This window comes from Elaeis guineensis, chromosome 2 (assembly GCF_000442705.2).
Source record: "Elaeis guineensis isolate ETL-2024a chromosome 2, EG11, whole genome shotgun sequence".
In the NCBI taxonomy this organism is placed as follows: domain Eukaryota; kingdom Viridiplantae; phylum Streptophyta; class Magnoliopsida; order Arecales; family Arecaceae; genus Elaeis; species Elaeis guineensis.
The window spans coordinates 22,812,539-22,884,627 of record NC_025994.2 but is presented as its reverse complement, the minus strand read 5'-3'; the positions used below and the strand labels follow the sequence as shown (position 1 = coordinate 22,884,627).

General features: G+C 34.8%; 3 protein-coding genes across 3 annotated transcripts in view; all 3 read right to left on the bottom strand.

Annotated features, from left to right (window-relative positions):
- The window catches only part of LOC105037619 (uncharacterized), a 34,521-nt gene extending 20,687 nt beyond the window's left edge, over window positions 1–13,834 (bottom strand). The window contains exons 1-2 of the mRNA XM_073251710.1: window positions 13,554–13,834; window positions 13,381–13,447 (exon numbers count right to left, since the gene is read on the bottom strand). Of these exons, the coding sequence (XP_073107811.1) occupies window positions 13,381–13,447; window positions 13,554–13,754 (268 nt within the window). The 5' untranslated portion in view covers window positions 13,755–13,834. The remainder of the gene's footprint in view (window positions 1–13,380; window positions 13,448–13,553) is intronic.
- A 1,363-nt stretch (window positions 13,835–15,197) lies between these two features.
- Window positions 15,198–16,008, bottom strand: LOC105034006 (uncharacterized). The gene has a single exon (XM_010909026.4). It carries the CDS (start codon window positions 15,792–15,794, stop codon window positions 15,423–15,425), a length of 372 nt encoding a protein of 123 aa, XP_010907328.1. The 5' UTR covers window positions 15,795–16,008; the 3' UTR covers window positions 15,198–15,422.
- A 25,253-nt stretch (window positions 16,009–41,261) lies between these two features.
- On the bottom strand, window positions 41,262–58,756 carry LOC105034008 (folate-biopterin transporter 1, chloroplastic). Its single transcript, XM_010909027.2, is given in 10 exon segments — window positions 41,262–41,773; window positions 42,779–42,871; window positions 42,954–43,122; window positions 49,933–50,184; window positions 50,271–50,319; window positions 50,322–50,418; window positions 50,903–51,065; window positions 51,155–51,219; window positions 51,534–51,796; window positions 58,355–58,756. Coding segments are annotated over 10 exon segments (1,806 nt in total). The 5' UTR covers window positions 58,716–58,756; the 3' UTR covers window positions 41,262–41,479.
- Window positions 58,757–72,089: the final 13,333 nt, after the last annotated feature.

Sequence of the window (72,089 nt, the reverse complement as noted above, 5' to 3'; positions counted from 1 at the left end):
TTATCTGTACAAGATCATATCCTAAAGGTCATTGATCTGATTACTAAATTGGATCAACTAGATTTTATGATGGATGGAGAATTAAGTCAGGATTTGATCCTGCAATCTCTCTCCGAGTCATTCACTCAATTTGTCGTGAATTATTACATGAACAAACTGAATACCTCTTGCCTAAGCTGTTGAATATGCTTAAGACAGCTGAGAGCCATATTAAAAAAGAAAAAGCTCCACTTTTTGTGGGTAAAACCTCTAAGAAAAATCAGGTTTTAAGGATTTAAAGAAAGCACTGAATCCTAAGGGTGGCAAGATGAAGAAGAAGGAAAAAAAATCTCAAAACAGGGTACCTACTTTCACTGCGACAAGGCAGGACACTGGAAAAAGAATTACAAGTTATATCTTGCAACTGTAAAGGCTGGTGAAGCGACGGACCAAAAGGTATATACGAGATACATACAATTTTGTCATTAAGTTCTTCCAATTCAGACTCTTGGGTATTGGATATCGCCTACGGTTCTCATATCTGCAAATCGTTGCAGGGGCTGCAGAATATTAGAGTGCTGAAGAAGGATGATTTCGAGCTCTACGACACTGGAAGAGAGTCCATCCAAGCAGAGGCTGTGGGGACATATATATTAAAGTTACCTTCTGGAAAGATCTTAAAGCTAGAAAACTGTTATTATATGCCTAAGATCATTAAAAATATTATTTCTGTATCATTGCTTTTGCAACAAGATTATAAAATAAATGGAAAGAGCAATAGTTGCTCAATTTCTTTTTCTAATAAAATTTTTTGCCATGGTATTATTAATAATGATCTTCTGATTCTATCTAATAACAATGTTTTTATATTGATGAAAGTAAAAAGCGACAGAGAGAAGAGTTGAATAATACTTTACTTTGGCATTGTCGACTTGGTCATATAAGTGAGACAAGATTAACAAGTTATACAAAGAAGAGTTCTTTGATCCTTATGATTATGAATTATTAGGTACTTGTGAATCTTGTCTTATGGGAAAAATGATTAAGACTCCATTTGTGGACATGGAGAAAGGATGAGTTATTTGGACTTATACGACTGATGTATGTGGTCCTACGACAACAGAAGCTAGAGGAGGATACTCTTATTTTATAACGTTCATTGATGATTTATCTAGGTTTGGATATGTATATCTTATGAAACACAAATCCGAAGCCTTTAATAAATTTAAAGAGTATCAAAGTATGGTCGAGAAACAAACTGGAAAAAATATTAAAATCTTTCAATCTGATCGAGGAGGAGAATACTTATCAAATGAGTTTATAGATCATCTTAAAGAAAATAAAATTCTCTCAGAATGGATCCCTCCCTATACACTACGGCTAAATGGTGTAGCAGAAAGGAGGAATCGCACTTTATCAGTTATGATGCGGTCCATGATGTGTCTTATAGATTTGCCTAATTCCTTCTGAGAACATGTCCTAAAAACTGTTGTCTATATTCTGAACAGAGTACCTTCAAAATCTATGCCAAGCACTCCATATGAGATATGGAGAGGAAAGAAGCCTAATCTTAAGTATCTTAAGATATGGGACTGTCCAGCTTATATTAAAAAAAATTTTGGACATAAGCTGCGTGCTAAGACAGATAAATGCTTACTTGTAGACTATCCTAAAAAGAGTATAGGATATCTCTTTTACCATCCTACTGAACATAAGGTGTTTGTCAGTAAATATGCCACTTTTATGAAAAAAATTTATCCTAAAAAAAGACAGTAGAAAAAAACTTAAACTTGGAGAAGTTCAAGATCTACATATGCAAGCACAAGATGATCCTCAATCAAAAATATCTATTAATGAAGTACAATCATAAAATATACCTCCTCTCCGAAAGTCGGATAGAGTGCGGAATGTACCAATAAGGTATGAGTTCATTATTGAGAATAATGAAGCTCACATCATTGAGAATGATGAACCTTTGACCTATACGGAAGTCATCATGAGTAGGGACTCATATAAATGGCTAGAGGCTATGAAATCCGAAATGGACTCCATGTACTCCAACCAAGTATGGACTTTGGTTGATGCACCAGAGGGTGTGACCCCTATTGGATGCAAATGGCTCTATAAAAAAAAGATTAGAGCAGATGGCCAAGTTGAAACTTATAAAGCTAGATTGGTAGCTAAAGATTTCAGGCAAAAATAGAATATTGATTATGATGAAATATTTTCACCTGTTGCCATGCTCAAATCTATATGGATTATGCTTGCAATAGCAGCATACCATGATTATGAGATTTGGCAAATGGATGTGAAGACCGTCTTCCTTAATGGTTATCTTAAGGAAGAGGTTTACATGTCTCAGCCAGAAAGATTTGTCTCAAAAGGGAAAGTAAATCAGGTATGCAAGCTTAAGAAATCTATTTATAGATTAAAGCAGGCCTCGAGGAGTTGGAACATCCGATTTGATGTTACAGTCAAAGAATTTGACTTTATCAAAAATGTGGATGAACCTTGTGTATACAAGAAGACTAATGGGAGTGCCATTGTCTTCTTATTTTTATGTGTGGATGACATACTTCTTATTGAGAATGATATCCCAATGTTACAATCGGTCAAGACATGGCTATTAAGTAAGTTTTTCATGAAGGATTTGGGTGAAGCATCCTATATACTAGGTATAAAGATCTATAGGGATAAATCTAAAAAGATGTTAGGCTTGTCCCAATCCAGGTACATAAACTTAGTGCTAAAGAGGTTTACCATGGATGAAAGTAAAAGAGGTTACTTACCCATGAGTCAAGGCATACATCTCTCTAAAAAGATGTCTCCTAAAACACCGGAAGAGAGAAATAGAATGAGTTCTATTCTTTATGCTTCGACAGTAGAGTTGATCATGTATGCTATACTATATACTAAGCCTGATGTTGCCTATGCCTTAGGCATAGTTAGTAGATTTCAGGCTGATCTAGGAGAGGATCATTGAAAAATAGTGACAAATATTCTTAAGTATCTGAGAAGGACTAAAGATATTTTTCTGGTATATGGAGGATCTGATCTAAAACTAGAAGGTTATTCTGACTCTAGTTTTCAATCAGATCCTGATAATAGCAAATCCACTTCAGAGTATGTCTTTACTCTTAATGGTGGAGCTGTTAGTTGGAAAAGTTTCAAGCAGCAGACTGTACCTGACTCAGCCACTGAGGCAGAATATATAGCTGCAAGTGAAGCCGCTAAGGAAGTTCATCACTGAATTGGGTGTCGTTCCTGAGATTAAGAATCCAATACCATTTTACTGTGATAATACTGAAGCAGTTGCTTAAGCAAAGGAACCAAGGTCTCATCATAAATTCAAGCATATTCTAAGACGCTTCCATCTCATTGTGAAATTTTCGAAAGATAAGATATTATATTGAACGAGTAGAAACAAAGAATAACATAGCAGACCCATTCATTAAGGCTCTACCACAGCAGCAATTCGATCGCCATCTCAATTGTATGGGGATAAAATATAAGGACGATTGGCTTTAGTGCAAGTGGGAGATTGAAAGGAATATGCCTACAAGCCAATCGAAATTTGTATCTTGATGGATTTTTCTTATAATCTTCCAAACTCATGTATTGACTCTTTAAATAATAAAAGATATTTTTCATCATATACGGCATCTTACTTTTGTAATGATTATGATGAACTCCATAAATCAGGATAATGAATTTAGGGTTATGATGAGATCATACCTATGAGATCTAAAATCCTAAAAATCCTGATTTAGAATATTCTAATCATAGGAGCACTGAAAAGGGGATCACTGTTTCGGATAGACTAGTACTTCCTATGTATGCTCGATGGAGAGGGTGGCTGATCTCATATGCCACTTGTGTGAGACACTAATACAAGAAAGTGGGTGCTCATTAGAGAATGAGTTCACTGAATTGATCCGACTTAAGAAACATCTTATGAAATTTACTTACCTGTCAAAAGATGTTTTCTTATAATAAGAGTTGTGCATATAATCTTTTGACCTGAGACTATCATAGAACTTTATATACATGAATCCATATTTTTTGGTTCATACTCATTCATAACTTAGTCATGTACGGGGTTTCTGGATATGGTAGAATGTGTATGGAGGTTGTGAGTAGGTCAACATAGAATCGATCACTCCTGGTAAAAGGAGATCGCATCCTACTTACTCTGATCGATTAATGATTCAGAAGCCTTTGATCAAAGCAGAATGAAAATTAGAAAGAGTTTCTAATATTTCATTAATTGAATCATCATATAAGATTGAGAGAAATATGAGTATGATATTGGATTTGATATTATTCCATATCCGGAGTCATATTCGGGGTGCAGGGAGATCGCAGGATCAAATTGCACGGTAACTTTTTACTAAAGATATTTTTGATATTTTCACTAAAATTCCATATCTTTCAGGTAGACATGATACATTGCTAGATGTCAATCTTGTCTTGTGGATTTGATCAAATTAAAAAATTTAATTCAATCGCCATTTAGAAAGTGTTCTAATTGTTGAAATCGGATTAGTTCAATTGGATCAAGATCGGTTAGATTAAATTCTAATCAAATCAAATCAACTTGCACTCGATCCATTGCCGGCTAGATGTGAAATCCAATGGATCACACACAAAGAAAATTGATCAGGGGTCTAATTGGATTAGATCATATTTGCAAAATTGACATGCTACACATGTTGCAAAAACTAGCTCCCTGTTTTGAATTGGATTCGAAATTGATTCCAGATTGGACTAATTAAGGCCAAATTAATTCAAACCAATTTTGGGTTTGAGTTGGGTCGGCCCTTAGCTATATGTACCAAAAAATTTGGAGCCAGAAAACCAAGTCTCCACGAGTCAAAATTTTTCTTGTGCGTGGGTGCAATTTTTGTGCGCAGAAACAGCTTTCACATCCCATGAGATGAGACACCTCATCCTCGAGTTATCCAATGTTCCACGATGAAATAAATTTTTGGATGATTCCTAACTTAATTTTGAGCATAAAAATTTTTTTTGAAGTTAAAATTCCTTCTGGTTTAAACGTGAAAATTCATCGAAGTTGGAAATTCTATCAATCTGATCCTACGCCTGACCAAGAGTCCAACTTGTGAAGGACTCTAATCCATTTGTCATGCCACTTCTTAATCTGAGATTTTTTCCACGCCATTCTGATATTAGCACCTTCATTTTTGGCCATTGGATGGATAAAATTACGCTGATGGGTGGTGGAGAAAAATTATGCATAGGAAGCTGCGCGACGCATCGGAGAATCATTGAGAAAAATATTCGAAGAGTCCTACGCAAATTGTCTCTTGAATTTTTTTTCGATGATTGCCATGTGTCAAAATCTTCTAGATGGGCATGAGAATTCATCAGGAGGCGTGAGATTTTCTGATGGATGCAAGATGGCGCATGGAAGGGAGCGAATAATTCCCGAAGACAACCCATCGCTAAGTATTTAAAGGGGGGTGCACCGGGGGATTGGATTAATTCAGATTTTCAATTTTTCTTTCTTTCTAAATCCTTTCCCTATTATCCAATTAATCCCTTCCTTCTCTTGTTAGGACAAGTCCAATTTTAGGACAAGAGTCTAGGAAGAGAATTAAGGAAGACAAGGAGAGAAGAAAGGTAGGGATAGGAAGGCTAGAAGAAGAGGAAGAGGGTCTTGAGGTCCTGGTGTCCAAAAAATTCTCAGAGTGAGAATTTTGGAGGAATCATCTCAAAGAGTTGGTGTCCTGATCATAGCCCTGTGTGGATCACCGTTGGAGGGCGAACAATTGGGCGTCTGGTGGAGGTTCTGCCGGAATTTGAATTAAACGCTGCAGGTATTCTTCTATAGCTTGAATTTAATTTTGAATTTATGTTATATATAATTGTTAATAATCAAGGAATGCTGGTTTAAGGATTTTATATTTAGAATTTCTTAATTTAAATTTTGAAATTCATTATACTTCCACTGTGCATGCCCACCCTAAAACCCTACATGGCACATGACTAATTTGTCTTTTTATTGTTGTTTAGTTTCTGTTTATTCATATTTTGGATTTTTAATAGCCAAAAGATTCATTTCACTTAATACCAAAGAGTATCAGTAAGAAGATAATGCCATGTTTGCCAAATAGTAAATGAGAAAGAATGCGATGGGCCCTCACCTCCATGGATAAGATGGTCTCTGCAAAATGTTCTTCTAACATTGGCCTTGTTGTGTGAACACAGATAATAACTTTTGTTTCAGGATTACTGGAAAACAGTCCATGTAACCTTTCAAAACCATAAACATTTACTACAGCAGATTCAGCCAAGTGATGTAGGCAATGGATTGGCTCTCAAGGAAACTTTGCTGCAAAATTCTCACAGCCAACGGAAATTTCCATAAGTGAAAATTTTCCCCTCTTCACAACTAGAAACCATGACAATCTAGCATGTTACTGGAAAGTTCATGTTGGAAAGGGGTGTTATTAATACTTGAGATCCTTTGAAGGGTGAACTATAAGAACCCACATATTCCAAGAAAATGATCAAGTCCCAATAAATATATGTCTTTATTCACCAATTTGAGCACCCCACAAGAGGACCAAATGTTAACTCACATAAACCCGAAAGAAGACAAGCAATTGCACTAAGAACTCTGAACCTCTTTGGTGTCTTTTTGATGAATCATTTTCATTTTCTATCTATTCTTCCATTTGTCACAAGAGCATGCCAGAATACCTCCATATTTACTTGTGATGTCGAGATTAGAATACCTAATAAAAATGAATATTGGATCCAACTTTAAGTACTCTTCTAAACAATGTTGGCTATGCTGGAACCAAGGCCCATACCAGTGAGTCGGCGGCAGATTTGGTATGCCCCCATGCCGTTCCATGTCTGGACCGAACTGACCAGATGAGTGGGGGAGAGGGAGAACTGGAGAGGAAAAAAAAGAAAGAGGGGAGGATGAAGAGAACGAGAGGGAGAGCCAGAGAGGCTAGTGGTGGCCACCGAATGGCTGCAGAGGCTCCCGGATGATTGAAAAAATGGCAAAGAGGGAGAACTGAAAAGAAAAAGTAAGAGAGAGGAGGGGATGGAGAGAAGGGGGACGGAGGGAGAGGCTGAGGAGGCTGATCGTGGCTACGGGGGGCCCCCAGATGGTCGATCTTCCTCTTCTCCCTCCACCAAATTGAAACAGAGGTGACTCACTCTTGTTTTGATCATTTAATTTTTATTACCAACTAACAAGATTGCTGACTTCACTGTAGATCGGCAAAAAAAAAATCATGATCGAAACAAGGGTGAATGGCCCCTGTTTCCATCTAGTGGAGGGTAAGATGGAAGATCTGACCATCCGAGAGCCTCTGCAGCCCTCTAGCGCCACCGCCAGTCTCCCCACTATCTCCCTCTCCCTCCTCTCCTCTATCTCTATTTTCCTCTCTTTAGAGGAGAGCAAAGCTCCAGAGGCCTCCTCGACCGTTCCCTCTCCTTCTCATCCCCCTTTCTCTCTCTCTCTCTTCCTTTCTTTCCTTCTCCCTCCCACCGTCCTCGCTGTGCTCGTTTTGAATGCTGAAACCATCCCAGTCATCACCAGCACAGTTCGGGATGCCCTGAACTGGATGCAACCTGCTTCTAAAAATCAAGAGTCTCCCTTCATTCCAACTTTGGCCAAAGGGACACTATAGCTAAACCATCAAGATTCAAATATTTGATCCACAACCAGCACTATATAATTCTTGCTCCTCTCATATTCTCATCCCCTTCTCATTCACCAGATGAGTTAGCTTTATTTCTTGCATTTCTTTTTTCTAAAACTTTTTCAAAATCTTTCACATCTTAACCAAGAGTTATGTTTTCAAAGTCTTACTCCCCATAACAACACCATCTAACTTCTTTAATGGTCAGCAGTGATTTATGCCATGTATATTATGTCTCTCCTATTCCAAACATTCCCCAAATAGGGCAAAAGCTGGTGCTCTATCCATCTTACCTGTCTTATTACAGATGAAGCTATAAAATGCTGATAACATCCTTTCTCTCTGCAAATGCTGTAGAAAGATTTTGCTTGATGCAGCATTCTGAGCATGGTTATGGGTTCCCAGTTTCACTGTGGGTCAACCATGGGTCAAGTGGCTCCATACATTTTCTCCTTCTCAAATCCCAAACCAACACCACATATCTTTCTCCTTGTAAACTCTGAATTCGACCAGTATTTGTCCAAACCATTAAGATCTATCTCCTTGGAATTGGAGGCTCCACCTCATTCCAAATTTAGAAGAAATAGAGAAATAAAAGAAAGGAGGCCGATCTTGCTGGTTGGGCAGTCAAAACACACAAGAATAAGAGGAAGAGGAGAAGTTAGATATGGTTGCTCCATCTAGAATCTCCCCATGTTTGGTCAAATCATCATCTAATCCCACAAGATTTGTCTATGATGCCCTTTGTTCCTACAGATCGAGCTATGATGGCTCTACTCCTGCCTGATTTGGTTTGTGCCCATTGGCTATTATGCTGTAGCCTGGGAGTTGGGGGGGCTGATCAAAGGTGAAAAATCTAGGACCAAAAGACCCACATGGTTGGCTTCTTCTCCCCCACTGGTGATGTGCAAATAATTATGATGAGCAGAAGTGGTCAAACTGTCAAAGAGATCGCAATTTGCAAAACTTCTGTCTATGGCTCTCTTTCCTTTTCCCTTTCTTATGTGTTCCACCCTTAGCAGATTGATATTGGTTTGAGAAGATGATTCCAGTAATTGAACCGCTTGAATCACTAGGTTTTATGAAACTTCTAGGTTTTTGGTTAATCCAACCAATAATTAATGTCAAGTGGAGGGTCAAGGGGTCAACCCGATAGACCTACCTGGGTTTTAAAAGACTGCAGGAAAGAACTACATATTTTATTTTCTTTCAAGTAATGAGGTATGTTTATACTATTCACGTATGTTTACATTATTCATGCCCTACCAGACCTATGTTTCCTTGAACCAGAGTTAAGTTCCCCCCTGAGTCCTCTTTCCACTTCCATGCATAGGAAAATTATTCTCCTAGCCTGCTTGGACCCTACTTCCATGTATCTCAGGACTAAATTGGGAAAAAAAAAAAAAAGGACACTCTTTGTTGGATTTTAGGCTATACAATCAAATCTGATCTGGTGGCCACATAGCTTGCTTTCTCCCAATTTCCAACACAATGAGACTTTTCTCTATGCTTGTATGAGTGCCTACTCTAAAATTTGAGTTATTTTTGACCAAGGATCATCAAACCATCTCGAACCAAACCAATTGGTTACCATGATTGTTCAGCCATTGATGTAGTTCCCAAACTGAACTATTTTATTAAAAAAATCCCCTCCTGGCTCTCGATCCTCTCCCTCTCTCTTGATTATTCTCTCCCCCTCTCCTGATCTCCTAATTCTACTCCCTCCCTCTCAATTGTCCTCTCTTAACCTTCACCTCCTCTCTTCCCTCTCTCGATGCTCTTTGATGATGACAAGACGATGATAGCTTTGCAATGACAAAACTGGATAGGATTAGGGTTCTGCAATGACAAGGACAACATGGCTAGGGTTTGTCATAGCTACCAACAACGTATGCCTCTCTCTCTCTCTCCCTCCCTCTCCTTCTCCCTCTCCCTCCTAGTTCCAGTACATGTCATCTCAACACAGTACAAATAGAGACTATATTGAACTAGTCGTTGGCTGGTATGACCCCGATATTGATTCTCTTATACTCTTTATCATCAAAATTTATAGCACCAAATTGCCCTACTACCAAACTTTCCTACTCAAGTAAATGCCCAATATTAATAAGAAAATATGTCCCAAGTCCCAATGCTCCATTGTCTCCACCATACTCTATGTCGCCCCTTATTTGGCTATCCTCTCTTGGCCAACCTCCATAGCCAAATTTTCCTCAATGGAAGTGATTGGCGTTTGGGCATCCATGGCTCCAAAATCTATCTACTCAGTCCTTGGCATGGGAGCTAGATATTTTTCTTCAGACTCCTCCCTCTCCTTGTTGCCACCCTTGAAGCCAAAGTCCGTAAAACTGATACCAGGACCCGTACCGATCAACGGCTAGTTCAGCTTGATAAGAGGTGAGCCAAGTGATTTAGTCTAGTCAACAAATCAAGTTAAACCATTTTTTTCAATTATTATCTCGATATAGGTCGGTAAGCTTTGGTTCGGTATGGTACGTGAGAGGTATGCCTCCGTATGGATGGTTCGGGTGTGGTTTCAAAAAATAAGGCCGAACCGATCCAACCCCACACCAATTCATTTCAATATGAGGTGAATCGAGCAATTCAATCCGATTCAGCAAACCATGCCTAAAGCAACTATTTATAACATTTTTAAAAGTTCAATTATGTTTCTTATGTTAAAGGTTTGTTGTTCTATGAATACACTTGGAAACACAATTGCAAATTTTATGCTTTTCTGCATTATTTTTGAAATAAATTTGTTCAGCCAATGCATTATTCTCTATTTCAACTTATTATGCTTAAATAATGCTTGTAGAAAGCTAGGATAGCCATGGATTAAATATTGGAGTTAAGTCCAACTTACTTGAGAATTTTGAATTGGTGAAAACCAAGAATAAGTTGGAATTATATCAAATATGAAAGATGAGTCAAAAGAATGAAAGCGAAACTTTATAAAATTGGTAGAAAATTAGAAAAAAGATGGATTCTTTTCCAATACATTATGAATACAATTTCAGGTCTTATTTATTTTATTTTGCATTGTGCATATGTGTTATTTGCTTGTTTTTAATTTCACCAATTTCTCCATGTCTTAATATTATTCTCCTATGACAATTTGGCAGAGGCCACCTCTCCAAAAGATTTAGATTTATATGCAGGTATATCATTGTTAACATTAAAATGTGATGGATTTGTATTGTTGTAAGAATACCAACTATCAAAGGTATTACTGTAGTTTTATACAAAGATAAGATATAGTTACAAAGCTATTGAGACACACTTCCTTATTTCAATTTCTTTAAGATGTCTTAATAGAGCTTCTACTGAGCGCGCCCCCCCCCCCCCCCCCACCATAAAAAACAAAGAATAATTATGCATTAAGCTATAATGGTACCCCCCCCCCAACACACACACCCACACCCACCCACCTAGATGACTATCCTAGCTTTACATGTGATCAGGTTTCCAACATTTCCTGTGCTATGACCTAGCTAGGTTAAATTAAAGCTAATGGACCATAATTTGCCCTCTTCCTTTTATCTGTCTTCTTGTTAGCTGATTACAAGGCAAGCAAGCAAAGGTCTCACATGCCTACTCCCTCTTCCTCTTAGAACATTCACATGTAATAAGAACATTTGGTTGAAGAGCTACCATTACGTCCAAGTCCTTTTAACTTAGACTCTCTGAATAGAAATTCCTTTAGTCATATAGAGTATATGAACCTACCATAATGCTTCCTCTGAACAAGTTCCATCTAAAAGATGGATAATAAGACCTTGTTGTTCCCCATTCAAAGTAATACCCACCAAACTCGCAATATATCGCTCAAAAAAGGTGGAGAAATTGGCCATAATGGCGGCATTTCATGATTAAATTGTGCCTTTTTCCTTTCAACATTTATAACATGAAATTAGTCAAGTAGGTTGACTTAAGCTAGTCCTTCAATATCTTCCCACCAAAGCTCCATATTGATATCAGCTATTGCATCGAGAAATGCATGGTCTATGGAAGATCCGAGTCTTCACTAAGATGAGTCCTTTGGAACACCCCCCCCCCAAGCCCGCCCAACCCCCCAATGCAACCTCACAGCCAAAGTAGCCACAAGCAAAAAAATGGTGGATTGATATGAAATGGTTGGTTATAAGGAAAAAAGAAATCGATAGGCATAATAAAGTAAGGAAAAAGCAGAGATTTCCTATGATTTAGTCCTTAATTATTTTATTTTAAATGGCTATTTGCAATCTCTAACTGTTAATTTGGTTGGTCTTAAGTTGGAAATGCACCATAGTGGTCCAAACTTCAATTCAAGAAAAAAGTACAAGTGGTATCAATTATCTTAAGCAAGAAGCCCTCCCCCTGGCACCCCACGCTTTCCACCCCGCCCCAACAAAACTTATGTAAGACGAGTAGGATTCAACCAAGAGAATAATGTTTCTAGCTAATTTCTTAGAAGAGTGCAGTTGCTAAATGTCGAGAAAGTGATAAAAGTAGGACTTGAGCCAAAATTCATTAGAAGACAGAATGAGTTGCTTCCACAAAGATGTTCGGTTGTTATAGAGCAACTACAATGGCTGAAACTTACTGTTTTGGTTCTATTTTCATCTTCAATTGTTCATCTAGTCATCATGAGTTATCCTCTTTGATTACTAGAATAAGAAGCCAAGATGGAATCCTAAAGTTTGCCAGGAGACTTGGTAGGCTCTTTCATATTGTAGCATATATAGTTTATTTCTTTGTCAAAAGGTGAGAAAAAAATAAAATTATTTGTCATCTTGACTGAAACAATTTTTTTTATTTTCACCGTTAAAGTTCCACCAATCAAGTTGAGTAATCATTACAAAAGAAAGTAAGTTCATGCAAATAATTTCAAAAACTAAAGCCTAATCAAGATTTTTGACCCATTTTGTCCAAATTAGACAAAAAAGCCACAACCTTGATGCCTCACAAACCTGATAGCAGCATCAATCTGCAGCAAAGCGGGAGTATAATGGCATCATAGTGGTAAGATCTATCATACAGAGAATGCATGTCAAGTCTTCATCAACATTTTAATTCAGACTAAACAATGCAAGAAGCTCCAAGCATCCAGCAGCATGATGAGAACTTGAAGCAAATCAAAAGCATGCTTTCAGAATGCAATAAAGAAATTATTCATCCCTTGGAGTGAATGGACTTGTAAAACAGTAAGACTGCTTAAGTCCCTCCAAGACCAAAAAATCAATGTGAATGTACGTACAACTTTTGAAAAATAAGACATCCAAGTCAAACGCATGATTTAATCCGGGGAATAATTATTTTATCCAAAGTCCCAGAAAGCCACAAAATGAAGTTTTGTAACTTGAGCAGTAAAATGCTAATACGGGAGGAACACATTAGGCTTGTAGTTGAGCGAAAAACATCAGTCCATTGATGACCTTTCTTACATGAGACGTGTTCTAATTACATACCAACTTCACACAAAGAAGCTAGTCTTTCCTAATACAACCTCGTTGTTTCCTTAAAGACGGCACAAGAGATGCTTGTCATTGAAAATTACACTAGTAAATAACAGAAACTATTCGCTGCGACACAACCTAGCAATAACATATCAAAATTCAAACGAGTACGTGAATTCGCAATACTAGCAATCATATGCAAAACGTTGCAGCATTGGGGCCATTCATTCAGCATCCCATTCAAATAGCAACCAAAGAACAAGAACAAATATAATTACCTCTTTCATTGATCGAAGAGAAGCGCCGCGATGAAGCAGTCGTGACATCACTTGTTCCGGCCAGTAGCTGCGGCAAAACATCAAACACTCAGGAAAATCTCGAAACACTGCTAAAATTATTAGTAAACAAACTGAAGGTATCTTTTCGCTAGGGTTTTGAATCTAGGGCTAACGGGCTTCTTGTTGTGGAATTGAAGAATAGAGGATCCAAGGACGTCGGAGCGCCACCGCGAGATCCCGGCAGAAGGCGGACGACGGTAGGGGCGGGGCGGCGGCGCCTCGGGAACGGCGGTGTTGGCCTCGTGAGGCTGGGAGATTAAGCCCCTGCGCCCCAAAGAGGGGAGACCTCGGAGCGAGAGCGAAAGCCTCCGCATACCGCCGTGCTGACGGACGAGAGACGGCACGGCGCGGCGTCCGCCTCGAACATTTGTTGCGCAGGGCTACAATTGGTGGGTCAGCCTTAGCTCGCCCGCTCGAAGCCTGACTGGGGCCGGAAGTCCAATTTTTTTGATCCATGGTTCGGGTCAGACTTGGGTTAGGAAGAAAGTGACCCATTTGGAAAATGCATCATGCTGCGTGAGTAATATATTTTCTAACAGATCCAATCTGTGTCCCAACCACATTAAAAAGGAGTGCTAGTCTAGCTTGTCCCAAAAACTCATGATTTTAAAATTCCTAAATCCTCCACCATGTTTTTTATTTAGGTTTTAACTAGCATATAAACCGCACGTTATATGGAATACGATTTTTTTTCTACTTTTTCTCATCATTTTTGAAATAAAATCTAATGACGTAAGAAATTATAATAAATAGAAAACTTCGCAACCTAAATTTCTATTGCATATGGAACAGTAAATTTTAATGACAGCTGAGAAGGAACTCCCGCCATTAATATTGATGTCAATATGGCGAATGAAGAACTCTATATATAAGCCAAGCATTTGTTCTGAAACTGCTACTATTAACATCAATCCCATTGGTATGAAATGAATAGGGTCAATGATTAGACCTCTACAGAAGTTTAACAACGGTAGAAGGTCTTTGGTAATGCCTCCCAACTTTCCTCAAGTACAAGAGAAATATGCCAAATTGCATTGTAGCTATCAATTCCAGCCGCATTGAATTGGTCCATTTCGGCTAAGAGCCAGTTGCATGCTTTAAATTACCGACAAAATATTGAATATTAGGCTCTCAGTGAGGGAAGAAATAACTTGCCCCTGTTTTGCAAATTAATCTATAATAGAAATGCAGGTTCTATTCTCATGTAGATCAGACTAGGTTAAAAAATGAAAACTGGCAGTGAAGTTATAGAGTAATTTTCTATGGTCTTAAACCTAGTTTGAAACGGGACGAGGGATGAGATAAGAGACTCATGCTGCCTCGTCCATATAAAAGACTCCTTAATTCCACCCATTTTCTCTGAGAAAAGTACTCAAAAGAATTACCAATAAAATTGGTAACTTCTCTGCTGCTTTGGGCTGGTTCTTCACTTCTTTTATTCCCCATTGCCCATATAATTTGCTGAAACAGTAACCAACAAGGCTTACCCCATCATACCAATGCATATGCTTCTGTCACCCAATTCAACCTTCTATGTGATTTGAGGAATTGCGGTGTTTGCAGGTTAGATTTTCCCATGCCCATGAAAACCTTTGATTTTGGATTGAATCCCATAACTCTATGCAATCTATGACACACTTTCGCCATTTCCATAAGAAGAAGAGAACATATAAATTCAGAAACAGACTAATGATTTAGCTCCCAAGGACAAATCTTCATTAGATCAGATCAATACAATTAAGGAACATATGAGGATAGTCATTCAAAACCCACCAGACCTGCAATATCTCTAAATAGGAAACAAGCACATTTATTTCGAAGGAAATTTGATTAGAGTCCTGAGGACCTCAAAAAGATCCACTGAGATCAATCCCTCTATACACAGACATCAGAAACACAGAAGAAAGTAGAAAAGAGCTAAGATTAGAAGGACTGAGCACCCCAATAAACTGATATCAATTCAATCTTAGAACTCTCTCAAATCAGATGAGGGAGACTGAAGTCTTATCCCCCACTTGTAATGTGCTCGCCGACCTGCCAAACTTCTTGGAAGAAACTCCTGAGTCGGATTTCGACATGTCTCCAGACCTCCTCCTAAGCATTTGCCTCATTCCATCAGCTACTCGGACCGCAGGATTGGATTTGAATTTCCTACAGAAGGACATATGTGCCTTCACAGCCTCCTCCACTCCATAAACCTTCCTCCTGCCTCTGCTCACTTCATCTCTCACAGCCTCGGAGCATAGCCCGCATAACCATATGCCATCAAAATTGGCCTTCACACCACTTATGTAATCCTGGGTGCAGTCCTCTCGCAGCCCGCAGCACTCGCACGTCGCAGACTCGACTTCCATGCTTGATATTGATGCCTTCACCCAGGGAACTTATGATCATGTGAGGTATGGTGTTGCAGCGGAAAAGGTGGCAGCAGTAGCGAAGGCCTAATAGGAGTTATGAATGTGTTTTTGATGGCAAGGAGAATGGTAGAACCGGTGTTGCAGATGAAGTGGCAGTAGAAGCTGTGGAGAATTAGAAGGAATGGAGTGGGCTTTTTGCTGGCATGGGAGAATGGTGAGCCTGGGGAGTGAATGCTTGGTTGGAGTTTTTATGGTTGGAGGGTTGGGAGGATATTTATTAAGAGAAATCATCCGCAGTTTGCTCCGGGTTCTAGGGGAAGGAAATGAGACAAGGTTAGTTGGGGCATCTCATGGTTGGCCTTTTGCTTAGATTTAATATTAAGATGATATGGTAATGGAAGGTGTCAGACTTGGACAATTGGGTTCTCTCTACTACCTAAATATCACTTATTTTGTTGTCCCTTTAAGCAAAATCACTTGTTTTACTGTCAGTTCTAGTAGTTATTTACACTGATTGATGGTCTCCTCCTCTGTGCTTTTGGAGATGGTCCCCCTTTGATTTCATTGTTGTGGATTAAAGACCAACTTCCTCAGGAGGGTTGCCTTACTGAGTGCTCTAATGAAATGGTGTTAAAAATCTGTATCAAACCAATGACTAATTTTTCTTGGGCTGGTTAAAATTATGATTGGAGTTTAAATTTCGAAAGAATGCCAGGAAGCTGATGTGTTTGCTTTCAAGGCAACTGAATAGGTGAAGGTGCACCACACTGAAAAGGAAGCCAATGGTTTCTATCATGGTGATTAATGAGTAACCAGACATAACCTCAGAGCAAGGCTTTCAGCTGATTTTGGATGAATGGTAGGGCTGCAATTTGCACTTGTGAACATGCATCACTAAAAATCAATGCCATAACTATAAAACTCAATCACCACTTCCATGCCATTTGCTCCCTTACATGTTGTTAACCATTTCATTGGGATTAGGGTAGCATTAGTCCAAGTGATAATAACATAAATTCCAAATCTTTTTTTTTTTTTTTTTTCTGGCTCTATTGGTTACAGCTGAAATAAAGAATAGCTTCTGAATCAAAATATGGTAAAATGTGTATATGATTCCAAATTCTTTTTCTATAGGTTCTCTTTTGTTTAAGTTAGATCTTGTAGTTCCTGCTATAGTTGCTCAGACGTTAGGTCTTTTTATTCATATTAAATAAAAAAAGTGCCTTAATTTTTACTCTCCGTAAACTTTTCATTATATAATAAATTTCCTTTGCACTATTTTCTTTTTGGAGAGGAATGCTTTGCATTATTTTCTATCAATTAACATCAGATCAACCTAGCTTAATCATGATATTTGTCCAAAAATCTTAAGTAAACTGGGCAAATATGATATTTGCCCAGTTTGAGGTTTGCTTGCTCTATTATTTGATCTGAAGCTAGTGTTGCCTTGGCAAATATTATATTGCCGGATTTTAGGTAACTATTGCATTGGATACATGGCCTGCTTTGAGTGGTTAAAGTCACCTATTCCTATTCTACCAAAAAAAAAAAGAAAAAAGTCACCTATTCCTGTACTTGGAGTAACCTTTTCTAATATAAGAGACCATGAGTTTAAGTGCTCTCTGGTTTAATGAATAGAAAACATTCATGACAAAAGTAGAGTAATGAGATTCTTTATGTGAACAGATCCCGAGTAATCATTCATGTGGAGACACAGACCACCAACCAGTCCATAATAAATTTCAATAGCTAAAGAAGATGACCTAATTATTATGTTTCGGCCAGTAGTTAACCTTGGACCCTATGGTCCAAATTCTTTAATGGGCATTGATTCCTTCAATGATGCAGGTAGGTTTGGCAACCAAACTCAGGTTTTTAACTTGGTTTTATAAACTTTGATTGTTGCACAGACACCGAAGCATGTGCATTCTAGTCTGAAGGTTTTGGTCATGTTAAGCATCTTTGTCTCCTCTTGAAATCAAAAGCAGTTGACTTCTCAAAAAGACATCGAAAGAAGTAGATGGTTGCTTGCTACTCTATACATAACCTGAATGAGATAACATATTCTTTGTCATACCTGAACCAATGCAATGGAAAGCTTGCTCATATAATTGATGAAGTATCGGTCTTGAAGCTCATCAAGTTGCTTTTCATGAATAAATGAAAAGAATTGGAAATGTCCGGTTAGAAGACAGAATCTATGGCTCCTTCCTACATAGATTTCTAAGTTAACCTTTAAGATCTGATCGCTGTTTCATGCATTAATTAGACCCCATAACCAGCATCCCATCTCAATCTTATCCTAGTTTCTCTCTATTTTAATAGCTTTAGACCATTTCTTCATGAAAATCTGCTGCCATCCCCCATTTCCATCATAAATCTGGCTGGATATCCATTGTCCATGGCTTAATGATTGCTCACATGGGTGTTTGTTTGGACCTGCCAATCATTATATGATATCGGTAGATACTAATGTTGGTCAGTGATTTTTCAAGTATCCACCCACATGCACCTCCACATGCTCTTGCTGGTCAGGATTCTTTAAAATTCCCCCAGCATGCACCTCCACATGCTCTTGCTCTGCAAACCATGGAACTGCACCCAACTCAATCAACCCTCTCATCATTTCTCACTCCAATCATTTGCCTACTTCCACTAGCCAAGACTCCAAGGCTGTAATCAAATGGATATCCATTCTATGTCAACCTAACTATCTACCTATCCATGTAGACTTTTATATCTTGCCACTTTAGGTCGGGAGCTTGATGGAATCCATCTATTTCAATTAAGTGACACAAACCCAATACTGTGATCCCTTTATGACTTTGGATGGATGAAGCAAGACAAACTCTTGAAAATGTGGGGGTCTAAACAATGAATTTATTAAATTTAAGAACAAATGGAAGATTTATGTGGCAGGTATGCATATGCATATGAGAGAGAGAGAGAGAGAGAGAGAGAGGTGGAACAGAACCAGTATGTATTAAAGCATGACCAAGTCTGTTGCCTATTTGATTCGCTAGGAAGTGCATTCGCCATATATTGGTGCACAAAAACATGCTGTTGTTATTATTGTTGTTGTATTTTTCCCTTCTTTTATTTTTATTTATTTATTTTTGATATTAGGAGGGGTTAATCTCTAGCTTCTGCTATATATCTATATCAAGCTCCCAATCCAAAATCGCGAGCCAGGAGTTGTGGCAACCAATGCATTCTTGTGAAAAATTCTGCCCACGAGCATACAAGATATCTTCATATCATAAAGCAAAGAACGGAATTAATTTCAATAACTAAAAGTCGAAATCTAATTAAGCAATTTAACTAATAAATATATTTAAAAGTCTTTACATGAAATAATTTTTGATCGATAAATCTCAAGTAATAATAATAAATCTAAATCTAAACAATGTTGATATTGCTAAACTTACTTCTAAACTTACACTCAAGCAATATCCATGTCCAAAACTAAGCATCTAAATCTGAAAAAGAAAAAGAGAATAATGAACTTGACAGTCCAGTAAATAATGAATACTTAAGCTAGATAAATCAAACAATAATAATATACTGAAAATAAATATGTAGAGTATATTAATTCAAAATATATAGTACTGATCAAAATAAAATACATGTGAATTCAATCTTTTCAAAATTTATTGTTGTTCATAATTTTTTTTTTTCAAAATATCCGGTTTACCTCAACAACTATGAACTATGACTACACTTATATCTTGTGGCTAAACCAGAATGAGCTCAAAATAGTCAAGTAGAATCATATAATCCTCACTGTTAAGGTATCGATATACCAACATAAAATTTCTACTAGTAAAGTATCAATATACTAGTGCATAACCCCTACCAGCAAGGTATTAATATACCAGCATACAACCCCCACTAACAGGTATCAATGTATCAATGCACAACTTTCACTAGTAGGGTATCGATGTACTAGCACACAACTTTCACTAGTAGGGTTTCGATACGTAGTTAGACTATCAACCAAAATCCATCTCGAATCAAATCTCTTTTTCGATAAAATCAATTTCAAATATCCATCAAACAATATACAAAGCCATCCAGAATCAAAATCAATCGATCATAACTCCATAACAGAATGAAAATATTCAATAATGCATCAAACAATATTCTATAATGAAATAAATTTAATAAATAAATATCATGCTTTATATTTATAAATTATAAATAATATGATTCAAAAAATTTAATGATATAAATACTACATAATTGCTGAAAGATCTAGAAAAATATTAAATTACTTACCTCACACATACTCCAACAAATCTACATAATTTCAAAAATTTTTTTTTAAATCTTCAATTAATATATCATAATGCAGTATCCCAGTACTATTCATCTTGTTGAGAAGACTATATCTCTATACAAAATTGAGTCCACTAATTAGAAAGGATGTAGATAATTAAAAAAGACATGATCACAAGTAGTCATATCTAATGGTCCGAATCAATTGATCATCTAACTTCATCTGATCAAAGAACATACTAAGATATAGATAGTTCAACAAAGATCAAGATTGATCAAATCAGTAGTGTTCAACAAGAGTTATGTGGAGGTTGATACAGTGCTCGACGATTAGATGTCAGTTTAATCAAATAATTTTATTTAATCAAGATCAGATTAAGATATAATTGGCTCCATATAAATCAAAGACAATCAAATCTAATGGAAACTGACAAAGTCAAGCAATAACGACTAACATTTCAGTTAGCTAATCAAGATAATTTTATCAAATCATGATTTGAACTAACATATAGATGATTCAATAAACATCGATGATCAAATCTAATTGACCAAATCTTGGCTAGATAGGTGCCAGGATATTGCCCAACAACCATGGGTCAGGATCCTTCAATAAACTCAATCAAAATCATCGAAAAAAAGCTATTTGCTGGATCAATATTAGAGAAAAAATTGTTGAGAATTGTATCTCAAAGTCAATCATCAGTCTGTTGACAGTTGAGCTTATTGATGTAATTATATATGAATTAATTAATAAAATATTTATTTGATAATTTTTCATCATAAGCTTGTACATCTTATATATCGAACTTCTGTATTATGATAAAAGTCTTAGAACTATTTTAAATTGATAAAGAGGATTTATCGTTTAGTCCTTAAATGAGTTCGCAATCAAATGATATGCTATTACTAAGATGATAGACATATCAAGTGTAGGTCTTGTGTATCATATAGATTGTTGTCCTCTTAATCAAGGAGCATAGAGACGCTGGTATGGCATGCAGGTGAAATGTAGAGTATATTTTACTGAACGTGACCAACTTTAGAATACTCTGCTATCAAGAGTCACTCCGAAGGGATATGGATATAAGTGTCCCTCCGACCTGAATCACCACGGTGATTTGCAAGCAGCTCACTATGCTTTGGGGCCGAACTACCTAAATTTTTAATTCAGGATCGAAAGATTTTTGGACACAGTCAAGTACTTGTGAATCAAGATGGAATTGACCATTCAAAGAATTGGAGAGAATGCTTTGTGTTTCAATTTAGTAAGACCTTGGTCAGGGCAATCCTTGTGAGGGTCACAGGATTTATTAGGTTGAGACACATAATGGATGTACTATTGAGAGTTAACAGTTTAAACTCTAAGTCATCCTAGCATCAAGGGTCAAAGGGATGAATTGTACGGTAACTATATCCAAATAGGTTCTTGAGTGTTGCTTTGCATACATTCGGCCTATCCGAACGTCGGGTACCATTGCTAGATGGTTACTCTATTGGTACAAAAATCTATTTCTGTGCTATCGATTAGGTTTGAACCTATGAAGTCACACATATTAGAAGTTTTTCTCTGATCATATGGCTAATCTGAAGAGTCTCAGTGGATGGAGACTCTGGTGAAGAGTCCCACTGGAGGGACTTTAGTGAAGAGTCCCACTGGACTTGACTCTATCATTAATGAAGGATTAATTAATGATTAGATCACTAATTAGCTCAATTTGATTGAGCATTAAAGTCTGGATCAAGTCTGATTGAATTGGATTCAATCAGGTCAGATCTGATTAGGTTATGAGATGACCTAATCGATAAGGGAGAAATGATTCTGATTTGATTGGATCTATAGCTCAATTAATTCATTGATTTGATTAGATTTAATTGAAATTATAGGATCCTTATTAGATTAGATTCATCATATTTTATTTGGATCTAATTGGATTAGGTTTGAAAGAAATCCAATTGGTTAAACCCTAAAGTCCCAAATGAATAGACTCTCTCCCTTGCGCCACCCAAAAGATCTCATACCTTTTCTCACTGCACAAAATTAATTTATGTATGAGAAAATCAGAAACTAACCCTTCTTTTATTACCCATTAAGGATAGGATTTGGTTGGTTTGAATTGAATTCAAAATGGTTTGAATTTCAACCTAAAACCCTATCCCTAGCCTTCCACACGTTGGCTTCTTTTGCAGGTGCCAATTGTGTGTGAGAAAAGGAAGTGTTCTTGATTATTTTTCATGCCCAAATTTTTTTGGTAAGTCCCTCTTTTATTAGATATGGGTGAAAAAAATTTAGAGTCAAACTGAAATTTAAAATGATTTGAATTGTAATAAACTCCAGCTCTTATCCTATCTAATCTGGTTTGTGCGACAACCATAAAAAAGTCATAATTTTGTGCACCAAAAAGAGAAAACTTTTCACTGTAGATACCAGAGGGAAAGGGAGACCAAAAACCTTCTTTTGGGCATGAGATTTGGGTGGGCTTCTATCTTCCTTGGCGTGAACAAAGGAGGAGACCGATCTCCTCTCGGGTGAGAGACCTAGAACTGTTCTAGGGTTTTTGGGTGAGAAAAAAATCAAAGAGAAGAGAGTCTTCATCAATTTTTTCTCCACCATCCAGATCCTTCTCTGATCCATCTTCGACATCAGAAAGGTCTGAGGTGATCGAAAGAAGAGATCAAATCAGATCTACCATCAGAAGCTGACACGCAAGCTAGCACTCCCGCGGAAGGCTGATCGGTCCGAGGGTTTGCGTGGACTATCTGTAGAGGTTAGAGGCTTGTGCGGCTATGAGCGACTAGAGAGGACTTTCAAATATATATTTTTGATCATAAAGTTCGACTACCCATACTCAGGTATTGGGTTCAGAATCTAGAAGTGAAGATTAGATCTATTACTAAATACTATTTTTTGTTCACATACTTATCATTTTAGATTCAAATTTTATGCATATAAATTCATGTCATAATCTATTTGTAAAGTTTTAAGATCAGATCTTATGCATGCATTTATAAATTAAATAGTTTAATTTAATGTTCTTTCACTAAAAATTTTTTGAAATGCATGCATGAAACCCTTGCGCAACCTTTCAATGGTATTAGAGCCAGATTTTTTTATGACATGAATTTATTTCTATATATAATCTGATTTTAATTGTTTAGATTAGATTTTAATATTAATTTAGCATCTAATTAGTATAGTAATCTGATTGGATAGATCTTTATAGCCATCCGATCATAGGAGAAATCAGGATTTTGCAACTCTATTTACCCATTCGATGGGATCTCCTATGGCATGTAGGAATGCTGCACGTCTTTTTCATGATGATGAATAATGAAAAAAATTTTATTTTAGATTTAAAATAATATATATTAGATCTAAAATTAATATTTTGATTATTAGATGATTGATTGTAAAATTATTTTACAAAATTGAAAACTATTTTCAAATACCGAACCCCGAACCTATGTTAGCCCAAAACTTAATTGAGAATTAAGCATCTAGATTTGAGAATCAAAGATCTAAGACATTAATTTCATAATTCATGGGTTAATGAGTTAGCTCGAGTCAAGTCCATTTAACTGGATTAGACCTAGGGTTAGAAATCATTGATAATAGACTATATTAGTAATTAATCAAATTTAATTAAAAGTTAATTCTGATTGGATTAATTTTTTTCTTGATCAATTTTAATAGTTGTAGTTGATCAAGTTCATATCTTTGATTAGACCAATATGGACTTTGATCGTGGCTCCGTGGTCAAATCCAAGTCTATAAGTTGATCAAATTGAAAATGACTAACCAGTTGGTGTCTAAGGTAAGTATGGCAGCTTTGAACGGTGGTCATTAATTGGAGCTATTCGCATAGATTGAATCTATATCGAGTTAATGGCATATCTCTCCCACCGATCTCACTTACCTAACCAACATGGTGAATCATATTTTGATTAGATCATTTAATGATTGGGGTTGACCCATGCTAACTAAAAAATCAGTATGACTGATTTAGGTGCCCCTAGTTCAACTTGTCTTGAGTCCTCTTTATGACTTGATGAAGTTAGTGGAAGGATTCATGACTGGTTGGCTGGACCAGCTTATGCCTGATCTTCTTTAATCTGACTTGGTGAAGTCAGTGGGAGGATTAAGATTAACTGGTCAAGTCTCTTCTCATCTCTCAATTCAAATAATTAAATCCTCTAAAATTGTTAGGTCCCTAAAATGAAATAGCTATGGTGATAACTAGATCATAGCCTCCCATTAAGTTGAATGATAATGAGTCCAACAGTTTAGATGATCATTGGAGACGTCACACACCTGGTGCTCATCTGGCTGTCAGAATTATCATTCATAATATGTTGATTTAACTATGTCTTTCTGATGATGGTCAGATTGATCGAGCCACACTCAGATCTGGTCACTCATTTGTCAGATGCATTAAATTCTAACATGTTAATGGTTTGACCTAATCAGAACTTTCAGTGGAGGCATCACACGCCTGCTGAAGAGGTGTCTGGAGTAAAATTGAATGCTAAAAATTGTTTGGTGAAACAATTGGTTAAGAACCTACCCATAGGTGCACAGAGGTTGGCCGAGCCACACTCGGGCCCATGCGCAGTCTGTGTGAATTCTAGTACCCACTAAAAAATTAGTGTAATTCTTTGAATTGGAGGTAGAGGCTATCAATTCGAATAAAATAGTGAGAGAATTTTTAGACTAAAATTATATCTTTAGGCTTAATCAATTCATATACTAATTAGATTTTGATTTTTCTTTTGCAGTTATGGCCACCATCTTATCGCTCCGATCACTATTAGATAGTGATAAATTGATGGGATCAAATTTTGATAGCTGGTATCGAAAGCTCAAAATGTCTTGGAGCATGAATGGATCTTATATGTATTGACAGATCCGACACCTGAGAAGCCAACTCTGAATGTGTGTAGCACGGTCAAAGACACTTATCAGAAGTGGCTCAACGATCGAACTATGGTTCGTTGTATTATGCTGGCAGTAATGAATGATGAGTTCAGTCATTGTTTGAGAATGCTCAACCACAGGATATGTTGTAAATATTGAATGAGTCTTTTGGCACACCCGACGATACTGAGAGGCACAAGACTAGTTGTGCCATCTTCAATGCTCGAATGAGGGAAGGAGCGTCCATCACCGATCATGTACTATACATGATCGAGATGATTGAACACTTAAGTAAGCTCAGCTTTCTCCTACATAAGCAGCTGGGGAAAGATATCATTTTGAACTCTCTGTCCAAGTCCTACCTCTCTTTCCTTACTCATTTTTGAAGGACAAAGCCTGCGGTCAACTATCACAGTTTGCTGGGATTCCTGCAAAACTTTGAGAAGGATTACCAGCTCCACAAGGAGTCGGTGAATGTAATAAGAGGGTCTTCTTTTGGACGTCGATCTTTTAAGAAAGAAAAGAAGAACAAGAAAAGGATGCAAAGTGCTGAGGCATCCCAGTCCAATCAGACCAAAAAATTCAAGTCCGATCAAAGTCAGACAGAATGCTTCTACTACAAGAAGCAGGGGTACTGAAAAAGAAATTATCCTTAGTACATTGCCTCTTTAGATCCAAACAGGTCGAGAAAGAAATAAATTATTATTGCACAAGATAATTATATGATAACACCTTGTAATTTCTTAATTTGTGATTCTACTATCTAAGTATTAGATATCGGAAGCCCTTTTAATATTTATAATTTATTGCAGGGTCTGCAGGTCAGTAGGAGATTTGAAGAAGGTGAAAGATTCCTCAATGTTGGAGATGGAAGATCAATTCCAGTTCTAGCATTAGGAATTATTAAGCTTGTATTCAAGTCGAATATAATTGTTCTTAGTGAATGTTACTTTTATCCTTCCTTTTCATTGAACATTATTTCTGTAGGCCTCTTGACTATGTACGATTATGAAATTTTAATAAAAAAAATAATTTTAATATCATTATGAATGATGTTAATGTGATGAATAGACAGCTGAACAATGGTATTTACATATTGTTACAACATGTTAGTGTAATGTACATGTCCAGCAAACGCCTAAGAATTAGTGATGTCTCCGATATCTACCTTTGGCATTGTAGGTTAGGTCATGTTAACGAAAATAGAATAAATAGGTTGACACAAGAGAAAATTCTCGAAGTCAGTGATTGTGAATCACTTTCAACCTGTGAGTTCTGTTTTCTTGAAAAAATGATCGAGTCACCTTTTACCGAAAAAGATGAGCGGACTAGTGAAATTTTAAGTCTGATACATACTGATGTATGTAGACCGATGAACATCAATGTCAGAGGTGGATATTATTATTTTATTATATTTACAGACAACCTATCGAGGTATGGGCACATCTACTTAATGACACATAAGTCAGAATCATTTGAAATATTCAAACGATTCCGTAATGAAGTAGAAAAATGAACTAGGAAGAGTATTAAAACTCTTCAATCTGACCGAAGAAAAGAATACCTCTCTTGTGAGTTTTTGACATACTTAGAAGAGAATAGAATTCTCTCATAATGGATCCCTCCTGGAACACCACAGCATAATAGTGTATCGAAAAGGAGGAATCGAATCCTGTTAGACATAGTTTTGTTCATGATGGGCTTTGCAAGTCTGTCGATCTTCTTTTGGGGATATGTACTCCAGTCAGCTTGTTATATTTTAAATAAAGTTTCAAGTAAATCCATAAGTAAAACACCACATGCGATGTGGACAGGACGTAAGCCAGCACTCTCTTACCTTAGAATTTGGGGATGTCTGGCTTATGTCAAACATTTGAAAACTGACAAATTTGAACCTAGGTCTAACAAATATCTATTTATAGGATATCCAAAAGAGACCAAGGGGTATTACTTTTACCTTGCTGACGAACAGAAGGTATTCGTCAGCAATAGGATAGTCTTTCTAGAAAAAGAGTTTCTTGAAAAAAAACTAATGCCTCAAAGATTGAACTTGATGAAGTTCTATCGGTAGAAGATCCGACACAATCTAGTAAACCCATAGAGTTAGATTTGATTAGATCAAATCCGAAATCTATTGTAGAAACATCTTTAAGGAGATCTAGTAGAGCACCACATCAACCAGATAGATACTATGATTTTTTGATTCGAGATGATGATTCGAGAACAATGAGGATCTGATCACCTATATGGATGTGATGTAGAGGTCTGACTCTAATAAGTGGCTGGAAGCTATGAAATCCGAAATAAAATTCATGAAAGTCAACATTGTATGAACATTGGTTAACCCACCTGAAAGGATAAAACTCATAGGGTGTCAGTGGATCTTCAAAAGGAAGAGAGGCACAAATGGGAAGGTAGAAACCTATAAAGCTCATCTGGTTGCCAAGGATTACCGTCAGTGTTATGGTATTGACTATGATGAGATATTTTCTCCTATGGTAATGCTCAAGTCCATTCGGATCATGCTTGCAATAGTAGCACATCTGAGCTATAAAATCTGGCAAATGGATGTGAAAACAGCCTTCCTAAATTGAGAGCTGAAAGAAGAGGTGTATATGATACAACTTGAAAGTTTCATATCCATAGATGAGTCTAAGGTGTACAAGCTTCAGAGATCCATTTATGGACTCAAGCAAGCATCTTGAAGTTAGAACATGCATTTTGATAAAGTGATTAGAACGTATGGCTTAATTAAGAATAGAGAGGAACCCTGCATATACAAGTGGGTTAATAACTCGGTGATAGTATTTTTTATTTTGTATGTAGATGATATTCTCTTAATCGAAAATGACATCCCTGCATTACAAGAAATAAAAGTTTGGTTGTTATCATAGTTCTCCATGAAAGACTTGAGAGAAGCATCCTTCATCTTTGGGATGAAGATCTATAGAGATAGATTTAAAAGGTTGCTTGGATTATCCCAGTCGACATACATTGACACTATACTGAAAAGATTCAGCACGAAAAATTTCAAGAAAGACTATCTTCTGATAGGCTAAAAAATTTCTCTCTCGAAGAGTGATTGTCCGACAACTCCTCAAGAGAGAGAGCGTATGAGTAGAATTTTATATACTTCGACAGTGGGACTATTATGTATGCTGTGACATGTACGCAATCAGATGTGACATACTCACTAGTGGTAGTGAGTAGATACCAGTCTGATCCAGATGAGAACCACTGGAAGGTCGTAAAGATCATTCTTAAGTATTTGAGAAATACTAAGGATCAGTGGCTTATTAATGGAGAATCTAACTTAAAACTTGTGAAGTTTATACATTCTAATTTTTAGTCAGATCATGACGATAGTAAGAGCGTGTCGGGATATATTTATACCCTAAATGGTGGAGCAATCTGCTGGAAGAGTTTCAAGCAGCACACTATGGCCGACTCTACTTGCGAAACAGAATATATCGCGACATCCGATGCTGCGAAGAAAGCTATGTGATTACAAAAATTCATCAATAAGATCAGAGTGGCACCCTCCCTTGATGGCTCCATCTTGTTATACTACAACAGAACAGACACCATTGCTCAAGCGAAGGAATCGAAGTCACATCAGTAGACCAAGCACATTCTGCGTCGCTACCACCTGATCTGGGAGATCATGGATCGAGGTGACGTCGAACTTCAAAAGATCAACGAAAAAGAGAACCTGGCCAACCCATTTACTAAAGCCCTCAGTGTTAAGGAGTTCGAAGATTATAAATCAAAGATGGATACTGTATCGATTGACTTTAGTCCAAATGAGAGTTGTTGAGAATTGTGTCCCAAAGTCAATCGTCAGTCTGTTGACGGTTGAGCTTAATGATGTAATTGTATATGAATTAATTAATAAAATATTTATTTAATAATTTTTTATCATAAACTTGTATATCTTCTATATCGAACTTCTGTGTTATGATAAAAGTTTTTAGGACTATTTTAAATAGATAAAGGAGGATTTATCATTTAGTCCTTAAATGAGTTCGCGACCAAATGATATGCTATTACTAAGATGATAGACATATCAAGTATAGGTCATTGTGTGCCATATAGGTTGATTGTCCTCTTAACCAAAGAGCGTAGAGATGCTGGTATAGCATACAGGTGAAATGTAGGAGTACATTTCACTGAATGTGACCAACTCCGGAGCACTCTGCTGTCAAGAGTCACTCTGAAGGGATATGGGTATAAGTGTCCCTCCGATCTGATATCACCACGGTGACTTACAAGCAACTCATTATGCTTTAATATCGAACTATCTGAATTTTTAATACAGGATCGAAAGATTTTTGGGCACAGTCAAGTACTTGTGAAGTCGGTGTGTGAATCAAGATAGAATTGATCACTCCAAAGAATTGGAGAGAATACTTTGTGTTTCAATTTAGTAAGACCTTAGCCAGGACAATCCTTGTGAGGAGTCACAGGATTTATTAGGTTGAAACATATAATGGATGTACTATTGAGAGTTAATGTTTAAACTCTAAGTCATCCTAACATCAAGAGTCAAATGGATGAATTATATGGTAACTATATCTAAATAGGTTCTTGAGTGTTGCTTCGCATACATTCGGTCTATTCGGACGTCGGGTACCATTGTCAGATAGTTACTCTGATTGATACAGAAATCTATTTTTGTGGTATCAGATTAAGTTCGAACCTATGGGTCACATACATTAGAAGTTCTTCTCCGATCACATGGCTAATCTGAAGAGTCTCAATGGACGGAGACTCTAGTGAAGAGTCTCACTAGATGGAGACTCTACTAAAGAGTCCCACTGGACTTGGACTCTATCATTAATAAAAGATTAATTAATGATTAGATCACTAATTAGTTCAATTTGATTGAGCATTAATGTCTGGATCAAGTCTGATTGAATTAGATTCAATCATGTCAAGTCTGATTAGGTTATGAGATGACCTAATCGGTAAGAAAGAAATGATTCTAATTTGATCGGATCTATGGCTCAATTAATTTATTGATTTGATCAAATTTAATTAATATTATAGGAGCCTAATTAGATTAGATTCATTATATTTTATTTGGATCTAATTAGATTGGATTTAAAAGAAATCCAATTGGTTAAACCCGAGTCCTAGATGAATGGGACTCTCTCCCTTGTGCCATCCAAAAGGTCTCACATCTTTTCTCGTCGCACAAAATTAGTTTGCACATTAGAAAATCAGAAGCTAACCCTTCTTTTGTCGCCCATTAAGGATAGGATTTGGTTGGTTTTGAATTGAATTCAAAATGGTTTAAATTTCAACCTAAAACCCTATCCCTATCCTTCCACACTTTGGTGACCAGAGGGAAAGAGGGGTCAAAAACCTTCTTTGGGGCATGAGGTTTGGGTGGGCTTCTATCTTTCTTGGCATGAATTAAGGTGGAGACCGATCTCCTCTCGGGTGAGAGATCCAGAACTGTTCTAGGATTTTTGGATGAGAAAAAAATTAAAGAGAAGAGAATCTTCATCAGTTTTTTCTCCACCATCCAGCATCCTCTTCTGATCCATCTTTGATATCTAAAAAGTTCGAGACAATCAAAAAAAGAGATCAAATCAGATCTGCCATCAGAAACTGACTGCGCTAGCTAGCACTCCCATGAAGGACTGATCGGTCTGAGGGCTTCTTATAGACCATCCGTAGAGGTCGGACGCTTGTGCGGCTGTGAGCAATCATAGAAGACTTTTAGATCTACATTCTCAATCATGAAGTTTGACTATCCACGCTCAGATATTGGGTTCGAAACCCTAGAAGTGGTAGATTAGATCTATTACTAAATATTATTTTTTGGTTCACATGCTTGTCATTTTAGATTCAAATTTTTATGTATATAAATTCATATTATAAATCTATTTGTATGAGTTTTAAGATCAGATTTTAAGCATATATTTATTGATTAAATAGTTTAATCTAATATTCTTTCTTTGCTAAAAAATTTTTGAAATGCATGTATGAAATCCCTGCACAACCTTTCAAAAACTTCATAAAGAGATAAACAATTTTATTGAGAGAAAGTTATAGAGAGATAAACTAGAGAGAGAAAGTGGAAAGAGAGAGGAAGGAGAGAAGAGGAGAGAGAAATTCTTCTCTTTTCTATTTTTTTATCTTTTTCTTTTTTTTCTTTTCTTCTTTTCTTCTTTTTTCTTTCTTTTTTTCTTTTTCTTTCTTTCTTCTTCCTCTTTTCTTCTTGGTGGAACAGGAGACCTCTTGTTCCCCATTCTTTCTCTAAAATAGAGGACTTACCGCTAACTATGGCTATGGCTAGTGGTGGCTGGGTGATGGTGATACCGTTAAGAGGTCTACCACCGATGGTCGGCAGTGAAGATGATCGAAAAAATTAAAAAAAAATGGGCAAAAAATAAGAAAAATAGGGGTTTAGTCTTCTAAGAATAATCCAAGAATTGTCGATCGAAATCAAACCTCTCAAAGGCTGAGCAAGGTGGGAGGAAGATCAACTAAATGTTCTTGGCATCGTACCTGACTTTCCGACGGTCATATTGGGCTAGATCAATTATCTTCTAAGAGGAAGAGAGGGAGGAAAAGTAGTATTCACTGTGGTAATTTTCGACAACCTAGGCATGGGATCTAAAGGGAAGGGCGAGGCTCATTAAATAGAGTAGAGAGAGGCCGATTCTTACTCGAAGTCAGCTTCCTTATGGTGAGAAGAAGAAGACTACCATCGGGAGTCTTCTTCTTTTTTTTGGCACCTAATTTAAAATCATGCAGGTTGGTTGGGTCAGTCAAGTGGACTAGGCCCAATTGATATTGTTCTTGATTTGGACTAGAATATTACATTTTCTTCCTCTAAAAAGAAATTTCATCCTCGAAATTTTTCATGCCAAATTCTTCAAAAATTTAATAACCATCCTCTAATTTCGAGATCGAGTCTTTCATCATAACAACTTTCTAATCAAATTATTATTCTAATCAATTTGAAAATAATTCAAACCACTATGCTTCTACTGTACACTCTGACTCAAATCCATTTACACACTCATGTTTATCTAGATTTCTAAAGTCATATCACAATCGACATAAATTATCATCTTAATATCTCTAATGTCTACCCACCTACACATATCTAATTCTATGATTCATAATTCATCCACTTATGCTGTAATACCATATTAATTGTCATGCTCCGAGATCGCGAGCTAGGGGTTATGGTAATCGCTACATATTCATGAAGAACTCTTGCAATGAGCATACAAGACACTACTCACTATATCATAAAGCAAATGGTGAAATTAATTTAAATAACTAAAAGTCAAAATTTAATTAAATAATCCAACTGATAAATATATTTGAAAGTTTTCACATCAAATAATTCTAAATTGACAAATCTCAACTAATAATAATAAATCTAAATCTAAATAATGTTGATATTGCTGAATCTCACTTCTAAACTCACTCCCAAATAGTACCCACATTTGCATCTAGGTATCTGAATCTGAAAAAAAAAGATAATGAGCTTAATAGTCCAATAAGTAATAAATACTTTAGCTAGATAAATCAAGCAATAATAATATACTAAAAATAAATATGCAGAGTATATTAATTCAAAATATATAGTACTAATCAAAATAAGTTGCATGCGAATTCAATCTTTTTAAAATTTATTTTATTTATAATTAATTTCTTTCAAAATATCCAGTTCACCTAAATAGCTATGAATTATGACCATACTTATATCCTGTGGCTAGACTAGAATGAGCTCAGAATAGTCAAATGCCAATATATAATCTTCACTAACATGATATTAATATAACAATGTATAAACTCCACTGACAGAATATCGATATACCAGCACATAACCTCTACTAGTAGAATATTAATATACTGGCATATAACCCCCGCTGGTAGGATATCGATATACCAATGCACAACCCTTCTAACAAGATTTTAATACATAGACTGAGTCAAAAAATCTATCTCAAGTCAAATCTCTTTTTCAATAAAATTGACTATAAGTCAAAATTCATCTCGAATCAAATCTCTTTTTTAATAAAAAATCATATCCGTATTTCAATCAAACAATGCACAAAATTCTCTGAAATTAAAATCAATCAACCATAACTCTATAACAGAATCAATACATTTGATGATGTATCAAACAATATTCTACAATGAAATAAATTTAACAAATAAATATCATAATACATATTCATAAATCACAAACTATACGATTCAAAACTCAATGATATAAATACTATATAATTTGCCTATAAATCTAGAAAATAAGTAGCATTTTTTATCTCACACGTACTTCAATAAATCTATATAATTTTAATTTTTTTTTAAATCTTCAATTAATAGATCATAATGTAATATGCCACTGTTGGTCATTTTCTAGTTGAGATGATTATACTTCTATAGAATTGAGTCTACTATTAAGAGATAATATGGATAATTTATAAAGATATGATTCACAGGTAGTCACATCTAATGGTCCAAGTCGATCGTTCATCTAACTTCATCCAATCAAAGATCATACTAAGATATAGTTAGTTCAATAGAGATGAAAGATGATCGAATTAGTAGGATTCAATAAGATCAACAATAGAGGTTGATATGGTGCTCGACGATCAAAGATTAGTTTGATCAAATAACTTTATATAATCAAAATCAAATTAAGATATAATTGACTCCATAGAAATCAATAGCGATCAAATCTAGTAGAATCTAACAAGGATCAAGCAGTAATGACCAATATTCCAATCAGTTCGATTAAGATAATTTCATCAAATCATGATTTAAACTAATGTATAGATAATTTAATAAATATAGATAATCAAATCTAGTAGACCCAATCTTGGCCAAGGTGGATGTCGATATATAGTCCAGCAACTATGGGTTAGGACCCTTCACTGAGCTCGATCAAAATCATCAAAAAAAAAATCTATTACTAGATTAATCTTAGAGAGAGAAATATTTCTAGAGAGAAAAAGTTATAGCAGAGAAACACTAGAGAGAAATTTGAGAGAGAAAGTAGAAAGAGAGAGGAAGGTGAGAGGAGAGAGAAATTCTCTTGTTTCTTTTTACTTTTTTTCCTTTTCCTTCTTTTTTTCTTTTTTTTAATTTTTTTCTTTCTTTTTTCTTCCTCTTTTCTTCTTGATGGAATAGCAGACCTCTCGTTCCCCACTCTTTTTTCAGAATGGAGGACTTCTCACTGACCATGGCTGGGGTGATGGTGATGTTGCTGAAAGGTTTGCCACCGATGGTTGACGGTGAAGATGACCAAAAAAGTGAAAAGAAAAGATGGGCAACAACCAAGAAAAATAGGGGTTTGGTCTTCTAAGAACAATCCAATGATTGTCGGCCCGAATCAAGGCTCCAAAAGGCTGAGGAAGATGAGAGAAAGGTCAACTAAAGGTTCTCGATGTCGTACCTAGCTTCCCAATGATCATAGTTGGCCCGATCGACTGTCTTCTAAGATGAAGCGAGGGGGGAAAAATGGTGGTGGCTGCGACAATTTTCGATGACCTTGCCATGTGATCTAAGAGGAAGGGCGAGGCTCGTTGAATATAAAGAGGGAGGCTGATTCCCACTTGATGTCAGCTTCCTTCCGATGAGATTGAGAGGGAGAAGGAGACTCTTGACAGAAGTCTCCTACTTTTATTTTTTTTGGAGCCTGCTTTAAAAATTATACGGGTTGGTTGGGCCAATCAAGTGGACCAGACCCAATTGATCTTGATCCTGGTTTAGACTGAGATATTACATTCTCCCCCTTTAAGACCCTGTTTGGATGGTTGGACCAAAAATCCTATGAGATTTGTAGCCCAACCATCAAAAATATTGGATTATAAGCAGGTCAGGCTCTACATTTATTAGTATCTAAGATCATTTTTGAGTGTACTGGCCTGAATCCTATTATAGGGAGAAAAAATGATCTCAGCATGTCATTTTTTTCTTCCTATGGGATTCAAACCAGTTTACTCAAAAAGTGGTTCTAGATACTTGTAAATAAAAGACCTGATCTACTTATACTCTATTATCTTTTATGACTGGATGATGAATCCTATAAGATTTTGGACCAAATCATCCAAACAGGTCCTAAAAAGAAATTTCATCTTTGAATTTTTCTTACCAAAGTCTTCAAAAATTTAGTAGTCATCCTCTAATTTTAAAATCAAGTTTTTCATCATAATAACTTTCAAATCAAATTACTATTCTAATCAATTTGAAAATAATTCAGACCACATTGCTTTTGTTGTATGCTCTAGCTAACTCAAATCTATCTACAAACCGTGTCAAATCTAGATTTCTAAAGTCATATCACAATCGACATAAATTATCATTCCAATATCCCTAATGTCTACCCACCTAATTCATCTAGATGCACTCTGATGCTATATTAACTATCGTGCCCCCATCCAAGATCACAAGCTAGGGGTCATGGCAACTACCATATACTCACAAAGAAATCTCTCAATGAGTATGCAAAGCATCTCCTTACGATATCATAAAGTAAACTATAGAATTAATTTAAATAATTAATAATTAAAATTTAATTAAATAATCTAAATAATAAATATATTTGAAAGTCTTTACATCAAATAATTTTTGATTGATAAATCTCAACAAATAATAATAAATCTAAATCTAAACAATATCAATATTGTTGAATCTCGCTTCTAAACTCACTCCTCAATAGTACCCATATTGAACTAGGCATCAAATCTTAAAAAAAAAAGAGGATAATGATCTTGATAGTCAGTAAGCAATGAATACTTTAGCTAGATAAATCAAGCAATAATAATATACTAAAAATAAGCCTATAAAGTACATTAATTCAAAACTCAATTCAAATATATAGTATTAATCAAAATAAGATGCATGTGAATACAATTTTTTCAAAATTCATTTTTATTCATAAATCAATTTTTTTGAAAACATCCAATTTATCTCGATAACTATAAACTATGACCACACTTTATATCTTGTGGTTAGATCAGAATGAGCTTAAAATAATCAAGTGCCAATGTATAATCTCCACTGGTAGAGTATTGATATGCTAACATATAACCTATGTTAGTAGGATGTTAATGTATCAATGCATAACTTTCACTAGTAGGATATCGATATACTAGCACATATATCCTCACTAATAGGATATCAATATACTAATGCATAATCTTCACTGATAGAATTTTGATATACAGTCAGGCTGTGAGTCAAGATCTATCTTAAATTGAATATTTTTTTGATAAAATTAGTTTCATAATTCAATTGAACAATATACAAAACTATTCAAGTCAAAATCAATCGATCATAACTCCATAATAGAATTAATAGATTTGATGATATATCAAATAATATTCTATAATAAAATAAATTTAACAAATAACTATCATGCTTCATATTCATAAATCATAAATAATATGATTCAAAATTTAATATTATAAATATTATATAATTTATCAATAAATTTAAAAAATAAGTCATATTACTTATCTCATACGTACTCCAATAAATCTACATAATTTCATATTTTTTTTCAAAATCTTCAATTAATAGATCATCTTTTTGTCGAGATGGCTATACCCCTATACAAAATTGAGTCCACTAATTAGAGAGGATACAAATAATTAAAAAAGACATGATTCACAAATAGTTACATCTAATAGTCAGGGTCAGTAGATTATCTAACTTCATCCAATCAAAGAGCATACTAAGATGTAATTAGTTTAATAAAGATCATGAGTGATCAAATCAGTAATGATCAACAAGAGTCATGGTGGAGATCGGTATGATATTTAATGATCAGAGATCAATTTAATTAAATAACTTGATCTAATTAGGGCTAAAAATGAGCTGGACTGTGCCAAACCACACCTCTATCCGAGCCCGATCTGAAATATTTTTCGGACTTCGAGCCGGGCTTAAACCCAAAAATATTTTAAAATTTAAGGCCCGAGTCCAAGCCCAAGCCCGGCCCAAATCCAATCGGGCCAACCCAAGCTCAGCCGAAGCCCTAGCACATGCTTCCGATGCTCCTGCTCCGCTACAAGGATGGTGGAGCTGCCACCGCCCCTCTGCTTCTGCTTGTCCTCTTATAGCTCTTATAGTAGCCGTCGCCCCAACAGAGGATGGTGTTCTCGAGGACTGCCAAAAGATGGCGTAGGTCCAATTATCCTTGATCAAGGTTTGGAGCCTATGCTGGAGGCTCTCTTAGTTGAGGTGGGGGGCCTCCGAGGTGATAGTGGATTGGGAGGAGGATGAGGAGATGACGTGGGCCATCGTACCCCCCACAAATGGCCGCATCGAGGTGGCCACTGGAAGGATGAGAGGTTGGAGGAAGAGGCAATGAATGCTCCATCATTGATGAGTTGTCATCAGTCCAAATGTTCATCAGCCGCCCATGGTGATGCTTTGACTCGATGCATAAAAGAATCGGAGGATCAAGGCATCGTAGCAAGGTAAGCTTGGGAGGGAGACAAGGTACAAAGCCATGTTTTGGGTTTGGGACTTGCAGCCTATCCCACCACATCACACTAAATCAGCCATAATGCACTGAGGCACGACAATACCTTGGCATCGATGATGGCTGATGAGGAAAGATGGAAGACCGACGTCGGCGATGGCCGATGCAAGAAGATGGAAGATAGACGGACACAGACCAAAGGTTAGGGCACCGAAACATAGAACACACGGACTAAAATTCAGGCTTGGGCCTGGGCCGGGCCAAAGGTATGCTCGCGCCAGCCCAAAAGACAAATAGACTTTATATTTAGGCTTAAGCCCGGTCTGAAATATTTCAAGCTTAGTCCGAAGCCCAACCCGAAGTCGGACTGGGCCCGAGCCCAGTTCCAATCTTAGATATATATAATCAAGATTAGATTAAGATATAATTGGCTCTATAAAGATCAATGATGATCACATCTAGTGGTATCTGACAAGAATCAAGCAATAACGACCAACATTCCAGTCAATCTGATCAACATGGTTTTATCAAATCATGATTTGAACTAATGTATTGATGATTTAATAAATATAGATGATCAAATCTAGTAGACCCAATCTTGACTAGAGTGGGTGCCGGTATATTAATCGATGACCATGGATCAGGACCTTCACTAAGCTCGATCAAAATGATCAAAAGAAAATTTTTACTGGATCATTTTAGAAGAGAAACTTCATGAAAGATAATTCTAGAGAGAAACTAGAGAGATAAGGTGGAGAGAGAAAGTAAGAAAAGAGAAGAAGGTGTGAGGAGGAGAGAGAAATTCTATTCTTTCCTTTTTTTTTCTTTTTTTTTCTTTTCTTCTTTTATTTTTTTCTTCTTTTTCCTTTTTTCTTTCTTTCTTCTAATTCTTTTCTTCTTAACAGAATAGGGGACCTCCTGTTCCTATTCTTTCTTTGGAACAGAGGATTGCCACCGACAGTGGCTATGACCAGTAGTGGTTGGGGTGATGGTGGTGCTGCCAAGAGATCTGCCATCAACTATCAATAATGAAGATGACTGGAAATAGTCAAAAAAGATAAGCAAAAATCAAAAAAATAGGGTTTGGTCTTCTAAGAATAATCTGACAATTGCTGGCTGAAATCAAGGCTCCAAAGGTTGAGGAAGATAGGAGAAAGTCAACTAAAGATGATCAGCATCGTACCTAGCTTCCCGATGGTCATAATGAGCTTGATCGGCTATATTCTAAATGGAAGAGAGAGAGGAAAAATGGTGGTGGCTGCAGTAATTTCTAATGAGCTGGGCATGGGATCTAAGGGGAAGGCGAGGCTCATTAAATAGAGTGGAGGGAGACCAATTTTCACTCAAAGTCAGCTTCCCTCCAATGAGATTGAGAGGAAGAAGGAGATTCCCATCAAGAGTCTTCTTCTTCTTTTTCTTCTTCTTCATTTTTTTTTTTTTTGGAACTTGCTTTAAAAATTATGCGGGTTGGTAGGGCTGGTCAAGCTGACCAGGCCTGTTGATCTTGGTCTAAGTTTGGGCCAGGATATTACAATCTATCCCATCCCTCATGGATCATGCCAACCGGAATCAAACCCCCATTCCCATACCAAATGGCAATAAGTGATACAATCAGAGAAAACCACTCAGAAGTTCTTTTCTTTTATAAGCCACCAATGTGGCTGATAGATTAATGATCCTTGTCAGTTCAAAGATTTTGAAAATCTACCATTGATACCATGCTGATATGATGTTTTGGTGAATCCACCAACACTAAAGGATGTGCTCGCATCTAAAAATATAATGAAGCTCCCATCGACGTTCATGCCAAAATTGGGTAATAAATAAGCAACAGCAGCACATACACCAAACAAACTGTTTCTGGTGGACCATGTACTGGATGCCTTCTTCATCAACTTGGACAAGCCCTTCATATTGAATATGATTAATTGTGGTAACCCTAATTTAACATCGGCATTCACCAAGTGTCCTCTCTGAAATTTCTGGAGATAAAAAAGGAATATTTGAATTAGCTCATTGGAAGCAATTCTATTGCTCCTACCTTCAATTAATCTATTGCACCACAATGATTGCATAATATGCCAAACTCATTTCTAAGCAGAACACTGCTGGAATTTAGTTGAATTTGAATTCAATAAGCTTCGTAGGAGCGGTCAGCTTTCCTCAAAAAGGTGATGCAAGCCATTAATAAGCGAAGAAGTTCAATATACCATTGCAACTCATGATGGACAATGGAAAGGTGGATAGAGGCAAACTAGAAGGATAGATGTAACTATTTTTAGACAACCTAGTCAAGCATGTGGACTCTCATATCTCCACAATCATCAGAATCCATTTTCATATTTGTGCTCTTAAATATTTTTTAAGATGATTCAGACTCACTTCCAATGTCAGGTCAAGATCATTTAAATTGACAGTGGAGCTAAGTTCTTATCAAAGGGATACCCAAGGATTGTTTAAGAGCATGACATCCTGCACTAATATACTTGCATCAGTATACCTCAACTAAATGGGAGAACAGACTATAAGCATAGATATCTCCTCGAGATGGCTCTCCGTTTATGATTCCAAGCTCACTCACCATCAAGTTTTGAGACGTGTGTATTGTCACTACAGTCTATCTTACAAATAAGATGCTTATATTTGTCATATGTGGCAAAACTCTCCATGAGTTACTCCTACTTGCATGTTTTTGGGTGCCTGTGTTGTGTTAAGAACACTACTAGTTCTCTGAACAAATTTGATCCCTGATCTCATTGATATAGCTTCGATGGTTATCCTCAAGGACGGTGAGGATATCAAATATATGCCTGCACAGATTTAGATTGGGCTAGCTGTCCAATGACTAGGTGTTCAACAACATTTCTTAGCACTTGTTTCTCATTCATTATTAGAACCAGTTTTTCCATTAGAGGTTCACAGACCGTCATGATTTTAAATTTTTTTTGAGGAAATTAATCAAAGAAGGCATATTTACTGGATCCATTGCCAAAATTCTTTCTAGTGAAGCTTCTAAAAGGAGTATAGTGTTCTACAGATATTTGGATATTCAGCATTTGCTGGGGTTTCGTAATTTAGCTGAGCCGTCTGCTTATCATATTTTCTTGAGATGTCTTTTGTTGTTTCTAAGCTTCAGTAACTTTTGGGCGCTGAGATTAGCCGGAGAGGATGGCCTGGTTCGATTGGGTTTTATATTTTTCTTTTTTTGTTGGAGAAAGAAGAGAATAAAAAGAAACTAAAGGCTGAGTGGGAGACTTGGAATGCTACTGTGTGGTGTATCTGGAAAGGAAGGAATCCAAGAATTTCTAGCTTCAAAGCTCAAACAGAGGTCTTGCTAATTGAAGAATATCAAGATGTTGGAATTTTTGGGCATCATATGTTCCTCACAAACTGTTTAAACAGACTGAGTTCATGCTGTCACGTTCCCAATTGTATTTTCACTTTGTCTTATGTATAATTTCATAATCCCAATGAAATTTGATAGGTTTATTCCATATAATATGACCAATTTTCCCCTTTTTCATAAAATATACGACCTTGTAGAGAATCAACGAACATAAAATGCGAATGCTCCAAATCAGAAACATTAAATATAATTTCTACATAATACCAGAGCATTATCAAGGCTTCCAAAAATGATAATTTCCCATTTCTTTTTGTACGATTAAAGTCGAACTGCTACAATCTGAGGTCAATATTTATTTTCTATACATGAATGGCTTAATTGGATTCCACATATTTTGCCGCAGCCCTTCTGAAACTATCCAGCAAGCATCATATGATACATTGGTTAGCAGTTGCATGAACCTGATCACCAATGTGGCTGTCGATTGAACTGCCACTGGTCTTCTTTGGAGAAATGTGTACTCCAATTTCTGCTCAAGGATGTGAAACCGAAAACTAAAACAAGGTGTGATCTTTCAAATTGATGATCGCTGCAACACATTTAACCACTGCATGATAATTGAAATGGCGGGCAATCATGCCAAACTCGAATGATTTAAAACATAGGCAACAAAAACAGCTTCAATTCATTTTTGTCTGTCCAACATCTGCATTATTGGCGTCTGGATTTTCCTGTGGAAGTAGTCCAAGGAGAGGCAGAGGCAGCAAGGAGCTGAGATTGCAAATAACGATCAAGACCGCTAAGTTGCCAAAGCTGTCTTTGGTGACCCCAAGAAGTTGAGTGAGCCCAGCACCCAAAAGGCCACCAGCAACGCTGCCTCCATTTGAAATCGACATCAGGGTAGCAAACAAGGTGGCTTCCATGCCAGATGGACATAATCTTGCAGCTAACACCAAAACAGGCATGAATGAAGCCTGCAAAATGGTTCATGTTTCTTGATCATCATGATGCAGCACTATGAAACACTGCTAGTAGTTGAAAAGTTAATGAAAATGATAACTAGCAAAAGCACAAATAAAACCAGAACAAAAGTTTTACAATCAATAAATGCATCATCCGGATCTATAATATCAGGTAGCCAGATGGAAGGTTTGTTCCTTTGCTTTCCCTAGAAAATTCATGTCATTTCATTGTACAAGCATTTACTTTTTACAAAATTATATAAGCTTTTCCCAAGTTCCTCCACTTTTCAAGAACAGCTCTTGTTGTCTCATGCCATTTATTAAGATCTATTGAACGTCAACCTGGCAGTATGTGCTGTGCTTGTGCTTATATTATACATATTTGTTCTGGATTACTGCATTCTCTACAAAAACCCTTCAGTCTAAGCAATGACAAATAAATGATGATTAGATCCTTTGATAAAGCATCTTAAAACTTCCAATCTACATATTTTTGCAACCAGGAAAATATATTTGAAGTATTTGATCATAAAATTCTAGAGAACAGTTCAAAATCTAAAACTAACACATATGATTCATATATATTTATGTATAGTTTCATATTGTCCAATAAAAAGTAGTGAAGCCAACATATAGCAAAGTGTGCTGCATTACATCTGCAACTTAATACTATTATACTTAATTTGTAGGATACAATTTGAACAAGAGTAAGAAGTATCACAAACCGCAAGAAACCAGCACATATGACTTTTTGGCATAGGTGCACCAAGTTCAAGCTTCCACTAGGCTTTTGAAGCTTTGGCACAAATATTCTTTGTGGAAGCTATCTTTCTTATGAAATGTAATTATTCTGGTGCCAGTTAAAAGGTGAAAGCAATATTCAAATCTGGCTTAAGTTAAATATTATTTTCCTCTGATGACAAAATAAACAAGTGGTGCCTCAGAAATTATACATATACATTGGAGTCAATACTCTGCAGCATACAAAGATTTAAAGTTTAACTAAAATATAGCCACCTGACTGAGGACTGTTATAATCAGTGAGTCCCCAATAGAAAACCATTCATTGCTTATGCCAAACTCCTGATTTAGTCCAGTAACAAGAAATACCTGAAACATTAGATCCACATAAAATTTGTAATAAATATCTGAACTTCTAGGTCTTACATGTAAAAAATTACAATTCACTCACCTGTGTCATACCCATGGCTGAACCTATAATGGTCGTCAGGAGAAAAATTTTTCTCAAGGGAACATTCTTTAGAAATGAATTATACAAGGCAACACCCACTAAAGATGCCACACTTGTGACAAGTTTGACACGCCCTAGAAATTCTGGACTGAAGCCAAGTTTGTTTGTGCTGAAACTCAAATAGATAGGAATATTTTCAAAAATGCTCATAAAAGAATACATATAGAAAAGATGATATCTAGGCAGTAGGATGATCACAAAGTAATACAAGCATGGAAAAGAAAATTGAGAGATACAAAGTAAGATAACATAGCTCAACCGTAACAAACAAATAGCTAAAAGTAGTATTTTCTTAGCAAACAAAATTAATAAAGAAAATTGGAGCTACCAAATGTAATCTCAACTGACACAAAGTACCCTAAAAGATCATTGAGCATCTAATAATGCCCTTAGGCCATGTAACATGCTTGAAGCAAACCATGACATTGATGCACAAAACATCATTTTTACCAAGCTAAAAAGCCTGTGAAATTTCCATTTCATACTCATTGTTTTTTACCAGATTCTTCTAATGCAAGCATCAGTATGGAGACAATTCATCGTACAAAGTGGAGACTTGGAGAGGAGATAAGTTGCCAAGAAAAGGTAGTTACAGCAGGTCTCTGATGGACAAGAAGGTTGTTGTGGAAATTTTAGCAAACAGAACCACAGATTTAGATCACCTAGCTATCAACTAGCATGCAATTGTTAAAATATAGTTTTAAAGAACAGGACTTGCCAGGCTAGACAGAAATCTGACAGGAAGTGAAAGGGCCTCCTCAATTCACCAAAGTGTGCACCAAGTTCAAATTCTTAAATAAAATATTGCAATTTGAAGAACAATAAGGAGATCATTTAAAAGGACAGAAAGCTAAGATAATTGAACAACATTATTTCAATGCTACATTAAAAAGAGCAGCTTTTAAATCTAGGATTATTCTAATTTCTAAGAATACTTTGTCTGACAGGCTCTGTTTCCAAATTACCCTTAATCCCATGTCATTTAGTTCCTCCCATGTCAGTGATACATCTTCAAGAATACTAATTTTTATGTATGTGTTCTCTCTATTTCCCAAAACACAAAATAAACTTTCCACCCCATATCTCCCATGAATCAAATCAAATATAACCAAGGGCATTAATATAGTAAACATGTTTCATAAGAAACTCAGATGGTCTGGATTCAAAATTCATATATCAACACATCTCACCACGTATCCCAATCAGCTGGAAAACTAATTAATTTCTAGCCCAAAAACTCTAAATGTTTCTCATTCAGAATATATCTCATGCTTGACTTCCTCATGCATGGCAAACTGTGCTTTACAAATGATATATTATTTTTTAACTTGATACACTTTCTTAACAATGTTAACATCTCCCATAATATTGGACTCTAAGGCTGTGTTTGGTTGTGGAAGATGTTAACCCAGTGCAAATGGGTAACTTGCTCCTAACCATCTGTCTCTTCAAATAAACTAATCACATTACAGGGTAGAATAGTTTAAACCAGGTTAGGCAGAAAAACAGCTTTACAAACTTTCCAAAATATCCAATTTGCCCTTGGAATAATCCTCTTCAGCATTTGATGGCTTACAATGTTGAGTCATGTCCTTTTGGTATGAGGTAAAAAATGGTATACCCACTCTTTCTTTCATGTGTACTTTTTTCCTGGTACTCTCCCTGGCCCTTTTAAAGAAGAAGTAAACCCAAAGCAGAAGCATATAAAACAGTTCACATATATAAAAATAGTTAAGTGATCTTGAAAATATTATAGATGGCATCATAAGTCAGAACCATCCACAAAACAGCACTTCTCAATTTTTATCATTTATTTTACTTTTTAATGTTTGATGTTGATATTTTGCATTTTGGTTCTCTAGTTTCTGATTCAGTTTATTTTATTTTTGTTTTGTTTGATTGTTTGTTTTCAGTTTTACTTTTTCATTGTTGCCTCCTCTCTCTCTCTCTCATTAGTCAACCAACCACAAGCTACTAGACGCATCCAAGATCTCTCTTCACCTATTCTTTACATACATACATTCTCTCTCTCTCTCTCATTAGTCAACCAACCCCCTCTCTCTCATTAGTCAACATATTTTCAGTTTTACTTTTTCATTGTTGCCTCCTCTCTCTCTCTCTCTCTCACATGAGTCAACCAACCACAAGCTACCAGACACATCCAACATCTCTTTGCACCTATTCTTTACATACACACCTACATACATACATATTTTCAGTTTTACTTTTTCTTTGTTGCCTCCTCTCTCTCTCTCTCTCTCTCATTAGTCAACCAACCACAAGCTATTAGACACATCCAAGATCTCTTTTCACCTATTTTTTACATATATACATACACACATACATATCTCTTTCTCTCTCTCTCTTTCTCATTAGTCAATGATCATACTTACATGCATTCGTACGTTCGCTTGCTATTTTCAACCAACGGTAAGCAAAAGCAGCCAATCCATCAACCAAATGGAGCTACTGGAAGCAAGAAGCATTACAAGCACTTTCATGGCAATAGATGATTGCTTCCCATAATTTAAGGGCTTCAAAAGATATTGTTCGCTTGCTATTTTCCACCAACGGAAAGCAAGAGCACGCGATCCATCAACCAAATGGAGCTATTGGATTCACACACAAGCCTAGCATACAAAATTGGAGTTCCCAACTCTCAAGCACGCCAAAGTTTATGCATACAAGATTGCCTATGGACTTTTTGTTTACGAAATCAACTGAAGAAAGAAATAAAATGTTAATTTAGCCACATAAATGGCCACATAGTGCTAAGTGGACTGCTTTTTCAAACTATATATGCAGCATGTGATCAACGGAATGCATCCGCATATGTGGCCTCATATGCAACCTTATGCATCATACTTTAACCCTTTGTTTGGTACGAAAGATGGATTGAAGGAAGGATGAATGGAGGAGGAAGGATGGATAGAGGAAAGGATGGATGAATTTTCATCCATCCTATCATATATTTGGTGAAACATGATATGATGGATAGAAATGATTCCCTCCTCTATTTGGTACAGGAGAAATGAGAGAAGGATGGATGATATTTGTATAATAATTTTACTAAACTACCCTTTGATAAAAATATTATTATTATCAATTTATAACACTTATTTATACTAAAAAATAATAAACTTATAATCTTTATAATTTATAATTATATAAAAATTATATAAATATTTAATTTAATACATGATTTTATAAATTAATTGCTAATGAATTAATTATATAAATAACTAAATTATTTATAATTTAGTTTAAATAGTTAAATTAATATTATACAAATAGTTAATTAAAAATAGTAAATATAAATAGAGAAATAGAAGATAATCTAATTATTTAATTATAATTATGAAAATTATATACTAAAATTAAAATAATGACTAATAAAATTTAATAATATATGATTAATAATAATATATATATATATATAATATTAATGAAAAAGTGAAGAAGTATTATAGTTTTATTAAAAAAATTAATGAGGGATAATTTTATCCATACAAAAGTCTATCCTTCAATGCTCCATCCATTTTTCATCCTTTCAATTTGGGAGAATGCAAATTGCTGAGCCAGGATGGATGGACAATCTCTCCTTTTTCATCCATCTTCTTTATAATTTTTTAAATCAAATAGTGGATGGAAGCCATCCATTATTCCAATCCCATCCATCCACCCTCTCATGACCCCAACCAAATATAGGATAAATGCTGTCCTTAGTAGGATTTTGCATCATGTTGAATCTGTTACATTGCATTAATTCAAATATGGCTTATCTCCATATGTTTGTCAATCATCCACTTGTAATTGTACCAACAAATTTTCTATCTTGAAGATCCAACTGATGCACCCTTCAATTCAATGGACCACTAGAATTCCCATGCTAAGCACATTCCACCAGCTTACTGTTTAATAAAATTGATCATGGTGGAACGCTTCACATGAATCATGATGGAGCAACTAGAAACTCGAAAGCCCATGCCCTATTTTACAACTATATTCCCTCAATGACCTCCGCTTATTGGTTCGCCATGATTTGATCTCTCCTGTTCATCATTTTCCTCTCCATCTCTAAGAACTCCATCTTATTCCCCACCATGCATTCTTTCTTTTTTATTGTGGGTTTTTCCTTTCTAAAAAAAAAAAATTTATAAACCCTCACACAAGCAAGATCAAGACCTAGACTATCTGTTGGTTTGGCAAATAAAATCAGATTCAAGTTAATAGTAGGAAGCATTCTTCTTAATTCTAAATTTGCCTCAAAAATTTTTGATTTTAATGTGATTAGTACTTCATTTGAGAATCGATATATCTAATGTCTTTTTCCTTTTGGATTGGGTGGGGGCCGGAGGGGGTGGGTTAGGGGGCATACAACTCAAGCAAGGTGGATTGCTTGAATTAGACTAGAAGCTAGCTATATGCCAAGTCTGGTAGGTTTAGCAGCTCAAACACTTCACTTTCTACAAGCAAATTGGTAAGCTAAGCAGCTAATTGGTGAGCTAAGCAGCTATTGTCAATCATAACCAAGATTGTCTCTATCAGCATTATTTGAAGAGTATTAAGAGTACTTCCAACATGCTACTCACCTTTTAAATTGGTTTTGAAAAACAGCCACCTTGACAGCTCCCCTAGGTGGGGGCACCTAGGTACCCACTTTGGCATTTTGCATCATGTTTGAGTATGGATGATTAGAACAATTTATGAATTACTACAGGATGTTGCCAAGTTTATGCTTCCCTCTGTTCTACTATGACTTATTTGAGATATTATACTTCATTTGTTGGATTATAAATATTTTTTTCGGTTGTCTCTTTTTCTTATTAGTATGTTGAAATTTTTTGGGTTGCCTGAGTCTCTGACCTTGGGGACTAGGTGCTAGGCAGCTACCTTGCCAGCTGTCTGCCAACCGCAATCTTTAAAAACATTGGTTTCTATTATATTTTGCTTTCCAAGTACCAAGCATCTCAATCAGAACCAGATTATCACCAATGCAAATTAGACTTGGAAAACCATGAGTAGAAGGTACTGAAATTTCCACAAGTATGCTAAAATTGCAGAGCATCTTTTTTCTATACATTTGTGCCTGAGTTTTTTGAGACAGTAGGTCCAAGCTTGATTCTTACAAAAATCACACTGTTCATCTCACTCTCCATCTACCGAGCCTATGACATATACACACCTACACCAAAAGAAGTTTCATCACTAAGGCTTAAGAGACACTTATGTTTATGGTTTTCACCTATGACTTAAATCAGGTTCCATTATATCCTCAACTTTTTTGTAAGGATACCATAAACCTACTCCTGGGGAAATTCTTTAATCCTTGCATCAGTTTCTGATTTGGTCTCTTTTAAACTGCCAGCCTTCTTGCTTGTTCTGTTGCTTGAAGATACACATTGCTTTAGAAAACACAATCATTAATGGGTACTACAACTTCTCCTAGAAAGGCATACAGTCTATTATCCTGACATGCTCATGTATTCCTTCAATATTTAATAATCTACATAGGAATCATGTAGCATGTATTCCTTCAATATTTACATAATCTACATAGGAATCATGTAGATTGGGATTGTATGTACAAACACTCTTAGGCACTATTTCGGTGCTGCTTATGTGATGGTTATAGGTGTTAGCAGTTTAACCAGCAAAACAAGAGCCCAAAATGGCATGTTCAAGTTAATCATTCAGTGCCCCAAAAAGCAGCCTAACCCGGTTAACATTATCATCGGGAAGGGTGAAATAAAGTTAACCACTGGCGTTCTCTCTCTCTCTCTCTACTTCTTCACTTTTTTCCACAACTTATCCTACTAACTCTCACAATATCAACCAAACAGAAAATAATTCGTACTCATGGTTTGGTTGTCTGATTAGGGAGTGGATGCCAATGGTTAAATATATTAACCTAATGTTCAGCGTCCAAATGCAGCCCTAGTATATTATCTTGCTCATCATGTCTTCTAAGTTTAAATATCTGGTTTTAGGCCTCACAAAATAGTGCACCTCATAAACATAGTGCATGTGCTCAAAGATTATCAGATGTTGCACCTCTTCAATATGATGTGACAGGAGTAGGAAACAGCTATAAATCTACCAGGATTAAAATTGAGAAGATCTTTTGGAATGGGGGAAGAATTTGTTTGATGCCATGCTTACAGTATCAACTGTTTAAGTACTGTGACTGAAGTCTCACATAGATTGGTGCATAACAAACCTTGAATTCCTTGTATTCTGTAGGACCTGATCATTCTATGAATTGGACATTATTGATTCTGTAGAGGTTCCTTGGAATTTAACAAGAAAAAACATCTTTTTGGCTGTAATCTATAATGTATATAAAAATGGCTATTGGAATCAAGGCATATTCATTTTTTTATTCCATCTGTCATTTTTATGCTGAAACTATCCTCCTAATTATCTTAAAAATGCATTAATTACCCCACTAACTTTCTCACTGTTAACTACTGCATAAGCTCTCTCCTCTCCCTATTAGATTGGACCTCTTTCATAAAAATCCCAAATGGATTGGACCCCATCACTTGCTCTCTCTTCTCTCCTTCCTCGAACATGCATTGAACACACCCAATTACCAGTATATCAAAAATATGTAAACACAGCAAAAGCATGTCAAGACATCTTGGCAGAACATGTACAAGTTTTGAAAATTTATTTTTTTATATTAAAAAACTAGAAAGATTATGTCAACTCACAAAACACCAAACTGACAATTTTTTAATATGAGTGCAATTTCAACCAGAGGTTTTATGATTATGAGTGAGGCAAAATTTCAGGTGGCATTACTCAAACAAATCTCATTAAATAATATGTTTTATTCTGCATCATAACATTGGGAGCATATAGTTATTGAGTTCTCTGCAATGAAAAAAAAGTAAGGGCTGGGTAGGAAGCATACGTAAAGAAGAACATGGCAGAGTCCGACTGTGGTGTTGCTTGCCACAGGAATATGAATAAGGTGGGCAGAAGGATATCTCGCTGCCTGACAGCAGCCCACAACTGCATAATATTTTGCTTCGAATTTTCAATGAAGTTTGAACCAGAAACTAAAGGATTATGTCCCCTGGAAGAAGGCATGCTCTGTTCCTTTACAAGAACAGCAACTGCTGATGTCATCAGAGGAAGAAAGGCTGTAACACCAAAAACAAATCTGCAATTCAAAGAAAAGATCATGACAAGTTAGAACATACCTCAGTTAGGAAGTTATAGTATAATAACCTCAGTCTTGTTACAAACCTTACACCGTAGGCATCAACTAAAGAACCACTGAAGTATGCACTCACAATCCCCCAAAGGCTGAAGATCCCCAACATAAAGATTGAAGAGATCCTGATGTGCTCTGTGATTCACCACGTGCCCTTTCAACAACCATAGAATCCACAACCTGCAAAATATGTCCAGTTTTCCAAATATAGTAATTCTGTATTATACCAGAGAGATGAAACTAATACATCAGAGACATGCAGAGTTCTGATGACCAACCATAGAAAACTTCTAACGCAGGTAGAAATATCATTGCAGCACAATTAGATCATGTTCAAGAATGGCAATAAAAAATTTGTGGCACTGATCATGCAATAGTCATAATCTCACAACTCAGAAGTTACCACTAGTAGCAAAAATCATTAGTAACTGAAAAAGTTAGCATTGAGTGAACTGTTATAAAATCATAGACTTCAATAAGCACAAGCATGTTGGCTCACGAGCTAATTGTTAAAAGAAATGACCACATGAAGCTGTTATATAGACAATCACATTAAACAATGAAAAAAAATGATGGTTCAAAACAAGGAGGTATTCATTCAAAAGAACTTGAAATAAATAAAGCAAGTAACATGCAACAATTTAAAATAAATAATCATACTTACAACATCTGAAAAGGCAACTGAAAGAGATCCGAGAAGAATACAGAGCGCTGCACCATATTTGCCATCAACAAAAAAGGCCATGAAGCACCATGAAAATGCTCCAAGAAGCCCTGACAAAATAAGATATGACCTTCTTCGATAGCCAAAAAGTGGGATGGAGTCACTGCCATCAGGAGAAACATTTAGACAAGTACATGAAGAAAAATGATTCAGATATTTTAGGACAAGACGGATATAAAAGTTTATATGAACCTGATAAAACCATAAAGAGGCTTGATCAACCATGGGAAGGAAGAGACACCGGATATAACTGCTGTCTAAATCAAAAGAGAAATAATAAATCAACCTCCATTTGAAGAATTATACCTCAGAATTTATAGATTTTCCTATGTTACTTGCTAAAATAAGTTACTTTTAAAAAAAATATTTTTAAGCAAGACTTACACCACACCAGTTTTCAAAAAAAAAAAAAAAGAATCATGGCAAGAAAAAAGCTACTCGAACATGAACTGTTCCAAAAGTTAAAAACAAGAAAAAGAGCAAAAGACCATAGCAACCAGAAAAGAAACACCATGTTGAATTCTGCCTTGCTACAAATAAATATGACATCAAGAAAACAAAATTGGTGTACCTCAGCTGGATCAAGATGGAGATCGTCCTTCAGGTAAAAACTTACAGCAAGCCTTGACAACCCCAAAACTCCTTGTACAAAATATACAATAGCAACTGCAAAGTTGTCAGGGGACATCTCCACTCCAAAACACTTTAAAGTGCCAATCTTAGACTTCCTCTTCCGTGGAACATTTGTACTCGATGGGTGCGTCTCACCCTCAAAATCTCTACTTGATTCATCTACTCTAGAAGAATTCTGATAATTCCTTGATGTTGAACCACCTGCACCAAGCATCTTGATTATAGAAAAAACCGCAAAGATGTAAAGCCTTCAATAAAGCTACAAAACAAGCCAATACCTCTTTCCTAATCAAGCCTTCATGAAAGTTCCAATATTAGTCAACAACCATACAATATATGTTGAGAGAGAAAGAGAGAGAGAGAGGGAGAGAGAGAGAGCATAGAACATATGTTGAGATGAGAGAGGGGGAGGGGGGGAAGAGAGAGAGAGTTGTCTGGAGCCTGCTTGTAAGGTAATCATAGTAACATTCTCTGTAAGACTTATACCTAACATCCCCAGACAATCTATCAAGCATGGACCACATAGTGCAAGTTTGAAACAAAAACTGTAAACCGTGATTGTCTAAACCACAGCAAGATAACTAATCATGCGATCCTTGTCATAAAACTAACTTACCATGACAGAATAAAAATTAGGTGTAACACACTAAAATGTGGTTTGCTTAAGGTGACTTTTCCAAGAAACCTATTGGGTCTCAACCCCATTCACCTCAGGATCTAGGGCATTACATGCCTAGCTCGCCTGAACTCACTTAATAAATAGCCGATCATTTTGCTAAGAATACCTATCTGGACAAGCCAACAAGGTCAGCAGAACAAAAACTTTTCTCTCAGTTGGACAAAGGAGATTAGACCAAGATCACAATCTGTTCCCATCAAGTGAATCTTGATAAACATTGACTTGACTGAGTACAGATGAACTTTGAAGTTGCTCACCATTGTGGCCTTTGCAGAGATAACACACTTAGTTAAGCAACTTAAGATAGTAAAAGATGATTCCAAATTCTTCCTAGGCAGGCCAAGAATCACCTTTCACTCTTTGATCAATCATCAAACTAAGGTTACTGCTGCTTGTCTAGAAGTGCCTATTCTAGGCGGTATCAGACTCACATAAAAAGGGTAAAACTGTACCCGCTATTATTTTCCTTAGACTTGAATGCTTGTCAAAGTAACATATTTTTATAATCTAAAAAATGTACAATAAGAAAAAATACAAAATACATCATCAAAATATTTTTTAAAAAGATACAATATTACAATTGTACATATCAGTATTTTAGAACACTAATACATCAAATATCAATTAATTATTATAATTATATATTATATCCCATAAAATGATTCTGATATTGATTACAATATAATTCCATGAACTATATGTGATTAAAAATATGTAATTTTATTCTAAGTTTACCTAACCATAAAAATAATTATTCTCTTATTGATATTACAGTATGTTTATACCAAAAAAAGTTAATTATGATAATTTTATAATAGATTAATTAAAAGGAAGGCTGAACCGTCCTAAACTGTCTGGTTTGAAGCATGCTAAACCATACCGGCGATGGATCGGGTCAACTCCGGCCTTCAAAATGAGACATCGATAAGGCCCATTACCTCGGCAGCGGCAACCGTGGCCTCACCAACCCTTTAGCGACCTCCGAAGGCCATTTCTCCCTCTCCCTTTCCTTCCTTCCCCTTCCCTCTCTCTCCTTTTATCTCTTTCCTTCTCCCTTCCCCCTCTTTGCTGTGTTGGTTCGGGCCTGGCATGGAATGCTATGGCGGCATATTGAATCGTACCACTGGTCGATCAGTATGGTGAACGTTGATTAATTATGTATTTTATATTTTTTACCATATATCAATAATATTAGCCATTCTCATTATGTCAATATAAATATTATATAATGTTGATATATTACTAATAGTTATCATAAAAATATAATAAGTATTTATATTAACTTTACTATTAAAGTATTATAATATTCTATTGCACTAGGCATATTGATACCATAGATTATATGTTAGTCTGCTTATAGCACGATGGAATTGTCTGATTATAGGCCGATGCGTTGAGTCAATGGCTCAATATGAAAGATGACCAACTCTACAACTTTTGGTGCCACATCTTCCAAAACCAAGTTGTGTCCCGTCCGATCGCAACCCCCACAACATCTGCCTTTATTATATTTTAAAACTTTTGTATGTTTCAGACACATCACATCCAACAATATATTAAGCTATTACTAGAATGTAATATAGTATACATATCATAAATTATACAAAATAGAAATATATTATAATTATTATAGTAGGATAATTAATATAATATTAACTATATATCATACATGAGTAATATTATAACACATCATATGTTATTATTTAAAAAATAATGTATAACATTCATAAATTAACTAGTGATAATTGCCATAATAATATTTATAAATCTAGCATACGATTATATTTTTAAATAATTATGAGTATAATAAAATATTATATGATATATTTTGTAAATATATTATAATATAATAAAACATTAAAAATAATATAACTTTAATAATATTATATTTTTAATATAATGACATATAAATAACATATATAAATAATATATTTTATTGTTATGATAATTATACTATATATTTATGCAAAATTGAATATGCTAGAAGGTTTGCTTCATTGATCAGGACAACCTAGACTTGTTATCCAAGCTCAGAGTTAGTCATTTATGATGTCTCCTAGAAATGGATATATCGGGAATGGGAAAAACATTGCTGATTCCATTTGAAACAACCAAACACAGCCTCAAGGCAAACAATATGAGAATAGATGCCTTTGCTTGAACTACAGAACATGCTAAAAAAAGCATCCAAAAAATGAACCCCCTTTGACAATAAAGTCAACCTAAAAAATTTATGTTATGGTCACAAGATTCAAGTCATGAATCAAGGTACACCATCTATGTACCAAACCCCATACCAGTAGCATCCTATTACCGTATCGATATGCCAGCATAGCGATCGGTTTGGCATACCGAGTATCGATATGCCCTCTATATTGCATACCAATTTGGTACAGTATGGTACGGTGTGGTCGGTATGTACCATCAGTACAGCAAACCTGGACATGAATTGAGTTTAGTGGAAGCGTCACCAATTGGATTATACCAGTAAGGAATTAGAGATTTAATAGATAGACCAAAAACAAAGTGCTCTAGTTTTTTCCTTACTTTTGGATCATTGTAGCAATTGTATATTGCAAAGTTCTCCAACTCCGGCAATCAAATGATCAATGATTATCAAAGATCCTTTCCTCAATGGGGTTAATTGCAATACATCAATGGTGGATGAAAAAATTGGTGGCAAGATAATTTATAAGCAAAGAGGACATGAGAAACTTGGAACCCGTTCCCAAAAAAGAAGCCAGATAGTATGAAGAAAGGTAATTCAACTAAAGATTGTCCCAATTGTAAGTATGGGAACCCTAAAAAGTAGACTGCAACAAAATGAAGTTGTCTACAACACCAATTGAGATCTCCTTTTCAAACTATGGATTGTTACAAATGGAGTATGAAGTATGAGCTACCTCAATCAAGATAATGGCCATTGCTTGAGTGACAATATCTTCCACAATTTCTGCACCAATTACACCAAAAGTGCATGTTGCTGAACATAGAAATTACCATGGGAACATGGTAGCTGAAGAATGAGAGGCATAATTTTAAAAGCATATACAATTTGCAAAAATGATATATAATGGTCCTTTTCATCTTCACTACCGATGGCAAGAGGCAACATTTGTTCAATCTTATGTTCCAGTGAGAAGAAAAATTGGTCACGTTCAGAAGGTTATGAAGTTGTCCTGAACAAGTATCATTCCAAATGAGTAAATCAAATATAAGGGAAATGGAAAGATGCCATTTAGATTTATAGTCATGACATGAGTAAAATAGACTTTTCCATCCCATTAAAGTTACTACTTCAAACAAAGGTATGCAAGAAATGCTACATGAGTCCTTGAAGTAAATAAAGAATCAACCATGACTTAGCATCATAGCAATCACAAAATTATGAAAGATACACTTAAATGATAATAGTTTCTAATTGCAAAAGAAATGCAGATATTGGCAAGAGTCATTAAGAATGGTTAATAGTTCCCAAGTCTTCAAACCAATGATGCAATAGAGACCACTATAACCAACTTCAAGTCTGGAATCTTATAAACTTGAGGAATATAAAATACAACTAGCAGAGAATGATATATTAGCCATTTGGACATGCATCATGTCCAACATGGAAGTTAATGGGGCATTTACTTGGCCTTTGCTTGATGTGTTGCTACCTGGTTGCCTTGTTACAATAATCAAGGACAAAAAGTCTGATCATGCATAAGTAGTTGAATGCATTTTTTCAAATCTATGGAACAAGTTTTGTTCAGTATGCCTCCTTGGACTCCCAATGTAATTGTAAATAGTAATGAACAACAAATAATTATTTCAAGAAAATTTTGATCATTTCTTCTTCCAGCATATCCTATTGTGATTTCTGCAAGGGTCTCTCCATGAAAACAAGCATACAGAAGTTTAGTTGGGTACTTGGGTCAGAGATTTCATAACAAGTACAGTGTTAATTACTATCATGCCTCCTCTATTTAAAGATTATATCATTATATGGCCTCCTCTAATTCAGCCAATTGGTTGTGAAAGATTACACAACTGCACTGAATAGTCACAATAGAAGATCACGCTATTGCCAAAGCCAAGTGGTGGTAAATTGAAAAAAAAAAAAAAAAAGGCCAAATTCCACAATTTTCTTTTCTGGAAGCAAGATGGTGCATGGAGTGCTCTTTAAATATCTTCAAAGGGCTCACAAAAATTAAAATTAAAAAAAAATAATCTTGAACCATGAACAACAATAAAAAATAGCTCTTAGGCACATTACATTTCTTCATGACAGACCTGGTAGTCCATACCAGAACTTTCTCAACCAGCCTTACTCAACTAAACCTTAATCTCAAACTAGTTGGGGTCGGCAACTTCCTCAACTAGCCTTATTGTCAATAAAACCTTTTCCTAACTGTTGTTTCAAGTGCATGGGATGTTTGCTAGTTGCCATGCTCACACTCAACCTGAGCAGTCTCCAGTTGAGTGATTCTGGAATTATACTTCTAAACCCTCTTTAACTAGATTAGACCCCATTAACAGTTCTACCACTACTGACTCAATATGTTGGATTTTAAGTCAGTTTTCATGTTTAATACCAATGATGGAACACAATAGATGCTAATTCCCAAAAACACCATACGAGTCACATTATCAAGACATAAGGGCCCCTATTTCTGTTCTATATGACTAAAGGAACTTAGTATTACACATATTGAACACTAATCTGTCGAGCAATACGATGTTATCTTTATAACATCACACTCACTGGTCTCTTCTGAACAACAAATCACCCATTTGCTTACCTTCTTTGGCTCATATAATATGTCCTGCAGACCTCCAATCACTTAACAGAACACATCTACTCACTCAGAACATAGGTCACCCTAATCCCTTCAAGTCTAGAAAGGTCATTTTCCAGTCTGTTGCTCCCCCTCCTTTAGGTGTTCAGCATCGCTTGTTAAATAAATGCTGAAATGACCCTTTACTACTAATGAATTTCCACTTCTTGCCTTTAAGTTTTCCATGTCCTTCTTAAAGATTAAATTATACATGCATAACCACAAGTGCCTGATGTTGCACGCTTTACTGATCGACTTTTGCACATGTTCTATTTCTTGTTCCACACATCAACATGTTTGGTTTATTGCTTTCCTGCATACATCCATCATGTTTGTACCTTAAAATAAACAGACATGACTAGGGTCCAGTTGTAAGAGATGCAAGGCAGCCCAGCTACTGTGCAAGTGTGACACCTCTCTCACTAATCAGAATCAGCTGAGCTGAGGATAGTAGTGGAAGAGAGAAGAGAACAAGATGGGTCCCAGACTCCCAGTATGCTCAATATCTAGTATTTGGTGGAATCCATTGGCTGGTCACAATCTCCACCACTTTTTCCTTCCTCCACCTCCTCCAATTCAATACACAACATTAGGGCATCCATACAATGCTTAACTTGTGTAGTTTATTATCAATCATATCCAAGAACATGTCTACTTCCTTTCTTGTATTATTCTTCTATGAGCATCATAAAATTCACCCCAGCGAGATCAATTTATCCAGTCTCTGGTATTGACATTTGGAGTCTCAGCTACAGCTTGACCTAACCTACGATTCCATCATAATGTCCCTCGTTCCGACTCCAATCATCAAATTCGATCATCTGATTCAACGATGCTTTTACCTGTTTGCATTGCCTTCAGACCTTACAAAGTATCCGACCATCCACATCAGCAGCTCCTGCCACTGCTGCTCCAGCATCCATAGAACCTCAAGCGGTCTCCATGCCCGCATCGTAGCTTAAGATGCGTGCTCTGAGACTCATCAAAACGAACTTGGTGACTGTGAGGTTCTATGGAACTGTTCTTTGCATTCAAAAACAAAACTTTTTTTATGTACAATCGATTGAAACTAACTACAACAAAAGGTTTCACAATCCTTCACATTCTCTGGTGTGCGCAAAAAGCTAATATCCAGATTTGAGTATGATGCGAGTGGGTCGGAGCACAATAAGGAGAGAGAAATTGCATTATTCTTCAAACTTGTATGGAAACTCTCCCAGCATCCTTCAATTCAAGCTCGTATTTATTCTTCAAACTCACCGGTTCTGTAATCGGAGTAGGACATCTCGATCTCGTGGCCGTCGGGATCCAGAGACTTGAGAGCGGCCTCCTCATCGTAGGCTTCCCCGCTGCTGTCCTTCCGCCTGAGCGGGAGCGAGGCGTCGGCGGAGGATGCCATGCCGTCCCTCTCCGGGCGGCCGCGTCGGCCTCTGCGGCGGGTGCGGGCGGGGCTGCGCCAGGAGGCTCCGGTGCGGCAGGCGGGGATCCAGCGGCTGGCAGCGGGGAAGGGCCGTGGTGGCACGGAGGCGGCCAAGGGTAGAGGAGGAAAAGAGGTGGTGGGTGAAGAGGAAGAAGGGTGAAGACGCCAGGTTACGGGATTTAATAAAGCGGAAGAGGCCATCACGAATTTCGCTCATTGGGGTTCATACAAAGGGCGTTTGGATTGATCATACCGGTGGGTAATAACACGGCAATCTCGGGCAAAAAATCTAAAAATAATTTTATTAAAAAATAAATCTTAAAATAAACATATTATATACACAACATTGCAAGATATGGCAATCTAAGAAAGGAGAGGTTTGAATTAGATTTTCTTTAAAAAAATAACTTACCTGGAATAATCTTTTATCTACTATGTGGATAAGGTGCAATGAAAAAAGTGAGCAAAGCAATAATGAATAACTAGTGTGGATCAGCACTATGGAATGGAGATGTAAGAAAATGTGAATTAAATAGCTTAGATATTGCAAACTAATTTTGAGCCAAAAAATTATGTAGTATATAATTATGGCTTAGAAGTTTTCTAGAAAAATGAAAAGCAAATATTACATCATCATATTATAGATTCATTAATATATTATTGTATGATAAACAATATCAACAATAAGAACAAATTTTTTAAAAATTAAATTATCTACTGCAGAACTTTTTTCACTAATAGTGTTGACGCCGATGATTCTCCAAACAACAAATAAAAAATTAATTTTTATTATCCAAAAAAATGTTAAATAGCTAGTAAAATATTCATAGCAAGAGTTTGGTATCGAAATTGTGAAAGCAATATTTTCGGAGTATCTTCACTAAAATATTCTAAATAAGTTTTTTTCAAGAGTTGTAATTATCCTTTCTTCTAAAACATATGATAAAAAGGATTAGACATGAGAAGCTTGTTGCACATTTTTTCTTTGAGGATTATTTTTTAAAAAGTTTTTGTTGTTTTAAAATTATAATTATCGATAAAATTCTGTGAACCAAACATGATTTGAAAAATATATGTACTGTCAAAAAAAAATTCAATAATATTTAAAACAAATCTATCTGATTTTAGATCTCTACAACAAGGACTGAATATCGATATATCAATTAATTATTTAGCTAATTTTTCAAATATAGTGAAAATTGCTATTTTGATGTCATTTCCTATCGTTGTACTTAACTTCTACCTTTAAAGTTTTAAAAAATACAAAATATATTTGTTCAAAGAAGAATAATAATATTTGTTTTAATAATTCATAATTAATTAGCAAAGTCAATGGTATTTACCATAGCACTGGAGGTTAATCATTTTTACTATAATGGCTGCACTAAAAGTTGTGGTCATAAGTTTTAATTATAGATTTATAGTTGTAACATGCTTTATACTACTGGCCATAAGAGTTATCAATTATCTTTAACTTTACATATAAATTTTACTCCCTAAAAGTAAGTATAAATAAGTTACATAAGTAATCTACATTGGTTTATTATTAAGCATTGTCGATTTTTTTGTTATAGTTGAGATTCATCTGAGTCTAATTCCAATAATTCTTTGATTGGTTTTCTATTAGTATCCAACATATTAATTTATAAATACTTATATGCTATATGCTAATTTTTATATTTTTAAGATATATAATTAAAAAATTTGCTCCATCGCTTACTCTGGTATTCCTGTATTTCAAAAATTTGTATATCCATATAATATCTCAATGTAGAAGAAGATCATAAAATAGTTTTTCTGTGCATATAAGTATGGAAAATATTTTGAAACATTTATTTTAAGTATGCAGAAAATATTAATTTTTGAAGAGGGGATAACTTTAAATATTCTAATGGTCATTCTTGTTAAAATAATAATTAGTAGACCAATTTGTTCCATGCAATAGATAACATCTTTATGAGATTTTTCAGCAATTTTTTTCAAAAATATGATGGATACTCTTTGCATACTGCATATTGAGTAAATTAACCACAAATATTTCATATTTTTATATTGTTCAAACAAATAATGAAAAATATTGGAGTCTGTCCAAAAATAAGTATAAAAAAAGAGATCAGATTTGTGTGCATTACTCCATATTTTCAATTTCTAAATTTCTTTTTCGGACCAGTTTTTGCCTCATATTTATTTCCTCGAGAGATCCAACAATTGTGATATGTCAATCACATATGCAAAATGAATAAATAATATTAAAATAAAATATTTATATTTTTAAAGTATATCTAATAAATAAATATTATTATGATTTTTCAATAACAATTGCTTAAATTGAACAAAATCAAATTTCTGAAAGGATATAAGAATTGCATCATCGTTAGATTATTACACATTTATCCATCTATTGAAATAAATAATATAGGATAAATTACAAAAATCCTCCTGAAAATAGATTGAAATTACAGCTACACCCAGTAGCTTCCAAAACCTACAGTTATACTTTTAATATTTTAGTCAAACCTACAGTCTAACCCATGTGGTTAGACAATCCACCAATGTTAATTTGGCCCTCATTGCCACATCATTACAAATTTTTTAAATGACCAAAATAGCCTCAAAGAAAGGATTGTAAAAGAGAAATGAAAGCCTTCTCTTCTATTAAATCTGGTCTCCGTCTAAGATCCCTCTAGCTTCAATGTTCCCCTCTCCAGCAATGGCCTCCTACTTCGGTGTTCTTCGCTCTGTCTCTCATGTGCCTCAGGCTATCTTTTAGATTTTTTTCTCCCACTAAAATCTACTTCTTCTTCTCCATTTCCAACCACCTTCTCGATCCGATCCAATGCCTTACTGGAACCCCAGACCAACATTTTTTATCGAAACCCTGAGCCTCATTTTTGTTAGACATGCCATTTATTAGAGTTTAGTTTGAATTTGTTAGTGATTTATGAAATTTCTTATATATATATGTAATTTATTAAACTTTGACATCCTTGCAAGTTGCATTAGGACTAAGATTTATGTTTTTCATCACATAGAACAATATTCTCTATCTTGATCATAAAGATCTAATAGGGTTTTGGTGCTTTAGGTCAAGTTCGTTGGCCGAATTGCAAGAATAATGTGGAGTGCTTTTACTATGTTATTATTTCTGTTTCCTTCCGTTAACTAATATTGTTTAGTTTTTTTTTTTTGTGTAGAATATCCTGATGTCTCAACTCACTGTAGGTTCTCAAAGCAGCTCATTATGGCTAGATTATTCCAACAAGTGATGCCATTGTAGTCACGTAGCATCAATTAAAATTTTGGGTTCTCAAAAAAATTCAAACAAACTATATTATAGTTGTGAAGAACATCACTTTGTTGATTAATGTTTGCCTACAAATAATCAATTTAGAAGTCAATCATCAGTATTGATGATTAACTTCGAGATATTAGAAGAGAAATGAGTGATTTAAGGATAGATCAAAAAAGTTGTATTGTAAGATTAAAGAATTAGGTGAGAATAATGCTATGACAAATAGACTTTTGGTTGGAATCATAGCACTACCTATTTTTATAATTATATTTATGTTGAAGTGAAATTAATTGTATTAGAATTTTGAAAACTTGTTAGTTTCATGAAAGTTGACACTGTACCCAAGTTCATGTATAATCTTAAATTTTGGGGTTAGAAATGCAAAGAGTGCTTACTTGATTTTCTTGACTATTCTATCCTCTATTTAGTTCTTGTTTTAAATTTTTGTGTAGCAACCTGCTTATTAAATGGAAACTATACATGGCTTGCTGTCTAAAGCTTGAATATTTTAGGTGTCTTTGACATGAATTTATTCAGGTAATGGTTTTGTTCAGGTTATGAGTTTGATAAGTACTTGCTTTTTTCAAGTTATGAGTTTGATAAGTCCTTGTTCAGGTTATGAGTTTTGTGTATTAGTGTATATGTTGCTATTGTTGTTGCTGCTGCTATAAAGACATGCCTCTTGATGATAATGCTTCATGTTGCTGTTGGTTACTTCTTACAAATATCATTTTATTAGTACTTCTAGGGTCAATGCAACATTTCTTAAATGGACTTCTCATATGGATAAGAATTGAAAAGAAATGTGATGATACAAGATGAATTGCCAAATAATTCTATCTGTATATTAAGTCAGAAAAAAAATAATTCAATCCATGAAATAGATTTTATACATCTTTTGTCAAGCAAATGTACACACATACCAGAAAATTTGATTAGAAAGCCTAATAAAAGTACACTGCAAAGTGTAGTAAAAAGTAATCTGAAAATACTCAGGTCAAAATGCACTATAAAATGACCTGAACATGTTTAATAAACCTAATCATAAAAGGTAACATGAACATGTCTCACATGGCATCAAATAATTACTTATAACCTACTGATCATAAAAGTGCTGATCATAAGTAATCTGTTCAAATGATTACTTATAACCTAAACAATACCATGTGTATAAAAGTATCAAGAAATAATATCAACTGAATTGAATATAAAAACATAAGCTATCATGAAACACTTAAACCCAACCTGGGTTACATATAATAAATTGAATGTAAATATACTTACAATATCTTTTCCAACCTGAGACGGTACTACAAAGTGTCATATTCTCATAGTTTGCTTAATATATACATCCAGACATAAAAGATTCTCAAATCTTAATCATCAAACACACACTACAGACAAAAAACAAACAGCCCATATGACAGCAAAAGCAACAACAAATCATCTTTTACATCCAAAAGAAGACAAAAAAAAATGCTCATCCAAGCAAACCAATTTAAACATCCCCAAAGCTACTTTGCTGACTTGAGATTAAATCTGCAATCATCTCCCTTGAAGCAGATCTGCCACTCTCTCTACTAACTTCTCAAGTCATCCCTTTTTTGCTAGATTGAATCCTAAAAGAAGATGCATCCCTTGAAGAAGATCCTCTCTTTGAAACAAGTTGACTCCTTCCCCTTAAGGCACCCCTTGAAGAAGATGCACCCTTTGAAGATTCTCCCCTTGTTGGTGTTCAATCACTAACCTAAGACTGCTGAGATCTATCTACTTGGCTTGAGAGGTATGCCTATGCTTGCTTCTGCAACACATCATAACAACATACCGTAAGAAAGTCAATGTTTTAAAGCTAAAAAATAAGCTTTATTATTCAAATCTTTTTTGCCACAGGGGCATGCTAGCAGGTCCTCTGATTATAGCCAAATCTCTTACAATTATCATACCTCACAGTGGTGAACCTCCTCTTCCTAATAGGTTCACCTTCTTTCTTTCTTCTATTTTTTTTTGGCCTTCCAAGCAATCTTTTGAGAGGTGGAGGTCGTAAGTTCTCATCAGTGTTTTTTGGGTCAAGGTTAGTATCACGTAATGAATGAATTACAGAACTATATACTTTTAAGTATTTTGATACTGTATAGCATTCATCACATAGTTCCTCTAAATCTCCTCTTGTGCAACTAACACATAGGACAACATGTTTACATGACAGTCCAGTGATCTCCTACTCAACACATATGTAACTTCTTTTACTCAAATCAATAATAAATTTTTTAGCCCTTTGCAAAACTTGAAATTCTTGGTTGCTTGTTGGTATCAACTTGTAGATCCTTGATGCATGTATGGTTTTATCCAATCTGGACCTAGCAAATGAAGTTAATTTGTCCAGTCAAAAACATCCCTTTGCATATCTTTTTTGTAGTCTACTTATTAACTTCCGCCTCATATTCTCAAGCAATCCAAGAATGGGCTTGCTTCTAAACTTTTCCATCCATTGATAACAAGACTTACACATATTATTTATGAGGTGGTCACTATGAGTTTTTGAACAAAAAGCATGCCTTGCCCATGTTGTTACGGGTATTTTCATCATGTATTGATAAGCCTTGGCATCATGCTCCTTCATCTTTTTCATTACATCATCAAACATCATACGATCATATGCCTTCACAGCATTCTAGAAGTCAAACCTCAGCATCAAACCAAGAAACTTGGATCTAAAATTGCAATACAAATGCCTAGCATAGAAATGATGGCTGGCATCTGAAAATATTTTGAAAACTGCATCTACCAAATCTTACACATCCAATAGGCAACATGAGTAAAATATTCAAGACTACATTCAAAAACACATAAACATAGCAGGTCAAAAGAGCTACTAAAGAAGGAACAAATGTTATGTATACATGTCAAAGGAACCACTGAAAAAAATATATCAACCTTGTAACCAAAGCAATAATATTAATGCATTAAAGCAACAAAAATCAATAAAAATTTTAACATATAGTATGAAAAAGTACATACCTTTTGCTTATCAAATATTATAATTAATGTGTTGTCTACTGTGACACCACCAATGCAAAGATATAAATACTGAAAAAAGAATCTCCAGCTATTCTTGCATTCTATTTCCACTACACCATAAGCCATAGAGAACAATCCCTCATTTCCATCAATAGAAACTGCAAAAAGTAGTATTCCATCATAGGGCCCCTTTAAATGGCACCCATCTAACCCTAAAAAAGTTCTACACCCCTCTAATAATCCTTCTTCATTGCCTTAAAGTATATAAAGATCCTTTTAAATATGAGATACTCTTTGGATTGTATAGACCTTTCATGTAACTGAATCTTTATCAATGTATTAGGATTTTTTGTCCGAAGTAATTCAGCATACCTAAGTAGCTTAGAATAGGGCTCACCATATTTTTCCTCAACCCCTTCCAGTGCCTTTTTTTTGCTCTATATAGCTGCATCATGTGTGGCTTGACATATTACTTCTCAACCAAAATTTGGTACATTAATTCATGACTCATATTCAGATCAGCCTTCAAGTGAGGCTCTAACACCCTAGCTATCCATTTCGAGTTTGCATTATTATTCTTTATAGGCCTTACACATGTATAATAGCCCTATAAAGTTTTAATCATAAAGACCCTTGTTGCCCAGAAAAGTAGCAACCTAAGGGGGGGTTGAATTGGGTTGTTTGAAAAATTTTAACTAAATTAACAATTTAAGCAAGTGTGTGCTTTAATTTAAACTTATTTGAGTATTTATAAAGAGCAAACAATGTGTAGCCATAAAATAAGTAAAACTATGCTAGAATAAAAATGATACAAGATATGAAAAGCAAGAGAGCACAATATAAACACAAATTTTATAGTAGTTCAGTGCAATCCCAAACCTACGTCCACTCTCCAATCTCCCAAGCTCTCTTTAAAAATTTTATGGTAATCAACTTGATTACAGTGCGTTTGTTTTATCCAGAATCAAAAATAAATTTAGTTGATTTTTGAGGATCACCAATCACAACCTAAATACCGATTGTTTTCTGGGCTCACAATCAATCTAGTTAGTTTTACGGACTCACCAACCAAAATCTAACAAGTCCAATTTTGAATTTGGATGGATCTAATTCTTAAGTTTCTTTCTTCCAAAGAAATTGATAAAGAAAATAAAATACAAGATGTAATTTTCAGCATAAATAAAATAAAACAAAAAAAGAACTCTTTGAAGCTTGAAGAAGTGGCTGTAAAATAGCTTTTTTGAAGCTTTACTTCTCTTAAATTGATGCTTGAGAGGATATAGATGTTGATGGAGATGATCTCTCTTGAAAGCTCTTTAAAATCTGTGCACAAATCCCTCTCCTTTCTTCCTTTTCAATGTTTCCTCAATAGATGAAGTGTTTCTCTTTTTGAGTCCTCAAAACTTCATTTCCAAGTATTTTTTTAGCTTTTAATAGGCTTGAAAGTGGGTGGAGAGTGAGTTTTGACTATTGAAAAGCTTAGAATAGCCATTGAAATAAAAAACTAGCTGTTAGAAATAAATTTGGATGATTCTAAAAAATTTACAGAACTAGCCATTGGAGCATCGAGTCGACTCGGATAGGATTCGAATTGACTCGAGCGGTCTGCAAGTTCACTTGAGCTTTTTTATTTTTTTTGAGAATTTTAGCTCAGATATTCGAGTCAACTTGAGTTGTTACTCAGATTTTTGCAAGTCTACTCAAATTTTCTAGTTTTGAAAAATTATTTTCTATCCTTTTTTCTTTGAGTCGACTCAGATGATACTTGAGTCAACTGAGAGTGTGTCGGTTGAAATTTTGGCATGCCAAATTTTTTTTCTATTTTTCAATTTGAGTTAACTTGGATAAAATTTGAGTTGACTCGGATGACAGCCAATTAAAAAATTCTGAATATTTTTCTGCATTAGTGGCTTTTTGATTTTAACTTTTGAGGGCTTCTTTTATCTTGATTTTTATGGTCTTTCATAATATGTAGGCTTTCAAAAACTTCTCATTTGCATTTTATTAGGTATTTGGATCCATTCTTTTTTTGATTAAGCTTCTTTTAAGGAGATTTCTTATATGAATAATTTTTTTATTTTCAGTACCTGAAAAATTCTATATTTACTCATGAACATATGATTAATAACATAATCACTTCAAATTTTAAAACAATCAAAATCAATCATGGATCAACAATCCTACTATCAAGTGTAATGGATGCATGAATCCTCCAAATACATCCTTGACCTGAGCAATTGGTAGTCACTCTTTTGGGTTCATTTTTAATCTTCTTAGTTCATAACCACTGATGACTGTATAATCTTTCAATATATTCTTGAATTCATTCACATCTACAAACAACTACCCTTCTTGAAACATAATTAATTTGTCCCCCCTCTGCAACATTTAATAGTGTGCCATTTACATTCAATGAAGAAAATTTCTTTTCCTCTCCTTAGAAGTAAAGTCCTTATCTCTATTGAAAAGATCCGCTGATTCAACAGAATTCATATCACTTAACCGATCATCATTATCATCATTATCAGATCTCTCATTCTCACCCCCATTAGTTGAATTATTGCCATCCGTATCTTTTGACTCTTTCTCCATCATCCACTAACTATCATCTGAATCAAAAAAAGGATAAACTTCTTGTGACAACTCGGGCACATCATCTTCCTTACAAATTTAACCACCAACTTGAATTTTAGGTCTTATTTGAACTCCAATATTCTATTCAACTTCTCCTCCTCTAACTTCCTCCCTTCCAACATACCCTTCAACTTTTCTTCTCCCTCCAAGCTGACTTCCAACTTGAACTTCATCTATATCCCAACCAGAAGGAATAACTAAAGAAGGAACTGGAATATCAATATTATCTATAATAAATAAGTGTATCTCCTCAACCTTTTGATGCACGCTAAATAAACGAATTACATCATTGTCATTCTTAATGAAAATCCCACTGCTATATAAGATAAACAGGTTCCCATCTCTCTTACCAATGAGTTTACACACGTCAGCCATCATTTTCAAATATGACTAAAGATCTTCATCTATATTATCGATAAAATAATCTTAATCTCCATAATGCACAACCAAAGTATGATAAGCCATTGCACCCCTGCATCAAACAATCAATGTATTTGTTAGTGGAGCATTTAAAATATGATATTACAAGTATAGATTCAGAATGAATCAATTACAAATATTAACAAACTACAGTACTATGTTTTGTATCACTTTAAAATGGTAAAGTTATCACAATGAAGATTAAGAATACACATTATTCCCACTCCTAGATATTGTTTTTTAACTGCTCTTTCTTAGATAACATAACATTAGGGATTGTAAAAATGGGGAGGATAAAGGTTACAAATTAAAATATATGAAAAAGGGGACCACTAATAATACTTTAACAGATTTCATCACTTTGACAATAAGGAAACCACTTGCAATAATTTTTAACTACAAACCATTGCATTCCTAACCAAAAGCTAGAAAAAATCAAAAACAACAAAATTACAAAACCTATATGAACGAGGGGATCACTCACAACTATTTTTAAGAAATCCTAACTAGAAACCACTGTATTTCTACCATTAAACAATAAAACTGAAAAAAAAATAAAAAGCTCTCTATCATATGTCAGGATGGCATGCATGTAGTTGGGATAAAAGACATCATAAAATGAAAAATGAAAAGAAGATGAGAATAGTCAAAAATAAAAATTACATAATAAAAAAACTTGAAAAATCCCTACCGTACCTCAAACAAGATACGAGGGCTCTTGGTCACTCCTAAGGGCTACGTTAATCAGAGATGCTTCTATGATTCGATAAGAATAATCTCTCAATGGTGCAGATTTTCTAATCACAAATCCTAATTTTAGGAAAAAAGAGGATGAGCAGAGTGATAAAAGAGGAACAAGTGACTATGAAAAGAAAATCAGTCGATTTGCTTCTTTCTCACCAGGATTATTATGGGGAGTAATTTCATTATTTCACAAGCCTAAAATATTTTTAGTAATGCCATTATTTCTCAGGGTGTAAGTGTAGGTTTTTCAAAGTATTGGGTGAAAGTATAATAAACATAAATCTTAAAGGGACTTTTGTAATTTACTCGATAATTATTGATGTGCTGTAACTCTAAATTTTTTTATTTGGAGCTGTAATAAATTTTTTAAAATAGTAGATATTTCTTTTCATGAGCAAACTTCTAAATTGTAAGGTATTTTCTTTTTGAATCATTGCTTGAATCATAGAGTCATACTTAAAAAAAAATGATATACATATAAATATAATTTTTATTATAAAAAGATATTTAAAATTATAAAAATGGTTGTACTAATATTTTCATCTAGCAAAATACAATCGATTGATACTCATTTATTTATTGTCAGCATTTAAATTTATTGAGTCCCACATTTGTGCAACCTTAACTTTAATTTTTTAATTATATTTTTCTAGTAATAATTATGATAATAAAATATATTCCATTTTTTCTACTATTCTATTGATAAAAATAGCAAAATATCATATATATGAGTATATAAGATATTCAAAAAAAATTAAAGAAAGGTCAAAAAATTGTTATGTTTATCTAAAAGGTATCTAAAGATAAATTTGAAAAAAAAATCTCTATAAACAATATTCTTCGTAAAACCTTTAGGTATAAGATGTTCATAATTTTATAAAAATTTTTAGGCCTTCATATGAACTAACTCTTGAAAGAATAACATAAAGCTGGTCATGCAAAAAAACTGGCTTAGGCTAATGCAATCTATTATTATTAGTTTCTATTTCTAACTTTTGTTAATGATCATTCCATAATAAACTCTTACTGGAAACTATCTTCTTTTCAAAATAAATGACCATTTTATTTTTGTCATTTACATTATATGCGTGGTATATAAAATTTTTCACCAATATAGCTACCAATAATGATCTCTATTTCTATATTAGCTTCGATATTAATTTACTTGTTATAAGTCTAGTACTATTACAAAGTCGACCCTACACATTGATCGATATTTTTTACCAATATTATCAAAATATCTACTTTTAATCTCAGTTCATTATTTGATATATTATTAAATTTTAAAGAATTTAAAACTTTAAGAAGATAAAGAACATCAATAACTATATCAGTTGATGCTGTGGATATTGTGTTTGAGCTTAGGAAACCTTTTTCTTTAATGGAATCAAAAAAGATATATCCATATTTATTTTATTAACTATTTTATTTGTGGGTGTCATAATTACTAGTTCTTTTAAATATAGAATATCATCATAGTTTTCTCCAAAATGAGCATAAACTGTTGAAGTAATATTTTCAATGCAATTTCCATCAGTATTTATGAGTAAATTATGTGAAATTGTTATCCAACTTAGTTCTTCTATTTCTTTCTAAAATTTGATATAAGTATTTTTCCATCACCAATGTCTAAAATTTATTTGCTAAAGTTAATAAGTAGTTTTTTGTACTGTTCATTTATATTGTTATTCAATAACCTCATGCTTTGTTTTAAGGTACAAATTTTATAAAATTTTCATAAATATGATTTACTTGTTGATATATCAACAATATCTGCTCTGTTTTCTCCAATAACTACTAGAAAAATCTATCTAAAATCTCTCCAAAGAAATATTATTTTACCACAAAATGATTTTTCATAAGTATAAGAATTATTTATTTCCAAAACATCTTTCAGAGATTTATCAAGTGCTTTAAAATAATTTCTATGATTCATTAGAGCTTCATCTCAAATTATCAAATCTATAAATTTAATTAATGTTGAAAGTTGAGTTTCTTTCTTTATTTTGCATGTCAAATGATCATTAATATCAACTAGTATTTTGAATCTTGAATATGTTATTTGACCACCAGGAAGCAAAAGTGATGTAATTCCTGAAAATGCTACCATTAAAATATTTTTTTCTTGAAAAAATTTCAAAATAATTATCCATAAAATGTAGATTATACTTGTTTCTCCATGACCACACAAAAAAATACGTCGCCCTTATTTTCATTTACAGAATGTAGTATGGCATCATAAATAATTTTTTATTCTTCATTTAATCCCTTGAATTATATAGAATGCTCTCCCTACATTTCATGTATATGATGATCCAACTCTTCTCTTAATAACCTATTATTAACTTTTTCAGCTATAATTCTTTGGGCATTGGTAGATATTATAATATAAAAGAGAACAACAATTTTTATTCAATAATTTCTCTAATTCGACTAAAATATAATTTTTCAATTGCATTTTTAGAATTTGAGTATTAGATATTTTCATAATATTCTTTAATCTCAAATTATATCATCTATAAAAAGCCTCCAATGTACCTCTAATAATCTAATCGGATGTGATACCTTATAATAAATAATTAATGTAACAAAAACTTTTCTTAATTTAGATGTTTTCATTTATTGAGATACTTCATCTAACACTTCATATTATTCTTTATCATTATCTAGTATTCTAAGAGTATTATACGTAAATTGAAATATAGGATATACAATACCATCAATAGTTATGATTTCATTATAGTTTTTTAGTCCTCTAATGACATTCAAAAGCATTCTTAAATAATATAATTTACTAGGACTGAGATATATATAAATGATTTTTTCAATTCAATTTTTTTGCTTTCTTCTAGACAATATTATATCTTTAGTGTTCCAATATCGTTTTGTAGGAAATCCAATATATGTTAAATCCTTAGCATCTTCATATGCTTTATTAGTCTACATCCATTTTGTGAACATTATTTTTTTAATTTTCTTCTGATGAAAAATAGCCACCAAATTTTAATTTTCATGGTAAGTTATAATGTTCATTAATGGGAGATATACAATCAATTGCTTAATTGTTGGCTTTCTAAAATAAATATCAAACTAAAATAATCTCCATATAGCTGGATATGTCAATAAATATTTATAGTCTAAATATTTTTTTTTTATTTCATCAACTTACTCATATTATTGTTCTTCAATGTCATCATTAATCAATATATTTTCTGTAATTTAGCTTTTATTTTATCTGCATCTTTATTAACATATTTAAATTAATATTTGATCATTCTTGATTTGTTATGACATTCAATATTAATATGTACTTGATAACAAATAATTAAATTATAACATATCTATTATCAAGCTTAATATCATTTTTCATAACATAATGCCCATCATTTCTTCTTCTATAAATAATAAATCCTTTTTCATCTATTATTATTTCTATTTAAAATCATTGTCAAAAAATAATTTGCACA

Coding starts and splice junctions, on each gene's coding strand:
- LOC105034006 (XM_010909026.4), bottom strand. CDS start 15,794: ATGGAAGTCGAGTCTGCGACGTGCGAGTGCTGCGGGCTGCGAGAGGAC.